The sequence below is a fragment of the Dipodomys merriami genome, unplaced genomic scaffold (assembly GCF_024711535.1).
Source record: "Dipodomys merriami isolate MVZ:Mamm:240054 unplaced genomic scaffold, mDipMer1.0.p SCAF_22, whole genome shotgun sequence".
Lineage (NCBI taxonomy): Eukaryota > Metazoa > Chordata > Mammalia > Rodentia > Heteromyidae > Dipodomys > Dipodomys merriami.
This window is the reverse complement of record NW_027203604.1, coordinates 846,838-918,926: the sequence shown is the minus strand read 5'-3', so window position 1 is coordinate 918,926 and position 72,089 is coordinate 846,838. Positions and strand designations below refer to the sequence as shown.

The 72,089-nt window shown below is 42.1% G+C and overlaps 1 protein-coding gene and 1 long non-coding RNA gene across 8 annotated transcripts in view; one reads left to right on the top strand and one right to left on the bottom strand.

The window, feature by feature from the left end:
• Nfib (nuclear factor I B) overlaps positions 1 to 9,961 on the bottom strand; it is a 227,363-nt gene extending 217,402 nt beyond the window's left edge. For 6 of the 7 annotated variants that reach the window (XM_070033157.1, XM_070033160.1, XM_070033158.1 and 3 more), the window contains exons 1-2: positions 9,161 to 9,961; positions 2,673 to 3,204 (exon numbers count right to left, since the gene is read on the bottom strand). In XM_070033157.1, coding sequence (XP_069889258.1) covers positions 2,673 to 3,204; positions 9,161 to 9,190 — 562 coding nt within the window. In that variant the 5' untranslated portion in view covers positions 9,191 to 9,961. Of the gene's footprint in view, positions 1 to 2,672; positions 3,205 to 3,602; positions 3,659 to 9,160 lie in introns of those variants that run through there. The other variant, XM_070033159.1, reaches the window with a different exon arrangement.
• Positions 9,962 to 12,881: 2,920 nt separating this feature from the next.
• LOC138834646 (uncharacterized) lies at positions 12,882 to 57,644 on the top strand. Its single transcript, XR_011374227.1, has 3 exons — positions 12,882 to 13,175; positions 50,833 to 50,946; positions 55,437 to 57,644. It is a non-coding gene; the product is annotated as an uncharacterized lncRNA (long non-coding RNA).
• Positions 57,645 to 72,089: the final 14,445 nt, after the last annotated feature.

Genomic DNA, 72,089 nt, shown 5'->3' with positions numbered 1-72,089 from the left:
TGATCTTGTATAAATAACCAAGAGGACTATTGACATTTCTAGATCTGGAAATTGTCAATATATTGTAACATCACTCCACACTGCAATGCGGATGCCAACTAACAAATCACAAGCATCCTGAGCTAAACAAAGAGGGTCCGATGCCAATCCTGGTGCCAGTGGCAACCATCTTTGGCATTCTCTCTGTTCTTTTTCATGGTTTTTTTTTTCTCCCAGTCTTTTAGAAGTGGGGGGGGGAGGAAGGAGGAGGTTGGGAAAAGTAATTTTGTTGCTCATTCTGTTGCAAACATTATGTTTTTCCTTCCTAATTTTTCTTTCATTTTTTAATACTTCTTTACCTAATTTAGAAACAGACTTAAGTAGGTTTCATGTCCTTAGAGATGTGAGATATGCAGCTCTCTGATAGACTACAGACATCTTTTAAAATCTGCCTGCCTTCTTTAATCAACTGTACTGCAAAAAAAAAAAAATAACATAGTTAATCTATGGTTGACAAATAAAAAGAAATAAATTTTGAAAAAGAGAAAACACAAAAGCACTCTGATGTGACTTTTTCAAAAATAGAGCAACCAGATGTTAAGAGGAGATGATTCATGGGGCAGGTAGTAGAAAAGATATGTTATTAGAGGCACAGCATAAAATGACGAAAAGTTCTTACAGAAGAAGTTTCTAAGACAACAACAAAATCAATGTTTTGTCTGAAATATGGTCTTCAAGAGTTGCTAAAAAAACTTTATGACCATCATGACCAATGGTGTGAAGCGGAAGGTATTTACGGTTTCTTTTTTCAGTCTATTCTCACAAATCCAAAAGATATGAACTTTATTGTCAGTTCATCAAAACTAAAAGAATTGGCTGCTTGCCCTGAGAGTAAATATGTGCGCATGCATACCTCAAGGACTAGCCTTCAAGCAAGTTAAAAATGAGAGCAGCCGTGGGGTAATCTCAAACCTTCCTTTTCTACCCTAAAAAGTTACATGACCCACTTTTAAAACTCGATTTCCAGTCTTGACTTTTTACAATACAGTTACAAACCATTTGTAGTCAGTCCAACATATAGATACAGCCCACCTTCACATGCCACCTCCTAGACAGCTGTCAGTCAAATTAACTGTCATGTGTTAATGAGCTTGTACTTTAGGATACACAGGATGAAAATATATTTTCCCCCAACCATAATTATTTGAACTTGAGTTCTTAAATACATGAAAATAGCAAATACAGTATTTCATTTGAAATATATGTGTATATATATACATATGTATGCATATATATACATATATACATACATATATATGTATTTCAAATGTATAATGCCCAGCACCATCATTTAAAATCATACTGAAAATTTTTAAATGACATTTAAGCCTATCTCTAAACCTGAACCAAGGAAATACCAGGTCAAAAAGCAGCTCATCTTTAAGTACCTAAATTTCTAGATCCAAAGAGTGATTGTTACACGTTTTGGGATGATATTAAAGTGCCTGGAAATTTATTAAATCCTCCACTTTTATAATGAACATCAGGTAACTGTCTGCCACCTGACTATCTATCTGAAGGCCATTTTTCCTCCGGCCAGGCCAAGTTCCAAAATGACTCATCTGTGGCAGCTCAAACTCCACGCCACTTTTGGTAAGCTGCTTTTTTAAGTGATATTGTATTAAAGACTGTTGCTAATACAAAGGCATCTACATCTTGACACACTGGTTTGAAGAAAAGAAATTCTCACCTACTTAAGGGAAATACATTAAGAAAAATCAAAACATCAGGAAACATATTTCATGAACTCACCAAATAGTCAGCAACAACATCGCCTATTTCGAATTGCTCAGGCAACATTTATAACACTCTTTATGGAGTACTTTAAAACACTGGTATGGTATGCGGTTTCTGCATTCTTTTTGGGATTTATTTTAAACCAGTGTAACCAGTCCACTTTCTGTTTTTGTTCTGTAAGGAAAGCTTTGACTTTCCTCTTTGGTAAGTTTCAAGAATTCATGTTCAAGTAGACTAACAATATTAAAGTGTTCCCAAGTCATTCTGGGAAAAAAACACATATCATTTAAACAAGAGCTAGAGTGTACTAACTGTGCAGCAAATATTGCACAATCAAAATTAGGTGTTGTTAAAAATATTAAAACTACATAAATCTAGGTCTACACAAGCAGATAGTAGCTCTCCTAAGCATTTTGTAATAATAAGTGCTGTTCTCAATCCTAGAATCCTAAATTCCTGAATGAAGTTCATCTACCTCATTAGTTAAGAGACTAACACAAAGATTGTAAAGAATAGTTTGACTATTCATAAACAAAGTCACCTTTTCAAATCGGGAAAAGACAGCTAAATATGACACCGATTTCTAGCACAGAAATCTAAGTTTTAATAAACTGTTTTTTAGAGTACTCTATGTCGGTTCGTATGTTAAAAACAAAAACAAAAAACTCCTATCTTTGGTTCTTTCTTTAAATACCTTTCCAGATAAGACAGCTCCATGTCTATTTACATGGTCCGCACATGGCAGTGAATGTGAATGGAGATGGGTACACCACTGTACCCAGAGACAGAGGTGATCTAGAGCCCACAAGGACCATCTAACCCAAGCCAGATATTCCATCTACGGAGGTTTGTGGATCATGTTTGCCCTGCTAGAAGAAAGAACAATCTGCTCCTACCTTGCTCCTGCACGTAGTATGCCAAAAACAAATCAAGCTCCTTAACTGATACTGTGATATGATGTGGCTGGACACAAAGTGCTGGGTTTGTGCAATGTGGGGATTTCATGAGCCGCTCTCCATCGGTACTTTCCAAAGGGATGCCTTTGAACAGGATCACCATGACTAGATCCAGACGCCAGACTTTGTCTGCCTGTCGCAGGCAGTCGATTCTCCTAATCTTACCCTTCTGGTCAGGATTGGATAAGACACAGCACGGGTGCTTCTTGCCAGTCACGGTGAGCACAAAGTCCTCTCGGTACTCCTGGCGGATATCTTTGCGCAGTTTGGCCAGGAGCCTGGATGCCCACTTCTGTTTGATTTCAGGCTTTTCACTGAGAAGCTCATCTTTGACTGCTCTTTCTTCATCCTTTGACATTCGCTTCTCGTGCTTTTTAAAGTACTTGCGTTTTCGAGCCTGCAGGTTGAACCAGGTGTAGGCGATTGCACGGACATGTGGAAGAAGAGCCTCGATGAATGGGTGAAATTCATCCTGTGGAAGATGAGAGGGAAAAGAAAAGGTACAGAGTCAGTTTAATTTTAAATGCTCAAAAGATAAAGCAACATTTCATCCTCAAATCAGTATTAAAAAGTTATGCATGAAAATAACATTTTTCTCTCATTTACAATGATCAAAATAGGAGGACAAGGAGAGGGGGAAAAAAAGAAAGTATGCCAAGCTGCCCCCTCTCCAACCAAAATTTACAAGTTGAGTCTCTCTCCTATGAAGAAAATAAGATCTTATTTTGTATTTTCCCTCTGGCCCCATCCTCCCTCATGCCTGCCCCAAAATTATGCACTGTTCATTCTTTAAAACATATGTGGCCAAGGTGCCTGGCACCTAAGTTAATATTTAAATATCTGACAGACCAACTAAACACTATGCAGTACCATTTTACAAAGAACACAGTGAGATTTTTTTTTTAGAACCGGAGCAGAGCTTCTCAGAAGGCAGGAACGATGCCACAGTTCATTTCTCTTCTCTGTGGCACAGAAACACAAAGCATATAGATGCTCAGTGTAATGCCACACAGTTCCCGCTTTTGGAGCATGCTCTCAGCAAGAGGCTGCTGGTGGCACAAAGAGCATGCGCCATTAAACTTGATCCATTTTCTTATCAAACGTCCAACATTCCAACACTGAAACAGCACCATTCCAAGAGTGGTAACTAGAGAAACCGGTATACAGTGAGGGAAAGTGGGCAAAGGACACAGCTTGTCGTATCAGCGTCCTTTGCCAGTGTCCCGGGCAGAAGGTTTCCACACTTTAAGCATTCTCTCCTCAAACCACCAACACCAGCTCCCAACACACACAGGCACACTTCTCACACTCAAACTCTCACGCTCTCACACAGACACACTCTTGCATTTTTAAATAGAAGTTTTTCAAGTTTAAAACAAAATTGCATGAACATTCTTGTGGCAGCCCCACCGAGTCAGTTAATTTGTTAACTGATCACATGAGTATGGCAATTATTCTAAACCCCTTAAAAATCCATCTGAGGTGAACAATGAAAAATGGCAACTTGGCACCAACTTTACATTCTTTGTATCTCTGCATGCTGTGGCAGTGACACCAGGAGTGCTCTGCTGGTCAGATACTCTTTTTGTAGAATCTACACAATTCATTTGCCGCGTAGATAGATTATTGAACAGGACTGTGGGTGCACATAATGGTTGTGAATCCAGTGGTATACAGACTATCTAGAACCAGTCTTCTGATCTCAGTGGCTTACCTTTAAGCTCCACATTGTTCCTGCCTGTTTATTCTTCTAAGCTTTTTAAAGAGAGGACACAGGAAGAAATGGTAGATCATCTCTACTCACAGATATTTCAAGTTACTTCCAAATGCAGTCAGTGTTTCATTATTTCCTGACTTTCGTAAAAACCTATCTGATAAGCTGAGGCTGATTGTTGTTGGAAGAAAAGGCTTAAGGTACTGTGCATGCACACTGTGTATGTATGCAACAAGCCAAGATCTGAGGCAGATGAAAACATGCACTTCATTTTTTCTGATCACATTGACTGTATTGTCTTCCCAACCACAAAATAACTTTCTCTAATTGATTACATCCCAAGTGAGAATTACAGACATTCATGTTAGTCACCCTGAGCTATGTGGACTAACTTCTATTCAGACCCGCAGAGTGACTAACTCTAGGTAAAGGTGATGAAAGTAAACGAATGACACACGAACAAAGAAGGTGGCCCCCAAATTCCATGTAGCTATGAATACATTTTTAAGATGAAATTCAAAGTTTCAATGCTAAAGACTACAACATGTCAGTAGTTTGAAGTTCAGACACAGAATAGGTGTAGGTCCTCTCTAGTCAATAATGTAGTTAATCAAGTGTTCTAACACTGCCGTAAAACATTCCTACAGCAGAGTTAAATCTGAATCAAAATTTTATAACAATACAGAATGCAGCTGATTACATCACAGCATGAGGCATAACCAAATGCCATAGAGGAAATCATTAAACCGATCAGTAGTTTCCAGCAGAGATTTGAACAATTCAGTTACTATGTGAGCACATTAAACTAGGCCATGGAAAGAGTTAAACCACAATCTGTTCTTTGTGTGGGAAGGCAGCCCTGCTCACAGCAACCACAGCCCATGATAAGACCTCCCTATCTCCATACACTTTCAGATGCCATGCTTTTAGTTTTCACTGTAACTATAAAAACTTTGTTTATCCCTCTTCAAAAATATACGCAAAAAGAAAGCCTGCTCGAGGAAATGTGGACTTAAATGTGCTTTGGGAACTCACTTCCTATGACCTGACTTTCACTATGATTTATTGATATGACTGAAAAACATGCATATATGCGCTCATAAACTAAAAGAGAATGTAGGAAGCACATGAGGGAGCTTTGTCTCACTCCTTTTACCCTTGCCCTGCTTTCAAAAGTGCAATATTATTTTAATAGATATTAAGCAATTAGATAACACTTAAGTACTTAACATTCTTAAGTACAATGTTCAGTGACATTTTGTTTTCTTATAAAGTCATCACACACAGTTTCAATTAACTAGATTGAAGTTTCAATAGTAAATCAAAAACATCATCTATCCTGTACCAAATTTCAAAAATTTAACAAATTACTTTAGACAATGAAAATGCAAATTTGACCGCTGAATTTGGAAACTCTTTGCCAATGCACATAAAAATACATTAGCTTGAGTTTACTATTATTGATGCCGCATCTTGTTTTAAAACACGCATTTCTGCTGATTGATAATGAGAGGTAGCAAACTTTCTCTCTGCCTTGTTCATATCTTTCAGGGCCTCACAATGATGTGGATTCCTTTTAAGTGAAACATTTATTAATAAGGGGACAGATTCCCCCCAAATGGTAGTAATGGAGATTTGCAATATGTCACATACATTTTTGCATTAACATGTCTAAATGTCATCTCCCATGTGAGACTGTTTTCTAATGCTGAGAAGCAATACAGTCTTAATGATTGCAAGTGATGGGGATGTGGAGCAAAGTAACTTCTCATTCCAAAAAAAGTGAGTAAGGTATTCAAATATCCTAACAATTGAATTATTACAACACTAAACGCTTACTAAATTATTTTTTAAAATCAAAACACAGGAGTTAAGACCTAAAGGCTCTATACCAAAGCAATATGCAAGTCATAATGCTTATTAAAATACATTAATGTTCAATAATCCTTTCTCTTACAAAACTGCCTTTAGTTAGCTTAAACTGACAAAACAAATGAGCAAGTTACAAATTTCAAAATAAAAGTAAACTTTCTAATTTTAACTAGATATATTTGCTTTCCTTGCTGGAAACAATGGTTTCCATGAAAGGGATGGAAAATTGGACCAATATAGTGGAGGGAAAGTAGGTGCTCTTGGAGCATCAACTATACAATAATAAACCATGACAAAATGTACTTAAAGAACAACTATGACAACAAAATTTTTAAAATTCAATGTCATCTTGCCAATTGAAAGTTATATTAAAGGGTTTATATTACATCAAGAAAACTCAAATCATCTAATGGGTCTTAATTTTCCACTTACAGCTTATTTATACTGATCTATAAATGTCAGTTTATATTGACACTACAGCATATTTTGCTAAATATCAACTTAAACAGTAACTCCTTTTAAATTAAAATTCTTGCTAAAATTTAGATTATCTCAATGAAAGAACTGCAATACTTTATAAAGTTCCCACCAAATAAGAATGTTACGTTTTTTTTCCTATGTGCATGTTGTAAGGGGAGTTGTGCTATAGCTATTAGGCTCTTCTAATATAAGATTAAAGCTATTGATCTGATACAAAAAGAGCACTGTAAATGTGTCCTAGCTTCTGCAATATTTTCTACTACTTATAACTTCACTCAGAGATTATTAGTTAAGGAAGACTTAAGAAACTGAAATTCCTTCTCTATTATAGGCCTTCAAAAAAAAAAAGGTTTTAATATGTCAGCCCAAATTTATATTGTTAAAATAGCAAAGACTAGTCATCATAAATTAGTTTGCATGAATCCTTGAATACTAATATGATAGCTGAGTAATTATGCTATATGTGCTCCTAACATTCATATGTCCAGATTCTGCAATAATTTTTAACATACACAAAGTAAGATAAAACTAGTGACGTTTCAATGCATATTTAGAGCACAAAAATGCAATGTTATCACTAGTAGTGTTTCCAGAAAGGCTGAAACTATACATAAAAATCCAGAAAACACAATTTTTCGGCCTTTTACAGGTGAGAATGAATGATGCAGTACTTTGTAAATTGAAAACTTATGTCAATTAGTTATGGTTGATCTCAGTTTAAAAATACTATAAATGGCCATACTTTACCAGAAAGAGAAAAAAATCCTACTGATGAGTAGCAGTAAAGTAACTTTAACAATTGCAGGCAATTCGTTATACCTGAAACAGTTTTATCATAATCATTGGATACTATCATTTCTAGCTTTCAAAGTACAAATAACTCAGCAGCCCATTTTTTCCAGTTTTGTTAAATTAAAGTTCACGTTTACTTGCTTAAAATAGCCATATCTAAGTTAATCATACTCACATGCCAAACAAAATATAAACAATAAAAAATGTGTCAGCCAAAAAGCTACAGGACTGTATCCAATCATTGAATAAGCCTTATCATTGTTTTCATCTTCATTCACAATTTATGAGTGCATCAGTCCTTTTGAATCACAATGGTTTCTAATTGTCATACATTTGAAATCTTAATTATTTGTCCATTATAAAAATGCATCATCCTATTAGATTTTATTAATTTTTAACACAGCCAAACCTAGCCAACATTTCTTTAAGTGCTTAGTGTTTACGGCAATGTTAAAGAAAATAGTTATCAGATGATCAATCATGCCACCTAGTCCTACCTAAAAACTGAAGCACATTGTCCCATGACTTTAAAGACTTAATATACTGTTTCAAATAACAATTCTATAATAGGCTAGTTAATTAGTTCATCAGTAGATTAGTTCGCAGGCAGGGCAGCTATGAAAACTGCGCCCAGGTAAGTCTGTGCCGTCTCTCCACTTACCCACTTGACTGGTTCAAAGTGATAGAAATTGTGTCGGTGCTTTCAAATACAAAACCAGGGTTTTGTTTTATAACCTTGTTCCCCAAATTAGAGCAATTTTCAAAGTTTAAAAAAAAAACACCTTACTTTCCCAAAATTACTTTTCTTCTCAGTATGCTCAAATGCCGTCAAATGTATAGGTCTCCCCCAAAATGTGCAAGTTCGGAAAGTCCTTAACATTCACCACAACCATCTAAACTCTTGGCAAGGTAAAGGCCACCTCTGTGGTGTGGTCACTGGAAAGCCCAAAGTGCCGGAGTCACTACCGATCAGGACTTCAGGTCCTCAAATAAAGCAAAAGAATGGGTCCAGGGACCACAACCTCGGACTTGCTTCGTTGCCCGCCCACAGCTCGCAGCAAAGTCCAGAGGCGCCCACACAGCCTGGTGCCTGTGTCCCCCTAGCCCAAGTTCATTGCTGTTAAGAGCTCAGTCCCCTAAAGCTCCTCTAAAGCCTTCGTCCGTCCGCCTCCGTGAGCCAGGCGCAGAGTGGAGGAGAGGAGCGGCCGGCACCCCAGCGCAGGGGTGCCAAGCAGCGGTACAGCCCACATTTAGGGGCCTGCAAAAAGGGCTTAAGCCCACGGGCCTCGGCTCTGCCCATCCCCCGGCAGCTTCCAAGGCCCGGTGCCCAGCTCCCCGTGCCCAAGGCTCGGGGGGCCGGGCGCACCCGGCAGCCGGGGGTAAGAGGCCTGGCGCGGGGCTCCCACGCCACCCCGCAAAGCCTGCCGCAACTCTGGGCCACTTCTCCATGGGACAAGGATGTGTGGAGGTAACCTAAAGCCTTTAATTGTCCCCACGAATCAGAGCAATAAAACCAAACAAAGCATATGGGGCCAGAGAGAAAACCGGAGAAAGCGACGAAGATATGTACCTGAGTGAGACAGATAGGAGAATACATCATGACTTCGCCTTAAAACGCACTTTCCCGGAGATGCCCAAGAAAATCTTCCAGAAGCAAGAATTTCATCTATTCATGTTACAGTCATCGGAGCCCCGCGATGCGATCAATCAGGACGGGGCTCTGCGCCGGATCACCGCAACTTCACAACAAACCCAGTCCTCCTTAAATAGCCAAAGATTCAAGTTCACTCGGCGTGCTAGATTTCCTGGGGTGAAATCCAATCTACACTTTTAACCCTCTTGCAGTCCGGGCGCGCTGGCCGGCTGTGCTCGCCGAGCTGCCGCCGCCTCCGTCGCCACCGCCGGTGTTAGTTGCTTTTCGCCAGGATCGGGGAATTTGTTTTCTTTTCTTTTTTTGTTTTGTTTTTGCAGTTGTTGTTGTTGATGTTGTTGGGGGCTTGGGGATGCACGAAGGTTCGGTGTGGGTTAGGTTGGGATGATGGTTGTGGGTGAAATGCTTTAAAAAAAAAAAAAAGGCGGGGAAGGGGGCGCAGGAGGGCGGGCGGCTGGGAAAGCAAGGAGAAATGTGTCACCGCACTAGGAAAGTTCAAGGTTACAGCCCCGAACACTGCGGCAGGATCCCGGAGTGGTGTTCGCCGGTGAAACTTTGCCGCCAGCCGACCATGTGTGCGCAAGGGGGAGCGTGAGCGAGTGCGCGCGGGTGGCGGGGCGCGCGCGAGGGAGAGCCGGGTGGGGGCGGGGTGGGGTGGGGGAGAAGGGAGAGGCCCTGGGTGAGGGAGGGGGCGCGAGCGCAGATCTCCCGGGCGGAAGAGGCTTGCAGCCCCGCGGTCCCCGGCTGCAGCCGCTGCAGCCGCCGCCAACGCCGCCCGCGCCGGCTCCTCCGCGCCTGCCCGCTCGCTCGCCCGCCCCACCGCCCGCCTGCCCGACTCGCCCGGCTTCTGGCTTCTGACCTGGCTAAGCGTGGAGGCGGCTGCTGCTGCTGCTGCTGCCGCCCGCTGCTGCTCACAACCCAGGGGATCAAAACGATCTCCTGAAAAAAAAAATCCCAAACGATAAATCCCGCTTTCCCGCTCGACTCCAAACTCCTCTGCTTTAGGTTCTTTTCTCTCCCCCCCCCCTCCCTGTCTCGCTTTCTTTCGTTGCAAAACTTGGAAGTTGAAAAATTCACCGGTTCCACCCTCTGGACCCCGCTCGAGCTCTCTCCAAATCAGACTTAAGAATTGTTTTATTATTTAATTACACAATCATCGCTTTACTCCTCCTCCTGCAAACGCGCATTCCTTTTGCACCAGCCTTTCTCCACACCCCCAACCCCCACCTTCCTCCTCCTCCTGCGCGCCTCTGCCTCTCTCTCTCTCTCTCTCTCTCTCTCTCTCTCTCTCTCTCTCTCTCTCTCTCTCTCTCTCTCACTCTCTCTCTCTCTCTCCCCCCCTCTCTCTTTCTCTCTCTCTCCCTCTCCCTCCCTTCCTCCCTGCTCCTTCTCTTCCCCCGTTTGTTAAAGGTATAACCATGCAACAGTACGACTTTTAAAAACATAATAAAGCTCTACTTTTCGCAATCCTCCCCCCACCCCGAAAATCACTCTCTGCAAGAGGTATTTTGGTGCCCGCCGCGGACTCTTTAAGCCGTGGGAACATCCTAGTGGGAGAAGCACTGTACTGGCCTGGGCTCCAGAAAGGAATGGAAAATTCCCTCACACCCAGGCCGCCCCAGGGCCGGGGCTGGGGCGCCAAGCCTCTCACCCAAGGCCAGCGCGGTCTGCCCACCCCGTCGCTGAAGGGAAAGAGGAGGGGGGCCTAAAAGGCAAGAGTCTGAGTGAACTTGAGCTTAAGTAGTTGGGGAGGACCAGTGCAAACTTGGGGGACAAGCCGCTCCGCCCTGATGGCCCAGTATAGAGCCCACATTTGCAGGTATAAAGGGTGCGGGGTCTTCTCCAGTCTCCCTAGCGCCGAATGGCACCCAAAGCGCCTACTCCAAAGCGGCGCACAGCGCTTCGCTGGGGTTTGCCGCCCTCCCTAGGGGTGCCCGGTGCACGTGGCCGGGCTCTGAGCGGGAGCACGGGCAGCGCCACGGCCGCCTCGGGCTCCCTCCTCCTTCTCCAGCTCTCTCCTGCAGCCCTGCTGGCTGGTTCCCAATCCCCACCCACAGGGCGCTGGAGGAAAGCGGCTCCCTCCCCACAGGAGTGCAGACTGGGCGGGGCCGAGGCGCGCCCCGGGCTGCGGATCGACAGCGCGCGCAGTCGAGGGCGCGGGCGCGGGGTGCGTGTGCCACTCCGGTCCTCTGGAGGCGGCGGGCCAGGAGCCACGGGGCGCCCGCCTTGCTCCTGTGCTACTTCCCTGCCCCCACCCCATCTTGAGCCTCGGGCCCCGAGTGAATGAACTTGATTCTGCGGATTTTGAGGGAAGTGACTTTCCTAGCACCCTTTCAAATACACACCCCTCATCCCTCCCCCCTCACACCCCACCCCTACCCCACCCCCAGCCCAATTCTGGTTATTTGCCGAGGGGAGGGAGGTGCTGAAATCAAAGGCTGTCCAGACAATGGAGAAAAGAAAAGTGAGCGCCCGGGCTCCCGGGCGGGCGTCTACCTAGCTCGGGGCAGCCTGGACAACCCTAACCCCCAGACCGGGCTAGCCCGGCTCCCAACCTCGTTGTCCCGTGGTTGGGAGGTGCTTTGCAAATTCCCCTTCCTGCTTTTCACACTCTCGACGTCTCCCAACTTTCTCCTCCGTGTGCCTTGCGCTCCTGCCGTCGCCGCCCCCCTCCCCAACTCTCCTCCCCCAGAGGACCTGAAGAAACCAGTGACTTTTTCCTTCACCAAGTGGGAGTTATCCACATCAAACATTTCACAACGACACATCAAGAAAAGTAGGCAGGTTCAAGTCAACCATGAAATGGTCACTTTTTAACCCCGTCCTGTCCTCATTAGGGAAATGCTCAAACACAGTCCGTTTTCAAAGAGCGCTCTTAATGAGGCGAGCTTGCCAAATCTACCAGCTGCAGCCCCCGTAAACCCGGAGCCCAAAGAAGAAAGGGCGCTGGGGGTGGGGAGTTGAGGCTAAGGAGAAGGGCTGTGGGTCTGGGAAGACAGGTAAAAGTGGAGGGAAACTGAGAAAGCTGGCGAGTTAACCCTTTAGGGCATGCGCCATGGGAAGCAGCAACACCCCACCACCACCACCACCCGCCCCGAAAATCCTCTACTCAGACTACTGACAATGTTAATTTCCTTTGTGCCAGTCATTTCTTCGTTTTGAAAAGCTGGAATAAAGTTGACAGTCTTTATAGATGAAAGAAATGAGGTGACAGTTGGGGTTAATCCATACTTATTCCTTTCATAAATTTTAGGCAAATTCATCATAAATTTAAAAAGAAAAAAAAAGAACAAGCCCCAAAACATCATTTTATACTGCACAATACCTTGCATCCTTTTTCTCACCCTCACCAGATTCTGTGGGAGGGGGTGGGGAAGCGCCACTGATAATACCAGCTTTAACTACTGGAGTTTCCCTTTGAACAAATATTCAATTTAACTGGAGTTAATTTACCATAAAAGACATTCCCCTTGGCACAAACGCACTCATGTCCTTGAACACACCTCTTTGAATGCCTGGACTCTTACAGGAGCCATTATTTCAGGGTCTCTTTAAAAATCCAGTGCCCATCTCTCTCCTTCCCTCCCTCCCTCCCTTCCTCCCTCCCTCCTCACCACACCACCCCCAGTGAAAACCTGGCACCCAGAGAGCACTCTTTTCAGCCAGAGAGCCCAGAACCAACCGTTGTCCCCTGGCAAAAGAGGCCCAGTGCTGGGCCCTGAGCAAGTGTCTCCAGACATCTCTACTCCTCCTCCTCTTATTAGTCTCCCTTCCCAACAGAAACCATTTCCTTTTGCCATTCTAAAACTCGTTTGCATCCAAAAGTTTCTCCCAAGCTTAAAAAAAAGAAAAAGGAAAAATTGAGAACCATTACACAGAAGAATTCACAAAAGCTGCAGCAGCACCAGGGGTCAAGAAGCAGCATCAGACCCAGGTAAGACCCCAGGGAAGTAAAGATGGGGCCTCCCCTGTCCATCCCTCCGGGGATCAAAACTCTTCAGGTGCCCCATGCTTGTGTTTTGTGCAGTGCTTCTAGCTGGGTATATCTTGGGCCACAGAGGATGCTTGGTAACTTTGGGTTTTGATTTGTTTCCAAGCAAAAGGAAAATGAGAAAGCAATAATGGTGAAGTGAGGGGGGGAAGACATTCTGGAAGGGAGGGCATAGTGGGTGCTGGTGCTTTATATGCATGGCCTTGAGTCTTAGACTTGGGAGCCACAGTCAGGATAGCTGACACCCCACAAAGCACTGCTTCTTGTTCAGCCAATGCCAAGGTCCCTTCAGGCCTTCTTAGGAAGAACTCCAGGAGAGTGTTCTGTGATTGAGGGACTGGTGAGTTTGGGTGCACGGGGCATCTGCTTTGTCTGACTTCTCTCAGCTCTTGTCAGTCACCTCTGCTTTGAGAAATATCAATCTTTCACATTCCAGGGAGAAGAGTAGAGAGGAGGAGCTGGGAAAGTGCATGCATTTTATTCCCTCCCCCCCCCAGCATTTCTGTTTCATAGTATTAAAACTTATTTTAAAATATCTCTGAAAAAGTGTTAATACTATCAAAACGGACTTAAACACTCAGGCATTATTTACCTTGCCCAAACTCTTCTGTCTTCCTCTCTCCCTCTGAGAGAGTTAGGGAACTGGGATGATAGACAGTCCATTTCTTTCACCCCCAAACCCTGGCTGAAAAGCTAGAAAAGTCCATGGCTCCCTCAGTCACAAGAAAATTCAATATGAATCAGTATTACTAGTGACCCCCTCCCTAGATCACCCATTCCCAATCACAATAATTGGGGAAGGGGAAGTCTTTTCTAACAGAAAGTTTATTAGTTTCTAAAAGAAATGCCAGAGGTTCAGGCATGTGGATTTTTCGAAACATAATTGTATACTAAAAAATAGGCATTGCTACCCAGTTTGAGCCTTATACTGACCTCCTGAGAGGATTTTAACAACTCAAATATCTCCTAATACTGTTTGTGGGTTTTTTTTTTTAACCCTTTTTCTTTCTAAAGAAATTGCAGTGACAGGTTGCAAAGCCTGGGCAATTTCATATAAGGTTTCTTAGAGTTTAACAAAGCTGTCACTTTTAATACACCCAATGAGTTTTTCACTTTTTTAGCTCTTGTATGTGATTTTCAGAGAGGTTCAATAATCCCACACACCCTAGTTGCATCGCCAATATCAATATTTTAAAACTAAATACAAAAGAGACAGATGACCTCCTGACCTCAGGAAACTGGCCTGCAGAACTCCCAAGTGTTCACTTCACCATACACAAAGATCTTTCTTTTTCCCAAATGAGACACACACACACACACACACACACACACACACACACACACACACACACACACACACACACACACACACACACACACACCAGAATCATATAGCATGGAAAACACAAGTAGCAACACCAAAATCCACTAAAAAATGCATAGATAAACAACCAACAAGTATTGAGACTAACCTGTCTACACTTGATGGGAATTGCAAAATCATGCCCAGCTCTCTGAGCCCTACCACTGTCAAATTAGGGTAGCAATTTTTCCCCACTAGAGAATTCATAACCTATTAGTTTTCCCCACCCCCATTGCAAGCCCTTTACCTTTCACTAAAATAAATAAATAATCTTCAGCTTCCCCACCACCACCCTTCTGGGAGCTGTTTGCTCTCCTCTGGGGACAAAACTAAAGGAGAAAAATGACGCTGTTAATAATGTCACTGCTGAAATGCCTGTACTTAACTATTAAAAAAGAAATCCCAGTAAGTGTGCCTATATCTCCCAGCACGTTTACAAGCTACAACTCAATCTGAACACAGACTGGGCCAGATGCCTCCAAGGAAGGGTAGCCAGTTCCCACTTCTCTACAGACATGAATTCAGTACATCATCAGAAATTCCCAACTTCACAATCTTGTTCCCCAGATTACAAAGTCAGCAGTTGGCCTGTAACTTTTGCATGATTTATTTTAAACTTTGAAGAAGAAAAAAAAAATCTCGGTAACAGTTGCCTGCCTGGCTTCATTCACAGTACATACTACAAAGGTTGCATACACTCTCCCATGCACAGAGTTTTCTCTGCTGATGTTGAGAGTTGTACTTACAGTCTTGCCCTTCTCAAAATAGCTAACCTTTAAATTAAAACTATACATCATTGTATTTTGACATGTAAATTGGCTTTTGTTGCCCATCCACACATGCTTTGTGACATTTGAAAATGGATCAGTTTTAAAGAGACATTTAGAAAGCTACATCCAAAATGGGCCAAGTAGTCCTTACATTCAGTATTAAGTATAAAAAGTGCATCATAGACCACTTTAAACTTTCTACACCATTTCCTCTAGTCCTGCTTTAATAACTGCTATTCTATTTTTTAAAGTAGACAATTGCACACTTTAACTTTAAATTAAAATGTAAGAAATAATTAAAAGAGAAAGCATAAACCACTGGGCCTATGCAAAATATGTTCAGCAAACTTTATCTCTGAATGTATCTGAAACCTTTTAAGAGCCCAACAAGCTAATAAATTTCAAACAATAATACTGTCAAATTGTGTAATGCCACAAACTCCAAAAACAAAGTTACAGATGTCTGTGACATCACATTCACTCAAAATTATGTTGTTGCTCAGTCTGACCATATTAAAATTAAACGGATGCCTGCGTCTGCTAAAGAATAAAAGGAATTTATTTTGGACATCAAACAATGAATCTGTCACCATTTATTGTATGAAACACTCAGCTAATCAATTTCCTATTAAAATAGCTTTCAACAATACCCGGCTTTAAAATTCATCAGGGCCAGTAAAAACCTTTTCCCAGTGCACAAGAATGCAGTCCCAACCACCGATGATAATTACCATTCTAATACTTTTATTGCCCAAGTACTTTTTCCTGTGCTCCTCATCACTAAGCAGGAATCTGCAGTATATTGTATCAGTGAGTTAGAGTGTTTGACCTTTGCCCACATATGATTTAATAGGGACTTTTCAGCACTGGAGCTTTCTCCATCTCTCATACCATTAAATGAAAACATCAAACCTCAAATGTAAAACTGGAAACCACAACGTTTTGTGTTTCACAACTCTTTGCAGTTTTCACTTTGGCTGCTTAAAGACCAACTTCCATACTTCACAATGACCTTCCCCCATTTACTGAATGCACTGGGAAGTCACACTTATTCTGATTTTGATTAAATCTCAAACTCCTAAGTCACATACACACATGCACGGCTGCTTATTTACACGTGCATTCTTTTCTAACCACATAAGCATGCGTGTAGACTTTCTGGACTTATTCCATTTTAGAGCTGATTTAAATGTCTGTTCAAATATGGGTTCAAAAGTTAACTTTTTCCCTCCTGTTAGAAGTTAAAGTTACAAAGGATGGTGCTATAAGATCCACTCAAAGAAAGTCAAAGTTAATCTTGTGTATTTTGGCGCCTTTTCCCTGCCAGCTACTGTACTGGGGGGGGGGGGGGTAAGTCGTGGGGGGGGCGGACACCAAGAACTTGGAGATCTTGTCTGTCCCTCTCAAGTTCAATGGCAGTTCTTCCAGCCGGGAGGAGAAGATAGCCACGTTCACAGACCTAATAATAATTCTGATCACGCCACTTCGGCATCTTGTGTCAAAGTCGAAACTAGCTTCCCGCACCCCCCCCCCCACAACCTGAAAGCTGCCAAATCCTCACACACTCTGCATTCAACCACAACTTAATGGATGGGGATATTGTGCATTAAAATGTGCCCCAGACGCACTGGCGAAGAGAGGACAAGGGAAGAGGCAGACCCACAGACACACACAGACTTAGGCTGGAGGGGAGGGAAGGGGGGAAGGGCAGGGAATCCCAGAGTAGATACAGCAGGGTAGGAATTTTTAAAAATATATTAACAGGAGTGGGAAGAAATCCATCATAATATTAAAATTTAAAAAAAAAAACCTGGTGGCTGTTGACGTCGGCAAGAGGGTTAACAACTTCATGCCACAACTTCCAGTATTATGGGGTGCGGGTAAGAGAACTAAATCCCAGAATGAAGACAGATTTTTTAAAAAATCCAACACACAATACCATTTCTCTCACTTAAAAAATATTTTTAAATGAGACTATGCAACAAAGCTGCCCCTTCAAATGAAGAAAAGAATGCTTCAAGGAAAGGAATGGGCTAAAGTATGCTCATGGTACAACTTAAAGTATTATTTGCATTGTAATTTTTTTTCCAATATTGAGGGAGAAAGGGATTGAGAGTAGGAAGGGGGAAAAAAAAGTTTTTCCTGAAAGCAGGAAAAACATTAGATTCTGCAGTTTGGATTTGCAAACGTTATTCCCGCCATAAAAAAAAAAAGTGTCGCAAGACTGAAGTTGCCAATTTTTTTTTAATCCGTATTTGCATTAGTTCTGGAAATTCAGCACTAGCTCAACCTGTAAAGCAGAAATGACACTGAGGGTAAACCAGCCATGTTACAGCAAACAAACAGAAAGTAAAATCTGTGCCGGAGGTGGGAGGGGTGCAAAGACCAGCCAGTAAACCCCATCATTTCAAAGCCACATACCATCACACTGTATTGCACTAAATAAAAGAGATCTTGAGTCTGTCACAGAACCCTGGGCCGCAGACTTCGCAGGTCTCAGGTACAGATTTGTGGATGTTCTCGAAGATTGGTTTTGGTGTCTCTTTTTGTTAGTTCCCCCCCCCTCCAGGAGTAGTCTGATACTGTTTAAAATGATTAATTCTGCACTGTCACACTCCTTGGCCCAAGAAGAAAGAGGTCAAAGTCAAGTCTCAGAGCAGGCAGCTCCTCAGTCTGAGCATCCAGTGTTCCCTCCTCGCCTTTGCAGACTTTCTCAGGGTTGACTTGAACGCAGTCCAGAGTGTGTGGGGGCGGGTGTGCGTGTGCGTGCGGGTGTGCGCGCGGGTGTGTGTGTGGGGGTTTATTGTTGTTTTAGCGGGGCTGCGGTAGGGGTGGCAGCCGCGCTCGGTAGACACCACCGGCGCGGCCACGGGGTCGCGCGTCGCCCTTTCTCCGCCCTCGGATTGGCCTGGCCGGCGGCGGGGCAGCCCCGGAACCGCCGCCCAGCCACGCAGCCCGGCGCTCGGCGCTTGCGCCGGCGGGGCTCTGCGTCCTCCGCTACCACCGGCCGCCGCCGCCGCCTCCCGGGCTTTCTCTTTCTCCAGCTTCCCCGCTCAACAGCCCCGCCCCGCTGCAGCCCAGCCGGGGCCCCGGTGCGCGGGAAGCGCGGCTCTTCGCTTCCGCCTGGCGGCGGGAAGGAGCCCGAAAGGAGGAGTCGGGGGCGGGCCCGGCGCGATGCATATTCATCAGGGCGCCCGGGGCTGGGAGGCGGGAGGCGGGAGGCGGGAGTGGGGCGGGCGCGGGCCGGATGGGTGTGGCGGCCTGCGCGGGGCGGGCGCCCCTCGCGGGTGGGTGAGCGAGCGGGGTCTTTGTGCTGCCGGGGGTAGGGGTGGGGGAGGGAGGCCGCAGAGGGGGAGAGGCCGGGGGGAGGAGGCCGGGGAGGGGGCGCAGTGGCACAGCGCGGGCGCGCCTGTCGGCCGGAGGGGGCGGGGGGTGCTGCGCGCCTCCGTGCCTTTGTGCTCCCCCGGCCGTGCGTCCTCGGGGCGCCGCGGGATAGGTAGGGGTGCCCGCGCGGAGGGCCTCCCGGGAGGACGGTGCTGATGATCGCCTAGGTGGCCCGAGTCGCTGTTTCTTCCCTACTTCCCGCCACGTTGCTGGGGCGCAACTTCTCCGGGCCACGCTGGTTTCCGTGCAAAAAAAAAAAGAGAGAGAAACAAAACAAAACAAAACCCCAAACCTGAAAGAGTCCTCCCTGCATGGTGTGATCACTCACAGCGCCCAAAAGAGAGCTGGAGCGCTTTGACTTCTGTGCATACCAAGTGCATGGCAGTCATTTATGGTTATGTGGGTGAAAGAGACGAGCGACACCCAAGAAATAGGCAACTCCTGGGCTCCAGAAGTAAACACGCCAGAAGAGATTCGATAGTGAATTAACCTTCCCAAATAAAGCCGTTTTAATTAGCACATTTGAAAGTATATGTCGAGAGTTGGGGTTGTTTTTTTTTGGGGGGGGGAGTACCCAATTTTAAAGTAATCTAATTATATTCATCTTTAAGTACCTGTAGTTGCAGGGTAAAATACTTAACGATTTTTAAAAAGGCTGTTATAAAAATTCTGCTCCAAAATGTAAAGTATTAAAAAGTATGAAACTATAACCTGGCCTAAATTTACTTAGAACTAACCCACATGTGTTTAGAAAAGATTTTATTGCAGAGATCCTGACTAATTATGTAATTGCACAACACAACAATAGCTTCAAATATCCTCTAAAAACCCTGTTCAATTATGTGATTACCAGTGAGACCGGAATCGCTCCCAGTGAATTGTTCTTATCTCTACTAAATGTGAACATGTCAGTGTTTTAATCCCAATTATGTTTACCCTCCCAAGTCCTGGAGAGCGTAAACAGCATTGTTCAGGTCTGTAGTTCCTGCAATACACATTATAAAACAAAGAAGACATTTGGCCTCATTACCCCCAAAATGCCTCCCTTCCTATACATACATAAACATTATACAGATCTTTGCCTGTCCATGTATGATACACATGTCTATTTTCATATAGTAATGATAATAAGATTTTCATATACTATGATAAGATTTTCAATTTCAAAAAAAGGATTGAGCCATTTGGATGTAAGAAAATGAAGAATTTTACACGAGTTGAATCTCTTCAAGTTTCACAGTTCCCAATTGTTCTCCAAAAGCCCCAGCATACTACTTATATTTCCTTGGCTATATAACTTTGGGAAGAGAATTGACTAAATGAAGGTAAGGAGGGTGGAATACACACTATCTACACATTCAACTGCAACATTATGGAAAATTGACTTTTAAGTTCAATCTTCCTCCAATTTAAGCGATTTTAAACACTTAGCTGGTGTAGCTATAATTCAGTCTACCAAGGCAGTCAATTCAGGTGGGTAACAAACTGAATCTGTTTCTCTTCTAGGATTGCCTACTAATAGGTTTATAGTCAGATAAATCATACTTAGTTCTAGAGAACCAAATACAAAATATGAAAATTTGGTGAGCTCAATTTAAAAAAAATACTTAAAGTGAAGAGAGAATATTTTAAAGTGTTACCAAATTCTAATCCTTCTGTAAGTTTGCCACAGAAAGTCTTCTCTCTTGTTATTGTTTGAAACCCATAGCAGAATCATCAATCCTTCTCAACATCTACCCCATGCAAAGGAGAAAAGATATTGTAGAGAATGTAATTCTAATTAGGAAGCATCTTTTCAAGTGAAAATATGAATATATGGGAAGAGAAAACAATTTTCTCCATTCTCATATGACTTCAAGGAATTTAGTTTGTGTTACCTGTCAGTGGATTCCTTCTTAAGCATATTATTTGGTAATAAATGTACCATTGCATGTCATGTTCAGGCTTTCCATAGATTATCTTTTTGTATTTGCATGTCATGTGTTTCTTTTGACATGTGGAGCTTACGAGGATACTTATTTCTATACCAATCGCTCTTCTGTCTGTCAAATATGTACACATATCATCATTAAATGATACTCAAGATTATTCAAGTAAAATGGATTTTCAAGCCTGTCCTATAGAAAATTATTCTGTTAATTTGTAGTCTCTTCAATGAATGTATCGGTGCTTTTTAATTTTTTGTTAATTGGCAAATGACCATTTTTTAATCTACAATATCGGCTGGTTTTCTGGTTTGCATATTTTGTGGTGTAAATAAATATATGTAAATTAGGGACTGTTTAAAATAGGTGCTCATGTTAAAATGATTTTACTTAAAAATCTTTTCAAGAATATCATTAATGTCTAATAACTTTTTGTGCTCATCTTTTGTTACAAGAAAAACCAATTCATTAAAAAAAAGTACTATCTGATAAAACATAAGCCCTTTGAACCTCTGGCACACATAACTGAAGTACACCCAGTATTTTTTTTTTTTTAATTTTTCTGTTGAAAGTTTCAGGCATCATTCATTCATTCGATAGAACTTACTGGAAGCTTCCCAAGTATATTTTCACTTCGGATTTTCTTGTTCTTCCTAAAGCCAATTAACTAGTAATCCAGTTTCTGTATGTTTTCTTCAAATTAAGATTTTTAAAAAATGTACTAGCAACATCTGCTTGTGTTTATCTCTGGGAATAATCACTATATAATTATTTCTAAAAAGCATGCATTATTACAATGCTCTATGTCATAATTGAAGTAATCCCTCTATCCCATCTAAACCAGTAATTTTCAGTCATTACTCCAAAGGTGTTTATTTGGTCTTTTCTACTTCTAAAAAATATAAGAAATGTGTTTTTATTTATAGTATTTCCTATTATTAAAAGATATATACTGATTTATTATGTCATATTTTGTTTGTTATTTTACCAGAATCTGTGCAAATTTAGTGTATAGAATGAAAATAATGGAATATTTAAGAGTCAGAGCTAAATGAAACCTACATCCTTTTTTAAAATAATTGAGTAATTATTTGGAGTTTATGTAGAAATTTTAAAATATATAATATGTTAACGAGCCTAAACATTCATATTACTTATGGCCTACAGTCAGTAGTTTTGACTATTGCATAATTATTTTAAAAGATATAGAACTACTTAAATTGAGGTGCTCATAAAGTGTCAGATATGAACATTTTAATGAAGTTAATAGATGAGAGCTGTCTCTGTACAATTTTTATTAAGGAGAGCAGAACACACATCTAGTATATTGTCCTGTAAGAGGAAAACAAGGATAAGCTGTTAGCTGTCATCTGCTATGCCTCTTCTCTAGAAGGCACTGATTGTAAAAGCAAACAGAGTGTCTTTCCCTGAAGATATAGCTACTCATCACAGCAAATTATATCTATGGAAAAGACTTCAAGAGCTTTCCAGATAGGCTCTTGTAATGGAGTTGAAAGTCCATGCTGCCCAGAACAGACACAAGGGGTCATTTCCTAACCATTGAGAGTATGGGTACAAAAATAAATATCCACATCAGTGTGTGTTCTTTCACTAACTGCATGCTGCACCTGTGCACACAAGATCTGATGACATCTGCTAACATAATAAATCTCAAGTGGTTTGTGGTGTCATCAAAAACCTGAGATGGTGGTATGGCTCAGGGCCTTACCAACCCCAGGCTATGGCCCTGTTAAACCTCACAAGCTAAATAGAGACAGACTCACACTTATTCCGTACACCAAAGAGGTTTCACAGAGCAGATGAAGGTGGTTTAACCAAAAAAAAAAAAAAAGGGGGGGGGGAAGAAAAAGAAACTGCACTTATGATTCAGTATGCAAAAAAATCTGCTCTTTGATTTAACAGTATTGAAGCAAGGATGTTTCTGTTTCAAAAGTGAAATTTTTATCACATTTGTTAGGAATTTGAAGTATCAACCATTTCTTAGCTTACATATTTTTTAACTTCCAAAAATAAAGTATGCAGAATTAAGTCTTCATACCTTGGTTACACTTTTAATAACTTTAACTTTTCACTATTCAAATGCCTGTAAAGAGAAAAATTAATTTGAATCAATTGCAGTTGTAATGAAATGCAACAAAGAAAAAGCAGTAATTTTTCAGGATTTTTTTAAGCCATATATAAAGTTTCTAAAACAATACTGCTAAGGTATTTTTTAAACATTTTCAAAAATCACATGCATCTGGTCATGTGGAAATTAGTGAGACAACAGGATAGAAGAAAGTGCTAGACAGTCTAGTGATCCTTCAGTGTCAGCCTGGCATAGGACTATGCTGCTTTTGCTCACTGGGCTAGTTTCAACCAAGTCAGTGTCAAGCCCCCTGCGTTCTAATCCTGTGCTTGGTTGTCCCCACTGTGCTTGGTTGTCCCCACTGTCCCAGATTCCTGTTGACATATCTAGAATATTTTGAATTGTCCACCACTTAAGGAAGATCAGTAATCATATTTTGTATCTTTATCTCATAATCTGGAAATTCTAAGTATGGAATAGAAAAAGATGTTATTCCTCCTACAAATATGCATTGCAGGCTTTAATGTAGGTCCAAACCCTGATTAGGTGCTGCCATAAAAAGCTAGATAGATTTTGGAGGGCTTTTGCCTTTGTGATACAAACGCCTTTGTGCACATATTCTCCTCCAAATTTGTTTAGAAAAGGGTAACCTTCCCATGGGGTATTTTTGAAAACCTCCAAATAAACACACAAAATAACAGCCCATAGTTTTCCGCTCACTTTACAGGCAGTTGATGTGGAATGAAAACAGCCTTAATAGAAACCAAAGAAGAATTTAATTCAGGACAATAAGTCAGCTGTCCTTCCCAATCCACCCACTAAAATAAAACAAAACCCTTGTATATTATATTCAGAAGCCAAAGTAACAAAGTTGGGTGAATTTTGATACCACTAAATTTCATGAAGTGAGAAAAAAGTTTATATAAATAACAGAAAGGAAAAGAAAAGGAGCAGTGTTAGGTAGAAAAGTTCTGGCACTCTGGGTGTCCCTATCTTGCAGCTAGTAATGGTTTATTTTACCGACTCCTTGTTTGATAATGGTTCACAAACAGAGAGGACAGGGTAGAAATATGTTTCAACAAGATACTAATTCACTTCCTCTCCCTTTTCTCTTTAATCTACCATACTGTGTTGCCCTCGATTTTTCTTTTACCATTGTCTTTAAAAATATTTTTGTTATAGAAACAGACTAGAGATACTTGAAATAAACAGGTTTTTTTAAAAAGACACCTACTTACAGTCCTAACCCCTAAAATTTTGTTACCTTTGCGTACATTTCCATGAGGTATTTTCTTGCTTATAAGTATGCTATTTGCCTGATTAAAATCTTAAAACGGATAGATTTTTCATTTGTAACTTGTCTATGTGGCCTTGCATTTATATGACTGGTATTAGTGAATGGCCACAGACTGTGAAATGTTAAAGCTAGCAGACACTTTTGAGACAACTAGATAAGAGAGAAACTAGACTGGTGGCATCTTTCCTTTCTCCTTATCAAGTTATTATTGTTAGAATTCACAGTTAACATTTAAAACTTGGCATGGCTTGCTTTAAAATACAGACAAACTCTACTTCCCTTGAAAAAGTACAAGGTGAGACCTATTTTTGGACCAGTAGTATCTAGAACACCAAGACTAGAGTAGAGCAGCTGCTGCCCCTGTACCTGGGGCTCAGCTTCTACAAATCTCCATCAGCTGGCTTGGATTCCATTGTCCCATTTTCTTCCTTTCTGCTACAATAGTTAGTCTAGACCAGATATTCTTCTCATAGAAGAAAAAGAATAAAATAGATAAGTGTCAGTGAGGTAATGTGCTTAACTTATATAATGCTTAGCAGCAGTACCAGCATCATCTATGAGACCATCTGACTCAAAACCAGTGCTCATAGATTTAAATCTTACTCCAGAGCATGTGAGAACATGGGTTCCCTGCACAAATACACATAGCCTCACCAGAACTGCTATGACTGTACCCCAGAGGGGTGGGGAAACTTTCTTTTTTTGCCATGAACCATTTGGCTGTTTATAACATAGAGCCATAGAAAATTGTCAATACAGACAGTTTCAGGCTGCAGGGAATGAATGAGACATATTATATATCTGTCCCTTCATATACTAAATGATGTTGTGGGCCTTGTATAGCCCCTGGGCTGTATAAGACCTCCACTTTGGGAAGTTCTAGGCAAGTCACAGTCAGTCATGATTAATATTTGATTTCCACAGCCAAACTGAGCCCACTCAAAGCAACTCCCCACTCATTAAAAAACAAACAACACAATGCAAATGAGGGAAGATGATCACTTTATGGGGGATGACATCAAATCCTCTCTAAGTGATAAAGGAAGCATCTCATTAAGACATACTTCATAACATTCCTATCAGATATACCTCATAGAAATGTGATGACAGACCCATACCCTAGTAGGCACTCACCATTGTAGAAAAGACAAAACTCTCATCTCTGCAGAGACCATAGTTTCTAATCTCTAGAAGGAGACATATGGTGCAACCAAGAACAATTTTTTTAATGAATTTAAGATTGGGAATGTTGTGCAAAAACCTTTAGAAGAGGAATCATTGTTAGCCACAACTTAATAAATGGATCAAAATAACAAAAGTACTATAAGAGTGCCTGACTCACATATCCGCATAATATAATTTCAGACAGTTGCTTGTACTGTAGGGTTTGATGGAGCTCACTGCCATTATAGCCTCACCCCTAGGTATCCCCTGCAGATAACACTTTCCTATGATGATCGTTCTTTGACAGGACACACATTCTCTGGGTTTTGCTCCTCCATGCAAGTGGACCTGAGGACACACATACAGCATCAACACAGTAAATAATTAAGAAGCCCATCCATTATGCACATGCTGGGTCTATAGTTACAGGACAGGCCCATGTTCAACCAGACTCTGGATCATTCACAGAGCAGTCTCCATGACCCTTATTCTGATGAAAGCACCATCCATGTGTGCAGTATGAACGCTCCTCCACAGCTGGGAGCCCAGCCCTTTGTATCCCAATTTCTCTAATGTCCATTTATGTAGGCTTCTTAGGACACGTTTTAAGTGAGTACCTATATACTAGATCCTCTGTTGGGCAGCCCATTTAGGCCAAGAGCAGTACCTTCATTAAGCAAGGTCTCCCTGGGGCAATGGTTTTCCCTATGTCAAGTTAAGTATGTCATGATAAGTAATAGTAATTACCATTTACCAAGGTCTAACTATACCACTGCATTGGATGGCTATGTCACACATGAGTCTAGCTCTTTCAAAGGGGAGAAGCCTAAGGGTCAAAAAGTATAGGTAGCCAATTAAAGGTCATGATATCCATCTTCCAGGGCTTTCTAATTCCAAAGCCCTTGACACAGACACACTGGGAGGCTGTCACCACTCAATGAGTGTGGCCCCCTCTCAAGAGGAGCTTTAGGAGGCTGTGTGTATGCTTCTTTTGTATCACTCTTCTTTTGAAATTACCTTTAGAACCCCAGGCACATTCTTTTAAATATTATCAGTAGAAGCGATCTTTCTCCTTTGAATCTAGATTTGAGTTTTGGATGTAGTCATGATTCATTCAATACCCTGTAGTGATTAAAGAACTTATCCAGCTGGGTAAACCAGTTTGGGTTGAAAGCACGCATGACAAAAATGGTAACAAGATTATTTTCATTTTCCACTATGTTCTGAGAGCAAGAGAATAGGAGCTTTCAATTTGGAGAAGTTTGCTGAAGTTTAGGGTTCAAATCCTGCCTTAGCCAACAAAAAGCTACGTGACTCAGGCAGCGTGTCATGATTCTTAGCCAGTGTTATCTTCAAAAGGAACAACAGCAAAAAATATACTAGCTTTCAGTGTGGTTGTTTAGAGATTTAAACATTTCATTTGTCTAAAGACATCAGCCTCTTTGAGAAACATAGTCCTTTCTCAGTAACCCTTTTCTGAATCTATCAGATTATCTCTGTCCTCATCATTCCAAAGTGAGGAGAGATAAAGAAGCATCAATATGGTCTGTGACAATAACCAGATCCCAAAGCCCCTGTGGGGGCCACTGGACCTGACAGATAACACTTATTTGTGATTATAGTTTTGTAAGCAAGAAGGAATCCTTTTTGTCCTGATGGTAAAAGAGATAGATTTAAAGGAGGCTGTCTTGTAGTTCTGGAAGAAGTCTCTATCTCAAGTTCATTCCCGGGTTCTCTTTAAAACAATGGGAAATGTAATAGCATCTTGAGCAAATGCTCCTTTGTAAACATTTATGGAATGTCAGCCTCTGTGCTCAGGTAGGAACCAAAGTGTGGAAGGCAGAAGCAGTATCCCAAAGCCTAGTTTTGTAGCACACATAATGTGACAAACCCAAAAGATAAGAGTTAAGAGCATCTGAGAACCCATTCACACAATATGAGTCATCATGGAAGAAGGTAGCTTTATCACTCCTCAGGCAAGAAAGGAGCATCTGCTATGTCCAAGCTGATACTCCAGCATAAAGAGGCCTGGGATGGGGAAAGGGAGAATGAGGGAATAGCTAACAGAAATATAGAATCTGTGTACTATTTATTCAGGCAGGCCAGGAGCACTCTCTGAGAATTCTAGGAACCGTGCAAAAAGGCATTCATCAAAAGAGTGGGGGAAAAAGGATATGCACAGTTTTTACAGCACAGACCCAATCATTGGCACTGGAGAAGAGGGAGGATGTGAGCAGGCTGTGAGGGGAGTTGGAGGAGGGCATAGATCTAGCATCCTCTTGGCCTGAGCAGCCCCTTGCAGGTCTCAGTGCTTTCAATGGTTTTCTGTATCAAGCCGATTAGGCTTACTTTCACGTTATAACACTGACTAAACACTGGACCTCACTGAATCCTCTTACCAATTCTATAACACAAGCACAAAATTGCCTCCATTGTACAGATGAGAAAAGAAAGGGTGAGAAAGAATAAATAACTTAGCCAAGGACAAGAGCTCATAAGTGTCAGTGTGAAAGATTTTATTCATATATATACTCAATGTATTTTTGTATTATTCATCCATCCTTATTGTCTTTCCTTCTCCCAAGAGTAAGATTTGAACCTAGACATTATTGTTCCACAATCTTGGAACAATCATCTTAACCATAAATTAAATGCAGCCTTTCATCACCCCTGCATGCTCTACCCCTTCCCTTCACCCAATTTGGCAAAGACAAATTGGGTCTTTGCCAAATGTTGAATTCTCTTATTCCCTTATGCCTTACAATTCCCTACTAGGGAGGCATAATCATGGGTAACCTTACCACACCTTACAGCACAACTACATAGCTCTAAAGGCAGGTCAAGACTTAAGTCACTAAGTAGAAAAAAAGGCACCCCAGCAACTTTGGCCCAAGTCTTTGGATCCCAAAAGAAGGAGACCCAGATGATTGACCTAAAAGTCTAATTGCTTAAAAAAATAAAAAGTAGTAAATTGTTGCCTAGTCATACAATGGGTTATTATATAGAAATGGAAAGATGACTTTCTGCTTAAGGAAAAGTGAACATCACAATATATAATTAGATAAGTTAGCCCTGTCACCACTATCCATATTAAGAAATGGCAATACAGAAGATACTTTTCTCTCTCTCTGACCATTACTACCCACACCGCTCTTCCCAATGATAACCATTATCCTGGTTTCTAATAGTAGAAACTTACACTGCTGGATTTTGAGCTAGAAAAGTATATAATACTCTTTTTTTTTCTTTTTGCATGGGGGGGGGATTATTCTGGAGCTTGAACTCGGGACTTGTATACTATTCCCGAGCTTCATTTTTGTTCAAGGCTCGTGTTATACCACTTGTGGGGCCTGAACTCGGGGCCTGGACACTGTCCCTCAGCTCTGACACTGTCCCTCAGCTCTTCAGCTCAAGGCTCTACCACTTGAGCCACAGTGCCACTTCTGGCTTTTTCTGCTTATGTGGTGCTGAGGAATCGAACCCAGGGCCTCAAGCATGCAAGGCAAGCACTCTACCACTGAGCCACCTTCCCAACCCACTTCCAGCTTTTTGATGGTTAATTGGAGATGAGTCTCATGGACTTTACTGCTGAGACTAGTTTTGAACTCTAATTCTCAGATCTTAGCCTCCTGAGTAACTAGGATAACAGGTCATAAACCACTGGCACACAGAAAATATGTAATCTTTTATGTGTGGATTATTTTGTTCAATATTTCATTTCCTCTTCTTGTTGGTAATCATGTATTTTTCCCACTTAGAACACTGAATTCCATTGTGTGCCTATGACACAATTTATTTGTTCTGTACTTAACAGAGCTGGATTCTTTCTAATTTGAGACCAATATAAATAATAATGATTTGAACTTTTTTATATGTTTTTGGTGCACTAATGTATGCATTCTCTTAGGGCATAAACTTATACCTGGAATTTCTGAGTTATGAAGTATGCCTATGACAAGTTTTAGAAGATAATGTCAAAGAGATTTCCAAAGTGACCATATTAATTTATACTGCCATCTTCAGATATAGTCCATTCCATTGTTTCACCAAGTCTTCTATTGCTGATGCACAGAAGTATCTCCACAGTTTTAATTCAGCTTCTTATTCAACTTTCTTCCTCAAAGAAGTCTACCACCTGACACATCCCACCTGGCATTTTGCTAGTTGATTAGATAGAGTCCTGAAGACTTTTCTACCCAGGTTGGCTTTGAACTTCAATCCTCCAGATTTCAGCTTCCTGAATAGCTAGAATAATGGGAGTAAGTTGACTATACCTGGCAGTTGGCATTATTAAATTATAAATGACAGCCGGGCGCTGGTGGCTCACGCCTGTAATCCTAGCTACTCAGGAGGCTGAGATCTGAGATCGCGGTTCAAAGCCAGCCCGGGCAGGAGAGACCGTGAAACTCCTATCTCCAATAAACCACCAGAAAACCGGAAGTGGCGCTGTAGCTCAAGTGGTAGAGCGCTCGCCTTGAGCTGAAGAGCTGAGGGACAGCGCTCAGGCCCAGAGTTCAAGCCTACGACTGACAAAAAATAAATAAATAAATAAAAATAAATAAATAAATAAATTATAAATGACGTTAAGTTTCTATCCAGTGTATTAGTCATTTGAAAATCCTTTGCAAATGGCCAATAAACATACCTTTTGTAAATATTCAGATATTTTGTCTTTTTTAGTTGGTTCTTATTTTTCTTATTGGATTATAGGCACTCTTTATATATTCTAGATTTGAGATTTTTCCCAGTTCTTTCTATCTATCTATCAATCAATCAATCTATCTATCTATCTATCTATCTATCTATCTATCTATCTATCTATCTATCTGCTGTAATTTCTCACTTTGGAGTTCACAATTACTCTTTAGATATAATGTTTTTGTATATTTGTTAAAAAAGTTTATTAAGATAATTACCATACAAGAAAATATACATTTTTAAGTATATAAATTGACAAATTTTCATATTTTTTTTTTGTCAGTCATGGGGCTTTGATCTGGGCACTGTTCCTAAGCTTTTGTGCTCAAGCCTAGCCCTCTACCACTTTGAGCCACAGCTTCACTTCCCATTTTCAGAGGGTTAATTGGAGATAAGCATCTCACAGACTTTTCTGTCTGGCATGGCTTCAAACCACAATCCTTAGACCTCAGCATCCTAAGTAGCCAGGATTACAGGCATGAACCACTAGCACTGAGCTTCACGCTTCAAATGCTTCTTGATAGTATTTCTCCCTCCTTCCCTCCCTCCCTCCCTCCCTCTCTCCCTCCTTCTCCCCCCTCTCTGTCTCAGTCTCTCTCTCTCCTTCCCCCCTCCAAGTCCCTCTCCTCTACAACTACTGACTTGCTTTCTATCATGATACGTTGGTTTATATTTTCTAAAATTTTATGTAAATAGAATCGCACATATTCTGTTTTTTGGCATTTCATTAGAATGATAATTCTGATATTCATCCATGTTGTTGTATATACCAATAATTCTTTATTACTGAGTAGTATTCCACTCTATGGTATAGCACAACTTACTTGTTTTTACCTGTTGATAGACCCTAGAATGTTTCTGATTTTTGGCTCTCACAAATAAAACTACCCTGAACTCTCATGTAAAAGTCTTTGTGTAGATATATGCTTTCAATTCTCTCAAGTAAATACCTACAAATGAAATGTCTGGGCAAAGTACAGGTATCTGTTTAACTTTTTATGAGAATGTCAAACTCTTTTCCAATGGCTTGCCATACTACAATTCTACCAACAATTCATGAGAGTTCTAGCTTCTCTATATCCTCACCAATACTTAGCAGGGTTAAGTCTTGCTTTTGTAGACATTCTAGTGAGTGTGTGATGTGTCCCCTTATTTAACATTTTGCCCCTTTTGCATCATGTTGAACACCTGTTTATGTGCATACTTGCCATTCCTATAGCTTCTTTGGTGTAGTGTCTTTCAAACCTTTTGCCTACTCTAAAAGTTTTTGTTTCCTTGTTAAGATATTAGAATTATTATTTTTCTTTCTTATTTTGGTATACTGTGCTTACAAAGCCTCTATCAAATATCTGATTTGCAACATTTTCTCCCAATCTGTGGGTTTTGTTTTCAGTCTTTTGAAAAGCAGATTTTTAAATTTTTGATGAAGTCAAAATTATGGGTTGTGCTTTTGGTTTCTTATCTAAAACATTTTGTCTACTCCAATTGCGCAAAGATTTTTCTATTTTTCTTGTGTCATATTAAGAACAATGTATGGATGGAAATTATTTTTAATATAGATATCCACCATCATTCACTAAAAACATTCTCTTTTGTTCACTGAGCTGTCTTTTTACATTTATATTTACAAGTTTATATAGATGCAGATCTGTTTTTGTACTCTGTTCTGTCCCATTGACCCCTTCATTTATGTGGATGCCCATAATACACTGTCTTATTACCATAACATTGATATAATAACTGTTGAAATCAAGTGTTACCTCCCTAAATTGGTGTGTGTGTGTGTGTGTGTGTGTGTGTGTGTGTGTGTGTGTGTGTGTGTGTTGGTACCAGGACTTCAGGAGTTAAATTCAGAGCCTCATGCTCACCCTAGGCTCTTTTCTCTTCCCCCCTTTGTTTTCATCTATCTATCATCTATCTATCTATCTATCTATCTATCTATCTATCTATCTATCTATCTATCTATCCATCTATCTATCTTTGTGCGTGTGTGTGCCTGGTCTGGTGCTTGAAATCATGCTTTCACTTTTCTTTTTTTTTTTGCCAAAGTCTGGTGCTTTACCTCTTGAGCCAAACCACCTCTTCTGGTATTTTCCTTATTACTTGGAGATAAGAATCTCAAGGATTTATCTGGCCAGCTGGTTATAAACCTCAGTCCTTGGATATAAGCCTCCTAAGTAGCTAGGATTATCAGTGTAAGCCACTGGCACTGGAAACCTCAGCTTTTTTTTTTTTTTTTTTTTTGCTGCTGTGTGATACTCTACCACTTGAGTGATACCTCCAATTTGGCATTTTGCTGGTTATTTGGAGGTAGTTTCCTAGACTTTTCAGCCGAAATTGGTTGTGAACCTCGATCCTTAGATCTCAGCTTCCTTCCTAAGCAGCTAGGATTATAGGTGTAAGCCACCAACACCCATCTAATTTGTTCTGCTTAGCATTGTCTTTTGTTTTTAATAATCTCCTCAGGTAGATGCTCTAGCCTACAATATGGATCTGGAAACAGCACCTGTTTTATTCCTTAGAGCTTAACAGTCATTTTTATTTAGTGACATTTTAAAACGCGTGAGTCCCAAAGGGAGGCAATTGTAGCGTTGTTAGCCAAATCAGCCACAGCAGCTCTTATGGTAACTGACAGCCTTTGAGAATCTGACCCTTCTGGAAAAAGACTAATCTGGCCTTTGCAGGGGGGGAGCCCATGACAGCCTCATAGTTACAGTAATAGCTCTAAGTTAGCAGGTATTGTGTTGGGCATTTCATATAGAGCAGTATATTTTGCCTAAGATATTGGCAATTCTGTCTTTAGGGTGTGGGGTCAGACCTTTCTTATAAAGGATTAGTGTTTTAGATAAGAGAAGTTTCATAGCAGGACCTGTGCAGCCACGGAGACCCAGGCTTACAAAATGTTCTTGTTGGTTTAATTCAAGTCCAAGACCAGGACTTGAACCTGGTATCTAATGCTCACTGGCTAACTGAGCCATACCTCCAAACCCTTGTTTTTGTTTTCTACGGAAGAGCTCCTCAATCCCCATTTAAAATAAATCATTAGAATGAACTTCGCAGGCTATCTAATCTCTGTCACAACTACTCCATGCTGCCAATGTCACACAGAAGGAGCCAACAACCAAGCTAGCTGTGATTCAATGCAGTTTTATCCCTGGACACTAGAATTTGAATTTTCTGCAATTTCTTAAATATATCATGTGACATTTTTCTTCATTTGTTTTCCCAAATAAATGTAAAAGCCATTCTTAGCTCTTATACCAATACAAAGTTGTTGGGTTCTATTTGGCCTATAGATGAAAGTTTTCTCCTCCTTTTCCCTGAGGAAACTCCTGCATCTGTGTAGCAGGTGACATATACAAGAAGTTCCCAACAGAAGGAGTAAAATAAAATTTCCCATCAACAACATAAAAGATACAACCAGTGTGTTTTCTTTGTATACCATATAAGGCTGAAAGAAGCAAGTCATGATTTTATTTATTTTGGGAGGGGGGCTGGTCGTGGGGCTTGTACTCTGGGCTTGGGTGCTGTTCCTGCGCTCTACCGCTTAAGCCACAGCACCACTTTGGTTTTCTAGTGGTTTATTGGAGATAAGAGTCTCATGGACTTTCCTGCCCAGGCTGGCTTTGAACCGTGATCCTCAGATCTCAGCCGCCTGAGTAGCTAGGATTACAGGAGTAAGCCACCGGCACCCAGCTATGATTTTATTTTTAAGAAACTCAAAACCAGACATATAGAAATGCTAAACCACAATTTAAAATACAAGCAAGAAAGTAATCATAAGAGAAATCATTATACTGGTTCCCACCTAGGAGATGAAGGGAAGGGAAGGGGGGCCAGGCCTTAGTAATGCTATATTTCTTGACCTTAGTCATAATTACATTGGGATTTGCTCTGTATTTGTTCTTCAAATTATGCATTTTATATATGTACACAGAAATGCACATCTCAACATTAAAAATTTTCCATTTCCCATTGAAACTTAAAAAATGGAATCTTGTTGGGGTAAGGAAGACTCATATCCAGGCCATATGTTTCTGATGTAATAAAGCACTTGCAATGTCACTTTGAAGACCTTTGGCATCCATCTGGCCCTGGGCTTCACATTTCTCAAAAAGGGTCTTGGCTTTTAAACATTCAACTGTTTTTCCTTTTAGTTTACTTTTGTCTCAGACACCAGTACTCTCTGCCAAATTCCCTCAAGGTCAAATTCACATTATTATGGGTTCCATTGTCTTGAAGCTTTCCTTGTTTGCAAATTTTATTTTTCCTAATTTCAAAATATAATTATAAATAATTCAATCACTTTGAACTGGGCATTGGATGTGTGTCCTGGCCACTTTCCCTTTATCCCTCTGCTCTTCAGTGTTTATCCTCTTAATATTTTTACCTTCTGGCTCTCTATGGTTGGCTGTATTTTACCATTAATCTGGACAAGGTTACATTGAAAGAAAGGAAAATATGTCTCTGTGGTTGGAAAGGACATGAGTGTAAAAGTAAAACAACTGAGGTCTGAACTTGTACTTAACTTATCAGCTGTGTATTCATAGCCAGTGACCTAACATCTCTGAACTTTTTTCTTTCACTGTTAGAAGTAGACTAATGACTATTGCAGAGACTCACTGTGGAAATTAGATATATAAAAGGTGAAAAGAGAACTAGTTTATCACCTAGCTTATAATCAAAACGAGTTTAAACCTAGCTTATCACATAGTGCTAATACTGTGTGACTTATCATGTAATAAAATTTGTATTTTCTTCCCCTTTCTTTCCTTCCCTCCATCCCTCGCTATTTTCCTCCTTCCCTCAACACTACTCCCTTTTATTCTTCTGCTCTTTTCTACCTTTGTCCTTCCCCACCTCCCTTCTTATCCTTTCTTTCTGGACATTTGCAAGAATTGTCTTTCCTCTCCAACCATGTCAAGTAGTAAGTAATTGTCTAAAGACAGAAAAAAGGTTGATAATAGAAAAAAATAAACAACAACAACAACAACGAAAACCAGGAGGAAATATTTTGTTAATGAGTCTTCTACATTCTTTACTTTATTGGGTCATCTCTCTTTGTATTTCTTATTTCACCCAGAATCTATGTACAACCTAAAATAATTGTATCACACGTTTAGGAATAAAAATCATCTCTAAGCAAACCACCTAGAATTCTGTCTGGCCTATTGTGAACACTCAATAAATGTTGAATACTATTACTGTTATTGTTGTTGCTATGATTATTGTTGTTGCTCAGAACACCATCCTGGCATAAGCAACAGAAGCTTCCAGGTGATTAGCTGCCTTGTTTGCCAAATGCACACCAAGTTATGAAAAATAGAGATGGTTGTTTCTTTTAGCATTCTCTGCTTTCTCTCATTACTCCCCTCCCCCAAACATTTCATTCTGCCTTTTCCAGAACAAACATCATTATAATCACGTCTTGTTCATATCTCTGATATCCCCAAGGCTCTTGCTGCTCTCACTGGTAGAAGCAACACCTCTGAATTTACTACCATCTGCAAATATCATTAGCTATTGTTTATTCCCTCTCCCACACTATTAATGAAGATGTTAATTAAGACCAGAACTAACACTGACCCCAGCAGCAATCCACTAGACATTTATCCAACTGGATAAACTTCTGTTAGTCATTACCCACTGCTCATAGACATTACCACCCCTCCATTCTCTTCATCTGCTCATTTGTAAAAGAATGGGGGAAAGAATTAAGAGAGCCCAGAGTTATTTAAAAATTAACACTTGGAGCCTGGAGCCAGTGGTTCACGCCTGTAATCCTAGTTACTCAGGAGGCTGAGATCTGAGGATCAGAGTCCAAAGCCAGACTCAGCAAGCTCAAGTTGTATAGCACTAGTCCTGGGCAGAAAACATCAGGGACAGCACTGGGCCCTGAGTTCAAGTCCCAGGATTGGCATACACTCTATGAATTAACGTTCAGATACATAGAGATTTTGGAAAGGGATTTGGGAGAACATCTGAAGGTTGGTTATCAGTACTATGCCTCAGTGAGTGAGACAGTCCTCCAAAGTTTGCTTGGGTAAGCTTATGAGTTTAGGAGAATTTAGCAGTACACAGTATGCCATTACCAATGGTAGAGTTTTCAAACCAGATGATTACACTGAAGCCTAATAAGGAAAACTCACCTAAGTGTCCCAATGATTGCACTGGAATTGGAACTTGGGACTCTAACTTCTAGTCTCAAGGAGCAAGCCCAGTGCAGCTGACTCAGACCTATAATCCTAGCTACTCAAGAGGCTGAGATCAGAGGATTGCAGTTGGAAGCCAGCTCAGGCAGGAAAGTCTGTGAGACTCTTTTCAAAATTTTATTTATTTATTTATTTATTTATTTATTTGTTTATTTATTTATTTACTTATTTATTTATTTATTTATTGCCAGTGCTGGGGCTTGAACTCAGGCTCTGGGCACTGTCCCTGGACTTTTTTTTTTCAAGGCTAGCACTCTACCACTTGAGCCACAACACCACTTCTGGCTTTTTGCATTTATGTGGTATTGAGGAATTAAACTCATAGCTTCATGCATGTTAGGCAAGCACTCTACCACTAAGCCACATTCCCAGACCTCTGTGATACTCTTACCTCCAATTAACACCAAAAAACCAAAAGTGGAGCTGTGGCTCAAAGTGGTAAAGCACAAGCCTTGAGCATAAATGCTCAGGAATGGTGCCCAGGCCCTGAGTTCAAACCCCATGACTGACAAAAAAAAAAAAATAAATAAATCAAGAAGCAAAGTCAATCTTGATTCAGAAAAGTTCTGTGTGGACATTTACCCATTAGATTTCTTTCTTTTTTTTTTTTTTTTTGGTTCAGTTGTGGGCCTGAATTCTGGGCCTGGACACTGTCCTTCAGCTCTTCAGCTCAAGGCTAGTGCTCTACCATTTGAGCCACAGTGCCACTTCCAGCTTTTTTCTTTTTGCTTATGTGGTGCTGAGGAATCGAACCCAGGACCTCAAGCATGCAAGGCAAGCACTCTACCACTGAGCCACCTTCCCAGCCCCCCATTAGATTTCTTATGTCCCTTGTAGATCCTAGACTCATGGTGCACCACGTCCACCAGATTCATCTTTTGGTCTCAAGTGAACCATGTCCATGATAGGGGTTCATTATCTACTTAGTAAGGAATAAGCACCATGCACTGTGATGCTCTGTTTTTCTGACCTACTAATTAGTGGTTCCAGCCCTGGCTAAACATTAGAATCACCCAGGGGAGCTTTAAAAAACACCAGTGCCCACACCACACCCCTAGAGATTCTGATTTAATTGGATTGAGGAGAGGCCCAGGCGCTGGTAATATTTTAAAGTTCCCTAGGTGATTCTAATGTGCAGACAGGTTTGAGAGCCACCTCCAAAGGGAAAGTGTTTTTCCAAAGACTCCTAAATGGAGAGGTTTCTTATTCTACAGGAAAGGTCAATACAAAACCACTGCAACTAAGCAATTAGAAGCAACTTTTCTCTTGGATGGGAAACTGCTCCTTGTTCTTACACAGAATGCAATTACATTGCCAGCTCAGAATGATGTGGCTTGGAATGTATTAATCTGATGGTGGTACTCATACCTGGCATTTTTGCAAACTTAACATTAGCTCTATAGGCAGTAGTGCCAATTTAAGAATACTGGCACTTCTCAGGTGGTCCAGAAGTGGGTTATGGGTTTAGTATAAAAACTGACTTACTAGAAGCAAAGAACAGAGATCTTACATTTTGTTTTATTTTGTTTTTGGTGGGGGGGCTGCTCTTTCAAGGAAAATTAGTGTGTGTGTGTGTGTGTGTGTGTGTGTGTGTGTGTGTGTGTGTGTGTGTGTATTGGTAGTGGGACTTAAACACAGGACTGAGTCCTGTCCTTGAGATCTTTGGTTCAAGTCTTATGCTCTACCACTTGACCCACAGTTCCACTTGTAGCTTTTCTACCCTTTGTGGTTAATTGGAGGTATGACTCTCACAGACTTTTCCTGCTTGGGCTGTCTTTGAATCACAAGCTTCAGATCTCAGCCTCCAGAGTAGCTAGAAATATAGGTATGAGCCACCCAGGGCTTGCCAAAAGTATTCTTCTTTAAACACTAATATCCACTGTACCCATTGCAGTGAGAAATGCTTTCCTGCCAATGGCAGAGCAGTGAAATCTTAATACATGAAAAATATAGGTAATTTTTTTTTTGGTCACAGGGGCTTGAACTCTGGGTCCAGGCACTGTTCCTCAGCTCTTCAGCTCAAGACTAGCCCATTGTTGGAGGGGAAGGGCAAAAACAAATTGTTTAACTAGGGATACAGGTGGACCCATTGTAACAATGAGATGTACAAGTCATTATGTCGAAAAACGAACTTTACAACTTTGGTAGAGGGGGGGAGGTGGGGGGAGACGGGAAGGGATGGGAAGGGGAAACAAAGAGAAGGCAACAATGCTTCATAAGAAATGTACTCGTTATCTTGCCCATGTAATTGTAACTCCTCTGTATGGTATTCTCACAATAAAAAAAAAAAAAAAAGACTAGCGCCCTACCACTTGAGTCACAGGGTCACCTCCGGCTTTTTTCTCCTTATGTGGTGCTGAGGAATCGAACCCAGGGCCTCGTGCATGCAAGGCAAGCACTCTACCACTGAGCCACCTTCCCAGACCTAGGTAAAAGTTTTAAAAATAGATATATATAATCTTGAGCTTGTCCTGGAGAAGAACCAGAAAGTATAGACAAGACTTTGGAAGGCTTCAGAAAGCCGATAGTCTTCCATCACCTTTTGTAGTCCTTTCCATATCAGGGGAACAATAGTAAATGATTAAGTACCCGCCAGCACTCATACCTGTCAGAATTGGGGATCTGAATCCCTGTGTTTGGGTGTGCATATTGTTTACTACCTCAGGGCACCTGGTACATACTGGCTGATATCTGCATGTAGAAGAAGTGCTTCCAGGAAGGAAAAACGGCTCTACTTGTAGTTTACAGAAGGTAGCTTGTGGAAATTGGAATGCTTACAGAGGGAGAAAAATGAAGCAGGTTTCCACATCCACAGAAGATCATGAAAACAGAAACAGAGCAAGGAGACAAGCTGAGGTGTTGTGAAGAGAGCGGAGGGTTCGTCCACAGCATCCACAGCGTCTGCTAGATACCGTGCAGCTCCATGGTTGTTAAGGCTATGATAAAACAGGAAAACAGCTACAGGAAGCTAGGAAGTATGGAAACAGTGACTCTGCAGAGCATAAAATAAGACGATGGGTAAAAAGGAAGGAAGAGGCTGAGAACCATTTTGATGTGTTCATTTTCCCAACTACCAAAATTGAGGCCTCCACCATGGCTCTCAAGCTTGCTCAGTTTTTGGTTTCAGCTTGTGGAGAAGACAAAGAAAGAGAAGGAATCTTGGTCACAGTTGGCCAGGACAGGCGCCTCAACCAGTGAGTGTTTCCAGATGCACTGCTGTCCCAAAACACTGCTCCAGAAACAACGCTGAGCTACAGTGACTCCTTGGGAGGAAAAAAAAAATCATTCATTTTGACAAGGTCAAAATACCAAGAAAACAGCATTCCCAAATGGGCAGTTATGGGTCAGGACCAGAGTTCATCAGAACATATTCTTTCTGCTTCTCCCTTCTTAGGTGTTTTTTTTTTTTTTTTGTTTATTTTTTGTTTTTGTTTTGGCTATGGGACAATTTTTAATGTCCCTGAAGCAAAACTTGGGGCATGTACCAAAGCATATGAGTGGTTGGATATTGGATATGGGTCAGATAATTGTCTTCTCCACTGTTAATTTTCAGAAGACAGACCATGAAGGAGATAGTGGAATAATAGACTGAAATGATCCTAAAAACAAAATAGCCCAAATGGTGTTTGGGCACCAAATGAGTAAACTGCTTTCTGGTTTGCAAGGCACTCATGTTGGGGCTCAGGAGTAACACATTCTCCCACAGGGCTTGAAAATTAGGAGCAACTTGGAAAACTTCTCCTTTGCTTGTACTTTTGGAATACTCGGGGAGAAAACTAGTCACATCAAGTGAGAAGGAAAGAAGGAAGGAATGAGAAGGGAGGAGAGGGTAGTGAACACGGCTACATATCAGACTTGGCTGTTGGCTTTGTCATGTGTGCAATACCACTTGCTCTTTGGAAAACCATTGTGAGGGAAGGACAGGGGCCTACCCAGAGCTGCCCAGCAATAGGCAGTCAGATCTATTCAAACATTCCAAACAAGGAGTGACACTGATCAAGATAGATGATAGACAAAAACTAACATAATGAATTGAACCCCCCTGGTACAAATATTTAAAGATCATCTACACATTTTTTTTCTTGGTCGTGGGGCTTGAACTCAGAGCCTGGGTGCTGTCCCTGAGCTTTTTTTTGCTCAAAGTTAGTGCTCTATCCCTTTGAGCCACAGCTCCACTTTCAGTTTTCTGGTGGTTAACTGGCGATGAGTCTCACAGACTTTTCCGCTTGGGCTGGCTTCAAACCACCATCCTCAGATCTCAGCCTCCTGTGTAGCTAGAATCTGTAGGTGTGAGCCACTAGTGCCTAATCTCACCAGTGCTCAATCTCAACATTTTAAAATAAATTAAAAAAAAAAATCAACCTAGGCCCTAGCTACTCAGGAGGCTGAGATCTGAGGATTGCAGGTTAAAGCATACCCAGGGAGGAAAATCTGTCAGACTCTTACCTCTAATTCACCACCAAAAAGCTGGAAGTGGAGTTGTGGTTCAACTGGTAGAGTGCCAGCCTTAAGAGGAAAAGCTATGCGACAGCACTAAGGGCTTAAATTCGAGCCCTAGTACCAGGACAAAACAAAACACACAAAGCAAAACTCCTTCTAATTCCTCCCTTTTCTTTGGCCAAATCAACACTACTAATATACATATACACACATATATCTGTATGAATGTGTATTTTAAAAATTATTTTTCGTGGTGCTGATTGAAGCCAAGGCCTTGGACAGGCTTGAAGCTTTCCCTTTCCTCCAGAGTTGCATCCCCCTTCCCATTTGTATGCTTTCTAACCCCAGTAATTCTTACCACTACCATTACATGCACCCCTGCAGGGAACATTCCTATCCCATTTCTGTTTCTATATTCTTCCCATTAGCATTACCCTTTACCTATTTCTGTCAGTGTATTATTGAAGAAAGGAGGAAAAGAGGAGGGGAGGCAAAGGGAAACAATCCATCCTGGTTTTGTAGCCTACTGAGCATGGTGTGTGTGTGTGTGTGTGTGTGCATGTGTGTGTGTGTGTGTGTGTGTGTGTGTGTGTGTGTGTGTGTGTGTGTGTGTGTGTGTGTGTGTGTGTGTATACATGGCCAATGGGATAGTGGATCACCATTTTGCCATCCCTGGGCCACCTGACTTCAAATGGCTTCAGATAAACAGTGCAGCCTTGTTCATGACACAGTCTCCAGACAGTTGAAGTTGCTCTCTTACTGCAAGACCAGAGTTCACTAGAACACACTCTTTCCTGGTCTTTGGAGAAGCTTTTTTCCAAGTAGCCATTCTGTATTACTCTGTAGAGGATCTGAAAGTGTGCCCCCATTGCAGGGAGCTCCTGCTTCCCACCCCTGTCTCTGAGGATGTAAAGAAGGGTTGAGGGGGGCGGTCAGCATTCCCTCCCAGTGGGACTGGGTGCCCAGGCCAACTCCTCTGCCCATACAAGAGGGACGTGGCCAGGCTTTCCCTGGAGCAGATACAGAAGCCTCCGGAGGGACTCTGTCACAAAAGGGTTTATTTAGAAGAAAAAAAAAAGTGTGAAAGGGATGAGGCGGTTGGCAAGGACAGCAGTTCATGCTGCAGTCTCTGCTGACTTCATGTATCCATTTTCTTTCCAAGGCTTCCTATTCACTTTATAAAGAAAAGCAATCTCTAGGCAAAGGTGTTTATAGTGTTTTATTAAAGTTTGGTAGGGAAGAGGGAAGAGGAAGAAAAAGAAAACAGGATTTGAGGGCGAGGGGGAGGAGGGGGAGGGCGACTGGCTTCTGGGAAGAGTGGAAGAGAGAGGCAAGGAGAGAAAGAGAAGGCAGGCATGCATGAGAGGCCCAGGCAGTGCCAAGAAGCAAAGAAAGGGCTGCTTGGGGACGGGAGGGAAAAGTGTGCCAGAGCCTTATAGAAAAGGAGCAAAGAGCTGAACAGGGGGAATGGTTAAAAATTGAAGTGCAAATGTACTTCAGGATGTTTCTGGCAAAGACTGCCACAAACAAAACAGGCCACTGTGACCACTCAGTGAAGCACAAGTTCTGAGAAGGCTAGGCACAGAAGTAGCCTGGCAGATCAATTAATAGATAAATAGATAAATGCACAAGTGCCAGAGTATGGTACCAAGGGAGAGAAGAAGAGAGGGGAGAGAGAGAGAGAGAGAGAGAGAGAGAGAGAGAGAGAGAGAGAGAGAGAGAGAGAGAGAGAGAGAGAGAGAGAGAGAGAGAATATGAGGGTGCCTGAGAGAACACATCAAGTGAAAGCAAAAAACAGAAAAAAGACACAGACACACACATACAAACAGCCAGACCCCAAGAGAGAGACACATTGAGAGTCACACAGAGAAAAACAGAAAGGGCAGCAAGAGGGGGTGATGGGGAGTGGGGTGAAAGAGAAAGTCTCCAGCCAAATGCAAGCGACTTGGCAGGTGGACCTGAGCAGCCCGGCCAGGCAGTAACTGCACTTGCTGTGTCTAGTCTATTGTTGTCTAGGAGGGAGGGGGGGCAGAAGGAGTTGTTTGTTTGTTTTGTTGTTTGGCCTCTTTGTCTCTTTTGTTCCAAGCAGTTAGTTTGCTTCTTTCCCAGACAGTGGGCTGGTGGAAAGCTTTATGGATTTTTCTTAAAGGGACAGGATTAGCTAGCTACACCAGTATTATCCATTTCTCAGTCCTAACCATTTTCTACTCAAATAATGGTTTTATTTCCTCAAAGGATCCTATTAAGGATGGAATCAGTGTTTATGCTGTTTTGTGCCTAATTAACAAGAGAATAAACTGGTCAATTTCTCCCTTACCCACTAAACTCCCTACTCTGGGGTTGCCAAGACTGTAGGAAGAAGAAAGACAAAAGGAAGAGAAAACTCTGCAAACAAAAGCAAATGATGAATATACAAACACAAAGAACTACAAACATACACTGGTTCCTTTTCCCTTTCATTTCAGCAGCGAGATTAAGAAATAGGAAGTAGGAGGTTTTGAAGGAAGAAGGGTGATAGCTCATCCCCTCCCCCCACTGGAGCCTTGGGCACTTCACCTACTGCCTAACCACCTTTTCCCCTCTTCCCTGGCCCACCCTGGAGGATAAACAGACCAGCTCCAGGGGCTCCGAGAACCTGTGTTGCATCATTTTCCTGGTCTTGGCTTTTCTGACTGTTGCACACACTCAGGGCAGCAGAGGCAATGACTTAGAAAGACATCCTTTAATTTATTAGGGAAGTGGAGAAGAGATGTCCTAAAAGTTCCCACAGAGAACCTCAGCTCCTGGCCTGGCAGTAATTTAAATTGATTTGGTTGTAAAGGATGTAGTTTCTAAAGGAAAGGAACATTTAAAACACCCTCCCAATTTTTCTACCCCAATGTTCAATTCCTCTCTAGTATCCCCTGAGAAGCCAGCTCTTTCTTTCTGAAATGCCATCTTTCTTCTCGCTCCTTCAGCCTTAGTATCTCTCAGGGAAATCCAGAGTGTTGGAGTCTAAAAATAAACACAAAGGCTTCCAGAAAGCAGGGTACAACAGGAGTGGCGATGGGAAAGGAAAGTGGGGCTTCTTTGTGAATGAGATCCTTTATATGAGAAGCAAATACAAATCAGAGCCCAGCTTTTCTCCTGGAAGCCCTGTCACAGTCAGAGGTTACCGGCAGACAAGCTAGGGGACTCCATCCCTGTGGAGACTGAGAACTTCAGAGACATCTCACTAAGCCAGCAGCCTTGTCACGGTGAGGTGCAGAGTTTAAGAGGCAAGAGTGCATGCAAGCACACTCTGGGATTAATTTTATTTCTCTCAAGCCTTCTTCCAAAAGCAACAGGGTCTGTTTGCAAAGTTCTGCTTTGGGGAGAGTGCCTGGACACCCCCCCTTCATTTTCAAATGACTCTCTGTAGGGCTTACTCTGACAGGGCTGTGGGGACAACTTGGACCTATTTCTTGGGGACCCGTTGGGAGGTGGGAGGTTTTGCCTTCCAAGGGAAGGAGGTGCGGTGTTGACTCCTCCTCCCACCCCCTTGCAGGCCCAATCTTAGGCCTGAGCTGAGCAACAGGCAGCCCAAGGTAGCGCGGCTGCAGGTGCTGTTTGATGCCAGCAGTGGAAGAAACACCGAATAGGGGATGGAATAAGATGCTCATTGGAGTTGTGGGAGGAGGACGTGTAGCCTTCAACTATTTTCATATCCGCCTAACCTTGGGCTAAATGTTTCATATCCGCCTACACCTTGATTTTGATTTGGAAGAAAGGGGCCCCTAGTAGCCGCTTGCTCTTAGGCTGTAGCTCTGGGCGGGCATCTTCAGAGGACCGGCCTGTCACGTGGGGAAACCAAGACTACAGGGGGACCACGACCCAGGTAGCTTTAAGTCCAATTTCACGCCTGATTCCAAGCTAGAGAAAAGCCCATCTAACATTCCCGGGCCCAGGAGTAGTGCACCACCCCGACCTCGGTGGATTTCGTTCGGTCCCGGCACGCGTCCCCGCAGCGCACGGGGAGCTCCAGTTTCGCGGCACCATTCCCCAGGGCTAGTTGGCTTGAAAGTTGAAGCCACGGAGTTAGTCCGTTTGGACATAAGAACCTCAAACTTCACTAAACCGAGACAAAATAAAAACAGCAGGCCACAAAGTAACCAATGTGAGCTGCTTGGAGCAGTCATTGCTTGGACACACCTGAGACTCAGGCTCCTGGGGAAGCCGAACCTTCCCACCTGCAACGCTCTGTGGGGAAGGAGCTCAGGAAGGGGATCAAAGCCCAGCACCCAATCCAGCGCGGACTACCCCATCCCTCAAGCACCCCCAAACCCGTCGCAGGCACAGCTCCGGGAAAGAAGGGTGGGGCGCAAACACATAAACAAAAAAGCACCAGAAGCGTGAGTAGGCGTCCGTTGCTCAACACAAATTAGCTTCCCGCTGGGATTTAGGGTCTCCCCGGGAGACGAAAGCAGGCCAGAGAAATCTCAACCGGGGAGCCCCTAGCACCCCATTGGAGAAAAGACCCGTCCCGCACGAAGGGCGCATCTGCCAAGCCTACGCTGGGAACCTGGAAAGCAGGCTTGAGGGTGGAGGTTTAAACACATCTTTAACAAAGGGAAAAAATTAATCTGAGGAACACTAAACGACAAGACCACGGGTCCCAGCCGAAAGTGAAGTGGGGGGTTCCAGGGGGTGGGGGAGGCAAACGGCCCGGGCTCGGGCTCGGGCTCCGGGCGGGGGCGGGGCGGGGGTGGGAGGCTGTGCACAGTTTGGTACCTTGGGGGGCTCCGGAGCTGTGCGCTCAGGCTCTCACGGTTTGTCCTTACCGAGGGACGGGCGGGTGGGTGCGGGGCAGAGAGGAGGATAAGTAGAGGAATGGGGGGCTCCTCCTCCTCCTCCCCCCAGTGCTGACTGGGTCGCACTTTGAGGTGACACTGCGTGAGAAAACTTTTCTTTGGGAAGTTTGAGTAGCGCCTGCCGTGGGTGGCACGGGCGGAGGACTCCCCGGCAGCACCGAGCGCCGAAGTGGGCTTGACGAGAACTAGGGGACCTCGGGGAGGGGTGGGGGAATAAATAAGGTCCAGACGCGGCTGAAAATTCAAGTCTCTCTCGTTAGGTCTGCCCATCACGCCTGCGGCTTGGGGTCTGGGGACAATCCCAGAGCCGAAAGCGTCGCCCGAGGAAACTGACAAGGCAAAGACTTTCCAGGTTTGACGCAGGCGATCAGTGAGAGAGAGCCCTCACGGGAAAGGCTGCCTGTCAAAGCAACATTGGATGGCCCGCCCGGGCGGGGGGTCCGGAGGGAGCCCAGGGGGCCCAGTCCCCCAAATACACCCCACCCTACTAGGGTTGTACACGCCTGGGATCTTTGCGGGGGCAATCCGCGTGGTTTGTGGTCGCACACGCAGGGTCTCTCTGGGTCTCCGAACACCACGTGCGCTCATGGCCCCCGGCGAAGTCATCTGGCTGAGCACCCCCCACAGGAGATGGGGCCACGCAGCCAGGACTAGGTTCGTTCTCTGCCCCAGCTTGCACATCCAGAGCAGAACCAAAGAACCCAAACCGACTTCTGCCTGCGCTCTAGGAAGGAGACGCGGTGCGCCCGCTGGAGCGCGCGACGACCCGCGCAGCGCAGCGCCTTCCACATCCCGCCTGGCACCCCGCTTTTCCTCCCTGGGCATGGGGGAGGGTGGGAAGGGGGAGGAAGAGGCATAATTCAATGACATCAACCTAGCGCAGCTCACCCTGTTCCTTTATGCTTTGGATTCTAGGGTATTTTCGTGGTGGGAGTCTTCGAAAAATCTACCCATTGCTCCAAAGCCGAGTTGAATTAACTACTGGGAGGTAAAAAAAAAAAAACACCAACCACCAAATAGGCAGTAAAGCCGCTTTATTTGGGCTCGCTGAACGCCATTGCAAACCGAGCTGCTAGAGTTATTTTGGGAGAAGTTGGATAGTGGAGAGAAAATGTTATTTAAAGTCACTTGCAAACACGACTCCTTAAGTGTCTGTGGATTCAGTTTAGCGCCAGCCCACATGGCCCCCAAGTCTTTGATATTTAAACCAGACCATCTCTTGAAAGAAACTACCTGTTGGGGAGACTCTACAGCCCAGACTTTCGGTGCACCCCCCTCCCTTTTCTTCTCCACCATCCAGACCAGCTGTGGCACGGCTGGGAGGGGGGTGGCATTAGAAGAGACAGGACAGAGGACATAAGAGCTACCGAGAAAGCTACTAGCGTGACGGTGCTGGGCGAATTGCACCAGAGCTGCGCTCTTTTTTCCTTTCTTTTCCTTTATTCCGGGAACTAAAATCAGCCCCCAGCGCCCCCCCACACACCCCCGCCCCACTAGACTGGGCTCCTAGACTTTAGCGATGAGCCGAAACGCAACACGATTCTCTAAGTTCGGAAACCACGAAGCAGTGTCCCGAGGCGTGCGCTTCAAAGACTGTCTAACTTTAAAAAACAAAAACAGAAAGAAAAAAAAAGCCTCCTGGCGGCTTCCTGGGCTCGCGCCCACACTTCGGGCGCCGACACCCCCACCCCCAACTTTTCCTTGCTGAAATTCACTTGACTCTTGGAAATTCGGAAGACTCCACCGTGGCTTGGAGACACTGGAGTCCAAGAGCTTCGGAGATCTCCTGCGCGAATTGCTTGAGAAAAATCTCTCTTCTCTGGCGAGCACACAGACCCCTGTATTTTGAAACAACCCAACTGGAGAAAGGGGCACAGCGAACAAGCGCCGTGTGAAGACTTTGTGGCCTGTTGGGGGGGAAATTGGGGATGCCAGGCGGGCAGGAGATTTGTGTCTCTTCTGAACCTGTGGGAAAAGATAGTTCGGGCTGGGCCCTGGGACTGGAAGTTGCATTTGAGAAGCGCAATGCTTGGGTCTGGCACTCGAATGATCAACTAAACTCTTCAGCAGTTCCCGCCCGACATTAAATTGGGGCGCTCAGAGGCACACGCTAGGCAAGACTGGGATTTCCCCAGACACAGAAGGCACTGAAGCTTTTTGTCTCCAATGCGGGTTTCCACTCCTTGGCAGGGAACCACCCCCCCCCCTCCGTTTGGGTTTGCAAGCAGCGAGTTTTGAGTTGGCCCCTACAGGGTGTCACGTTTGGGGTCTGAGTGGGGTGGGAAGACTTTCTCTGCGGCTGGGGAATCGCGCACTTTGCTTTATTTGTTTTTTTAAGGGCGCCCACTCCCATCCCGCCCCCCTCCCCAATCACAAAGCATCGGGCTCAAAACGAAATGGGAACAAAGATGAGGGACTTAGGGGGCAGCCTCGTGTTCCCAGGAACACTCAATTTCTCAGCAAAGACTGTGAGGCTGCGTGGAAAGATCGAGATTTTATTATGCCAGGATGAGGATGGAAACTTCGAACTCTGTAAAGCAGCACAGAATACTTCGCGCGCCCTCGTCCTTCCACCCCTCTTTTAAATCATCATGGCAATCAGTTTGAGGCAGTTAGGTTCTTCAATCACACCCCATTCCCACTCCGTAGTGATATTTCCCCTCCCTGTGTGCCTTGCTGCCTACATCGAGATATCCCAGCGTTGGGGGTTTCCCGGCTTTCTTCGCATTTGGAAAACTCCTGTAAACTTGCCCCTGGCTAGGCACGCGCGCGTGCACAGGGCGCAAGGATGGGTTTTCCCCAGGCCAATCGTTCCTCGCCAGGGCAACCCGACCCTCCGGGGCCTGGGAAACCCAATGTATTTTCTAGCGTCCAGCCTTGACGCTTCTGTTTTATTTCAGTTCAATCCCAGGGGCACGGTCCCAAGGATAATAAACAAGGCTGCTTATTAGAGATATACGGGCTCAGAAAAAACTCTGTAGAAAAAGCAAGCGCACATATAGATCTATCTATCTATCTATCTATCTATCTATCTATCTATCTATCTATCTATCTATCTATCTATCTATCTATCTATCTATCGACACACACAAGTGGTCAGACATTTAAGATTGTCGATGAATGTCATTGTCAGGTACCGTGGTGGATATTTTTACAGTTTCACGGAACACAGGTTTGGTTCAAATGCGATGGTTGGAGTTGTTTTTATTTATTTTGGTTTTGCCTTTGGAGATGAGGCAAAAGTTGATTCTACCTGGCCCCACCTGGATAAAACTGCCCCTCCCCCCTGCCAGATCGCAGGCCCTCTTTTTAAAAAGGGGTGTGTGGGGGAGGGGGTCTCCCAGCTGTTCTTGCATGGCAATACCGTTATTCCACATTCCCTCGAGAATTCAAAGCACTACCTGCGCTGTAGGGGAGTGAGAACACGGACATTTCGAGGAGATACAATTTTAACAAGCTCCACCAGATAATTCTGACGTGTGTGTCACCCCCCTCCCCCCCCCCCCGCCCCAATCCCTGCTGCAGATACTTTGAGGGGGCAACAGTGGGGGCTAGGGATTCCTGCTGGGGTATGAGTGTAACTGGGTTCTGCTCAGCCCGATGGCCTTGGTAGAGGGCTTCCCATCTGCTCTGATCCTCTCATCTCCAAGTCGGAAAAAAAAAAAAATCTGCCTACAAATATTGGCACAAAGCTGCCCTGACAGGCGGTGGTGCTTTAAATAGGAAGGAGGCCATGGGGTCGCGAAGAAAGTTGCAACCTTCCTTTCCTATCAGACTACCTGTCTCCACTTCTCCAAAGGCAGGGAGCTAGCAAAGGAGATTCCTGAAGAAAATTACCACTTCCGCTTCCCTCCCTTCCAGCAGTGTGGAAAATGAATCAACTATGTTCCAGGAATAAATCTCTGCTGGATTTTCAGGAGCTGGGGTAACTAACGCGGGCTTCCCCAAACCTGCTGCTATGAAGTGTGACCCTTTGTACCTCCTGTGTCTAGGTCATTTCACTTTGCTATTGCTCATATCCAGTCAACTGCTAGGAGAAACTTAAGAGGTGCTTTAGCTCAGTTCTGGTGGGCAGTACCATTCCTGTTGATTTTGTTTGCTCAGCTGTTTTCAGCCCTTTCTGTCCATCCTTGATGACAACTTTTCCTAGGAAGCCCTGCTGTCTGATGAGCCCAAGGTGGCAAGCCCTCTCCTTACAAAAATTTAGATTGTGGAAAGTGCCTCTTTCATTTAAAAAAGAAAAAAGAAAAAAAAAGATTATGCTTTCTAAATCAATTGGCCCTTGTCTTGTCATTTTTCATTTGAAGAAATTGAGGTGCAAAGAAGAAACTTGACTTGCTCAGAGGCATGCAAGGTCTGCAGCAGCCCCTGGGTCTCGTTTGTTCAGTTTTCAGGGAAGTTGAACACTAACAATAAACTACTGTTTAGTGAGCATCAATTGTGTGCCAGACCTCATGCCATGCCAGATACATTACATCAGTCACCACAGCAACTCTGAGGAACCTCCTGGCCTCAACAACATTAAAATTGATATAGAAAAGGACTGCATGTGGAAATTAAATAGTTCAAATAATACAGAAGAGCATAAAATGAAAGTAAAACTCTCCCACTCAAACCTCTCCCACTATAACATGGATCATTTGCATTTTGGTGGCTAGCTATATTTATGATAGATGCTAGCATCATTTTCTAGGTGAGGAGAGGAAAGCTCACTAGATAAAAAGCCATGGATACCTCCAGGATCTGCACTTCCTGTTACTCTGTGGTAGCTAGGATGGATGTCTAGGGAGAACAAAAGGAGTTGAAGCCACAGATCGTAACACCTATTTTTAACAATTTTAAGGAAAGTTTTGGTTTTTTTCTTTAAGGATTGGTGCAAGGGGGTATAAGAATGAGTATTAGAAGGTAAGTGTTAGTGGTTCATGCCTGTAATCTTAGCTACTCAAGGACCAAGCTCTGAAGATTGTGGTTCAAAGCTAGCCCACACAAGAAAGTCCATGATACTCTTCTCTTCAGTCAACCACCAAAAAGCTGCAAGTGGAGCTTTGATTCAAGTGGTAGAGTGTTAGCCTGGAGCAAAAATCCTCAGAGACAGCATCTAGGCCTTAAGTCCAAGCCTCAGGACAGACAATAATAATAATAATAGGAGAAAGTATGCTCAAAATACATTATATGTATGTACAGAAATACCTACAATGAAGCATCTCACTTTGTACAATTAATAGACAAGGATAAATATAACTTTTATAATTTCTTAGGTGAAACATTTGTTCTGTTATGACATTGTTAATTATGTAAGCACATATACTAATTGGTCAAGGTCAGCGGGGTGGCGGGGGGAGGGGTGCAGTCAGGTCAGAATGAACAACACTCTTTCTTTTCCTCTCCTCATTCCAGTCTAATTACCTACTAATACTGTGTATTTTCAGAAACCAAGACCACAGACTGCCTTGGTGCAAATAACCTTGTGTCCTTTGTGGTGGCTGCTCACCTTCCCGGTGTTGATACAACGAGACAAGCAATTCACCCTCATGGTCTGTAAGGTCTGTTACCAGGACCTTTCTGCTACTTCCAGCCTTTCCTAGAATGGGAGAGGGGCATGCTTCCTAAGTGCTCATGTTTGTTGGGAGTCTCCAATGAGAGCTAGAGAAATGTCTGGGTAAACCTGAAGTCTTTCTATAAATACCCCAACTGCTTTATAAAAGCTTCTGCAGGACTCTGTGGCCCTTAGGTCTGGAGAAGTAGAGATTTAGGATCCTTTGCAAAAGCATGTGTTCTTGGCATTCGAAAGTTGGCATTGTGTGTGTGCTTGTGTCTATAGGAGTAAGGTTAGGAGTATGTCATAGTGGAAGAGGATGCTCATTTTTCTGTAAAAGATGGGAACCCTGGGTTTTTGATAACAGAAGACATTGGGAAATCTGAAGCTGTTTTTCCTTGGTTGATTAGGACACAGAAGGCAGGTATCCTGTTTGGGGTTCATGGTGGGTGAAAAATATGGCTGAAATGATGCTTAATTCTGCTCCTTCAATCAGAATCCCCACGAAAAGCTGTGCTTGAACTGTTCAGGGCCAGACAGAAAGGCAACTACAGGATGGCAGAAGCATTCTAGAGCCAGTTACTATAACTTATTTTATTTTGTGAGTGAAAGGGCTTCTGGAAAGCTCCTCTTGTCTTTCATGCGTTTTCATTCTGGAAGAACCACAGAACTGTCCTTAATTTAGAGACCTCCAGGTGAGAACACTTGATAGGCCATGGCTAGACAGGAGAGCGCCCTGGGGAATGGGCTGCTCTGTCTTTCAATGGCAACCTGCACACTTCTGAGATTGCTGGGAAAGAAAATCTGAGTGTGCTGGGGAGGGAGAAGCACACAGCTTTAAGATGATGTAGTGGGCTGGGGAGTGGGCTGGTTCCAAGGAGAAACTGTGAAAAGAGAAAAAGTCAGACTTTCTTGAGGGCTCAGCCAGGCTGAAGCTTCAATGCCGGCTTTCAATGCCTGTCAGGACCAAGGATACTGCGCCCCCTGGTGTCAGACTGGCTGCCAGTGCCATCAAAGCTGCCTGGAAACCTGCAGGCTCTGTAACACAGCTTGGGGAAGCTGACGGGTCAAATGCCTTTCCTTGTGTTGGCTAAGGAAGTATAAGCTGAAATAGCCCTTACTTCCTCAACTCTGGAGTTAAATAGGGAATCTAGTATTGAGAGATCAGCGTTTTGTGGGATTTTTTTCTTTTTCTTTTTGCAGGCTACTTAGGTAGACAGGACAATACTTGCTTAGAAACAGCTCAGTGGGGTGGGAAGTACATTGGCTGGAAAGAAAAATGACCAGCATTTGGGGTGAAGTGCTGGGCTGGGGTGAGTCATGAAAAATTTTAGCACCTAGTTTTCCTTTTCTTCAAATCATAGAGTTTAGAGTAAGATGTTTTGAAGGACTTTCCAAATTCCAATAATATGTATTTGATAATCACTATGCTACACCCCCTTTTCTCAGTCTTGTAAATGTGACATTTATAAAAAAAATATGCAGGTGCAAATGTTTCATGTTTCATGATCATGGCCCCCTGATTCTGAGCAAAGATTTTTTCTTAAAAGATGCAAAATATACTTCTTCTCAGCCCAGAAGCCCCCCGAACCCCCAGAACCTTTTACAGAGTATCCTATAAGGAAGTTGCACAGTGAACAGGACTTCAGTCTCTGCTGTTTCTTTTTTAAAAATAAAGTACTAAAGTGTTGTGCTGGAAATTCTGCTACGAAGTGTCGCATGTGATAGGTGTGAATATATGCTTCAATAGTTCCAGGCACAAGACCAAAAACTTCCCCAGAATTAGCAAAGTTTTCAGCTATGATCTGGCTAACATTTCTCTACAAATAGGTACAAAAACCAATTTGGGAGTGTGTTCTAAGGGGCTGCCTCCTTGGGTTTTCATTGAAATTTTGGTCCATGCCTCCACATGCAGTATGGTGACTTGAAGTAGGATAGAAGTATGTTGCCAGTGCATTTCCCTCTCCTAAAACCAGGGTGAGCATCAGTTGCATCTCATGGTACAACTGTGATCTCTACATGGTTTATAGTTTTAGGGTTTTTTGCTTTTTGTTTTGTTTTGCATTGTTGTTGGTATTGTATTAGATCTGGAGCTTAAACTCGGGCCCTTACTTGGGTTTTTTTTGCTTCAGGCTGGTGTTCTACCACTCAAGCCACAGCTCTACTTTCAGTTTTTACTGACTAATTGGAGATGTGTCTCCTGGACTTTTCTCCCTAGGCTGGCTTCAAACCCTAAGCATCAAATATGAGCCTCCTGCATAGCTAGGATTACAGGTGTGAGCTACCAGCAACCTGGCTAGTTTTAGTTTTTAAGGAAGGAAACTGATAGTTGCCCTAGGATGGTTGACTTGAATGGCAGCAGCCTGTGCATGGAGTGGGTACCTGTCACCGGATAAGTAGTGTCACCATCCCAGGGTGACCTCTCAGAGAAGGAGCACCACTTGGATGAGATGGGGGGAACTTTGGTATGGTGCAGTTCAGTTGATCATACAGCTATTTTCTTTAAAGAGCAAGATCAGTGCTCTAAATCACAGCCCTCACCCTTCCCTTATAACGTGCTCATATAATCTTTCTCACCCTGAGGTAGGGCTCAGTGGTGACCAGCATCTCATTTGTGTTTCTGTTCCTCCTCCCATCTCACCCAAGTGGTGCTCCTCCCGAGAAGTTATAATGAGGTTGGCTCTAGTTTAGTATGACTGGTGGGATCCTTGGAAGAAGAGACTAGGAACCAGACATGCCCAGAAAAAAATGATGTGGAGATACAAGGAGAAGGTAATTGTTTACAAGCCAAGGAGTGAGGACTAGGAAGAAACCAGCCCAACTGACATGTTGATCTTAGATTTGAGCTTCCACAACAGTGAGATGAGCCACGTTTACCCCTTGGTTGGTGGTATCTTGTAATGGCAGCTCCAGCAAACTAATACAGACACTGCACATTATATGCAGCCATTTGGAGCTAAAGATTTGGGAAGCTACCATATACGGGAGGGACCTAGCCCCCAACCCTACATATCTAGTGTTTTGTGTTGGGTTTTCCTCAAAATACATATATAGTGATGTTCCCTTGTGCAATCCTGAGAAAAGGTCCTGGTCAAGGCCATATTGGCTCATATGGAATCCCAGGGAATCACATCTGAGGAACATATGTGTCTTCCCTTTCAGCTCAGAAACCTCTGTGCTCTAACACATCTTTCACAGTGACTCTCAGAGAAAGAGAAATCTTAGGTTAGTTAGCAACACAAAGTTCGATATGTGACCCATACTGCCTGAAGTCCATCCCAGATACCTTTTGTTTGGGCTCCTGTAATTTTTTTTTTTTGGTTGGTTGTGGGGTTTGAACTCGGCCTAGGTGCTGTCCCTCAGCTCTTCAGCTCAAGGCAAGCGCTCTACTGCTTGTGCCATAGCGCCACTTCCGGTTTTCTAGTGGTTTATTGGAGATAAGAGTCTCACGGAGTTTCCTGCCCAGGCTGGCTTTGAATCATGATCCTCAGATCTCAACCTCCTGAGTAGCTAGGATTACAGGCGTGAGCCACCGGCGCCAGGCTCCTGTAATATTAATTATGTACAGTATTTAAAATGTATATTATTTGTTAACCAGGACTGGTTACACAGTTTGCCGTGCAACATGAGAAGGCATGATGTCCTCTGCTGAAATTTTAAGAATTTCAAGAGATGAGCCTCTTCCCAACACAGGAAAAGTGAGAGCACATTTCTGTCTCTCACCCATGGAGCCCGCTCTCATGCCAATAGTTTGTAAAGCCGAAGGCACTTAAACTGGAAGATCTGGTGACTTGAGCTCATTCTCTCAGATTCTAAGTTGGACTAAAGGAAAAGCTGAGGATGCCACCAACATGATAATGTCCCTTGGGGGACATGCTGCCACATGGTCAAAACCACACAGAGATGGTGATGGTGGTGGTGGTGGTGGTGGTGGTGGGAGCTGGGTAAAGTGAGAGGAAATAGATTAGTCTCAGGCCAGAGTTTGCAAGCAGAGCTTTGTGCTAAGTCAACCTTAGGATTGTTAACGGGCTCTCTGTTGTGATGAGTTAAGGAGGGGTGAGCTGGTGTATAAAGCCTGGGCAATCTGTTGAAGACTTTGGGTGGTCCTGAGAATGTAATACTAAATAAAATCCCTCCATTTCATAGTGCATGCCCTACCAATTGATTCAATTGTTCTTGTGAGCGTAATGTCCAGTCATCAGTCAGTGGAGTCCTACGATGTCATGGGAGAAGTACTGTTTTTAAGGATATACGCTGATTTATAGACGTTCACTGAAAATATTATAGCAGAATGTTTAGTCAGGAGGTATGCTTTTCTAGTTCTATTTCTACCCAGCCCTGACTAACTGGAGAGTGTAAATTTTAAAAGAAGTAATTTCTTATGCTTGTTACGCCAACTCCCGTAGGGAATGAGTGAAAGACTGTTTGAGACACTCTCCATTTCTTGGAAGAAAGTTGCTATATAAATTAATATAGAGCCTTCTTTTTTCATTGCAGGCCTGCAGCACACACAGGACTCCTCCAAGTCATACAAGGGAGAAAATGAAACGCTCAACTGGCCTCTCCCAGAGAAGCTAATGCCCCTCCTTTTCCTGCAAATTTCCCTGAACACCAGTCTGACTAGCTTCTAGGCCAGAAAAGAAGGTTTTCTTTTTCCTCTTCCTTATATTTTGCATGTGGAGAGTGTTTGAAAGAACACTGGAAGGGATTAAGTATTGAAAGCCCACTGTGGGCAAGGCTTGGACTTACGGGGTGCCAAGGAAATCCAATCACACCTGTGAATATCCATGTAGGCTCCAAGTCAGCTCAGCTCCACTTTCTCCTAACAGCCAGAACCCTCTTCCTCTTAAAAGTATGGTGCATGTATATTGGGGGAGGGTGACCCAATTTTTTTTTTTTTTTTGTCGGTCGTGGGGCTTGAACTCTGGGCCTGGGAGCTGTCCCTCAGCTCTTCAGCTCAAGGCGAGCACTCTACCACTTGAGCTACAGCACCACTTCCGGTTTTCTGGTGGTTTTATTGGAGATAGGAATCTCATGGTCTTTCCTGCCCGGGCTGGCTTTGAACCGCGATCCTCAGATCTCAGCCTCCTGAGTAGCTAGGATTACAGGCGTGAGCCACCAGCGCCCGGCTGGGTGACCCAATTTTTAAGGAGTTTTGAAATTCTCTCTGTGACATTTGCAGGTAAAGTCCTACGTGAAAGTTTTCTTACTCCTGTGGAAAGTAAGAAACTGGGCTAAAACTTTGAACTTAAAGACTACTTATCCAAACAAATGAAAAATAGCCCTTGCTTGTAATCTCATATCGTTGGGAGGTTGAGGTAGGAGGATTACAGTTTAAGGCTGGTCAAAGGAAAAGCACAAGGACCCTGTCTGTAAAGCACTAAAATAAAAAATACTAGAGCATGATTAAGTGGAATACTTACCTGGCAAGTGAGCAGCTCTGAGTTTAATCCTCAGTAGCACCACCACTAACAAACACTTTTGAGAGAAATAGAAAATTATGTCTACATAAAAACATGTATAATATGGGGCTGGGAAGGTGGCTCAGTGGTAGAGCGCTTGCCTTGCATGCATGAGGCCCTGGGTTCGATTCCTCAGCCCCACATAAGCAAAAAAAGAAAAAAGCTGGAAGTGGCACGGTGGCTCAAGTGGTAGAGTGCTAGCCTTGAGCTGAAGAGCTGAGGGACAGTGCCCAGGCCCAGAGTTCAGGCCCCATAACTGACAAAAAAAAAAAACCCAAAACATGTATAAGAATGTTGACAGCAGTATTTTCAAAATAGCCAAAAAAGGGTGAAGAATTCACATGTAGGTATGATACAACTACACGATGAAAATCTATTCAGTGACAAAAAGAAACAGTGTTGATCCAATGAGGACATGGAGATACCTTCAAACAAGCTAAGTTAAAAAAAAAAAAAAAAGCCAGTCACACAGGAAAGTGCATGATAGGGTTTTAATGAAAGTCCTAGAGTGGTCATGTTTATGGAGGCAGAAAGGAGAGGAATGGATGGCTACAACTAGGAGAGAAGGAAGGGACTTTGGATAGTGAGAGCAAAGTGTATGTTTTTATAGGAGATGAAGATGTTTTAAAATTAGTAGAGGTGATAGTTGTACAATATGGTACATGCATTAGAAACCACTGAATTTTGACCTATAACTGGATGAATGAAAAAAGCTCTAACTGCTGAGCTTTACCTTCAGTCTTATGTTTCTGCTAGCAGTTTCTGAACTAGGTTCTTGCTTCCTTTTCTGGGCACAGCCTGGGCGGGATCACTTATGTTAGGCTTCCTGGAAGCTGGGATAAGAGGAGTGCTATGGCATCCAGCTCTTCCCTGAGAAGATGTTTCTTGAACTTTTCTGTCTGGGGCTGGCCTTGAACTGAGATTCTAATCATCTTAGCCCCTTAGCTAGCTAGGAGGAAACACTGGTGGCCAAGTTGTTAAGGTATGTTCTAAAGGCATCTTTAAAAAAGCTAGATAATAAATTGGTAGATCTCTTTTTCTGAACTTGATTACCTTGGGTAAATGTGTCCAGATTTAAACAACAGATCTGAGGTGCTAAAATGAGAATGGGGGAAATAGTGACACTTCCTTAGGGAAAGAGGCTGATCTACATGTACATGTACACCACAAAACTTATACCTATCATTCTTTTAAACTTTACTAATTGTTTCCCCTTAAACTGAATCATTAAAATACATTTGCACAAGGTTATTGAAGTGGATTGTTTTTTTTCTTCATAATATTCTTTTCTCCTTCAGGTACCAGCAACTTTCCCTTAAGAAAACCTTAACTCCATTTGCAGTTCACATGATCTTGTTATTACTGACCTTAAGCCCTAGGCTCCATAACTCAAGCCTCATCAATGGATATATTCTATCCAATGGCATGCTCATACCAGCATATCTAAGCCAACTGGTAAATGTTCTGAAATTTTGAAAGGCAGATGTTAAAGCATATAGCCAGATGCCACTAGCTCAAGTCTGTAATCCTAGCTACTCAGGGAAGCTAAATTCTGGTGCATAGAACATCAAAGCCAGCTGGGGAAAAATAGTCTATGATACTCTATCTCCAAAATAACTAGCAAAACACCAGACTAGAGATGGCTGGCTAAGGTGATAGAGTTAAGTGAATAGAAGGCTCTGAGTTCAACTGAGGTGCCGAAAACAAAATAAACAAATAAAAAAAACCCAAGCTAACAAGTATCTAAACTAATATTTCAATTTTGCTACAAATACAAGTAGAAATACTCAAATCTTATCACTTCTTAATTATCTATGCCCTTGAAATTATTTACATCTATTGGCTTTATACAGTGGAAATGGTGTAAAATAAGAAAGATGCTATTGTAACTTCTCTTCCCAACTTTGTGTTCAATGACTTTTCCATGATAGTTTAAAACAAACCATGGTGGCAGTACTTGTAATACAGAAGTAGGCCAGTGCTACCTATCAGGACTTCTTTCCTGACAAGGAGATTGTTGAACATTTACCAGCTATAGTGGGTTGAATGATGGCTCCCAACAAGATATGTCCCCATTCCTTTTCTTGGAACTTGTGATTGTAACCCTCTTTGGCTAAAGGTCTTTGCAGTTGTAATTACATTAAGGACCTTGAGATGAGATCATCCTGGATTATCCTAGTCAGGGAGGCCTAAATACAATAACATGTGCTCTTGTAAGACAAGGTGATTTGACATTCAAAGAAGATGAGAAAGTGGCATTACCACAGAGCCAGAGTTTCCTCTGATATGTCCACAAGCTAAAGAATTCCTGGATGTACTAAAGTTGGAAGAGACAAGAAACGATGTTACCTATAGCCTTTGGAGGTGACTTCGGCATAGCCCTGCTGATACCTTGATTTTGGATCTATGGAGTCCAGAAATATGAAAGAATAAATTTCTGTTGTTTTTAAACCATCCAGATTTTGGTGATTTGTTATGGCAACCACAGAAATCTAATACACTAGCACACCACTAACATACACACAGCCCTATTGTGTGGTTCGGGGATGGATGTTTGACCCAAGGCAGAATAATGGGAAGTTGGCTTGTACTGCCAAGTTTGCTAAGCCATTCTGTCTTGGCTAGTGTATTTCTCTAAGATTGAAAACAGTACAGAAAGTGGTAAAGCTGGGGTCTAGCAGGAGACATTCCTGCCAGTATTGTTTGAAAAACTGAATCTATTCTACCACTGGATTTTTTAACAATTACAAGAGGTAATTAATTTTCTTTTTGAACCCAGTTCTTAACCAATAATGACATGTTATGTTTAGGAGCACATTTGAAAAGGTTCACTTGTACAGACAGCATTCTAAATACACAAATTTTTGTCATTTGATTGGTTTCTACTTAAACTAGACATAATTAATGAAACAATAAGGAAAATAGATACCAAGCATAGAGCAATCTGATAAGTACCTGAATTTAATCCTATGTATCTGTTACTAAGCTCAACTCTTTCTAAATTATTCTCATCAGGACAGATATTACATGTCCATTGAAAAATTTACAATTAAACTTCCAATAAGGAGTTTAGCACACAGTCCACACTGTTGAGGTCACTAATGGTCTTGATTTTTCATTATATAATACACATATAATTCTGGACAGTCCTAAATTAATGTAATAGCATTGTCTTTCTAAAGAAAATTAAAGACACATTTTAAGTATTTAGAATTCTTTGAGATAACATTTTAATTCATTAAAAAAATCTTCTTTGGAAATTTAGTGGTTTTGGTTGGGAAAACATTCTTTTAGTGATAGTGATTTTCAATGACTGCACTGTTGAAATTTTGCCCCTTTTAGGAAATTTTACTTCTTAATGTAAACAAGCATATTTCTGAAAAAGCATGGATACTCTCTTGTCAAAATGAAAAAATATTTGCACCTTTATTATTTCTATCTTTAACCATTTTTCCAGGCTCAAGAAGTTTTAAATTGATTTTATTCCCATAATCCTTCTCTTTTCTCCCTTTCTAAATACTTTTGTTTTATAATGAACACTTTTTGGATGAATTCCTAGTCTTTTTTCAAATCTAATTAAATTCAGCCCAATTTACCTGAGATAACATTTATGGTCAGATTTTGATAGCTTATTAACTTGAAACCTATATTTACAAGAGGGAAGAGGTGAAGGTTGAGATAAAGATTTCTTGTTGCCAAAGAAGCCCATTTGGATACTGTTGTCACTAACATCAGTGCACTAACACACCCTTATTTAAATTTAGTGTGCTGAAGACCTAACTCATTGGTAGGGTATGTGTCAACATGTTCAAAGCCCTGATTTTGATCTAGTACTACCAAAATAATTAAATAAATAGGAAATGGATTTTCAAATGCAAATACTTGCACACATGCGTGCATGTGTGCGCACACACATGATGTTTTGAATTTTGTTTTGAAAATTGTTTTGAATATTCTCAGGAAAACTAAGTAAATCACATATATTCATTAGGCAGATAAATGACTTCACAAAGGATATATATCATACAGGGATCAAGCAATTCAAATCTACTTTCCCTGTAGTCTAGAACAATCCTCTTCTCTCTGCCGTATAACAATAGACAATAAAACCTCTCAGAGGATTAATATCATTCAGTATGAAGCTAACAGGAAACATGGAAAAGTAAAACCTTAGTTTTAGGATTTTTCATTTGTATAGCCCCACAATAGCCAAAATAAAAACTGGGAACACATTGGGGTTACTAAAGACCAAGGTAAACAGACTCAAAGTAAGTTTTTACAGAAAAAAAAGAAAGATGCTACTTTCTTTCTATTAACAAAAGCAGCTTTTAAATATTACCTATTCTTGAAAACCCTGGCTAAGGAGAGCCCCAGCAAGTTGTTATTTTTTCCCCTAAAGCTCATATGAACCTTACCACCAGAGTTGAAATATAAAGAGTTGGAAAAAAGAATCAGTGATTTGTTTCTTGATGGCAAATTTATACCAAAGACATAAAGGGTTTCTGTACACTGAATTGTTTTCTTCATATGGAAACCACTGATAGAAATCTAGGTGAATGGATATAATTAAGAGTGTATGACTCCAGCTCTAAAATGCCCTTTTTCTTTTGTTTTAAGTCAAACACCTCAAATTTGCCCAGGAACAGGAGACAGGATTAGCTAAAGAGTTAGGTCCTAGAGATATTTCAAAGCTGCCTGGACAAAAGTTTGGAATGACTACAATAAAGAACTATCCTCCCTTGGACCCAAATCTAGATTGATGATCTCATATATCTTTCTCAACACTGACTGTCATAGTTTTATGAGCATCAAGAACTGGGTGTCTGCCATTGTCAACAGAGCTTCTCTGGAGCATGTCCATCCACAGAAACTCAAGTATTCCCCATGAGCATGCATCACAGTCACCCTGGGTTCAGGATGTAGCCTCTCTCTTTCAAGACAAGTAGGATAGAAACTCTGCAAGGAAGTAGCCTCTGACTGTCCGATCTTGATTTAAGAACTTGGAACCAGAGCAGTGAAATTTCCAGAGAAGCCTAGAAGGAAGGTAACAAAGCTTAGAAGGATTCTTTCTGGTCTGAGGCCCTCTCCAAACTTTCTACTAATTTGGTATTGTAAATGTTGCATTCTTCTTATTGAGTTCCTTAGTTATTTCAGCGATAGGTACTCCAAATGGAGTACTGTTTGAAAACATATACACAGTTTGGTTAGAGGAGAATGTAAAGATGAAACAAACTTCTCTGGCATGCTCCCACTCATGGCAAATTGCCATTAGGCCTCAGACTACTCTGTTTAAGCTTCCAGTCATCAGTTGTCCTTTTGTTACTACAGGAATGATTGAAAGGTTTAGCCATCTGAGTTTCTTCCCAAAGACAGACTTTTCTTATGGGCTAATTATTACAATGGTTTGTAAACTCCAAAGACTGGCAGAATTTCCACATGTGGTTTTTCTTTTGGCTTTGTGGTGTTAGCATTCCAAATGTCAGCTAAATTGAATTTTACAGTAAAGTCAATAGGTTTTTTTTTGTTGTTGTTGTTGTTTATTCCAGTACTGGGCCTTGAACTGAGGGCCTGGGTGCTGTTTCTTAGCTTTTTCATTCCACTTGAGCTACACTGTCACTTTCAACTTTTGGTGGTTAATTGGAGATGAATCTCATAGACTTTCCATCTCAGACTGGCTTTGAACTGTGAGCCTCTGATTCAACAACCTTTTGAGTAGCTAGGATTACAGGTGAGAGCCAATGGCATCCTGCTTAATGGATTTGGACTAGGGATTTATATTTCCCTGTGAAGGCTCTCAAAAGACTAAACTAGAGAAATATTTGATATTGTTTTTCTGATTACAAAGTAACGCCATCTGTATATGCATAGATCCACGCATGTGCAACATAAAAGAAACTTGAAGCCTTATAATATACAGAATATCTTAAAACTTTCCCTAGTCCCACATGGCTAAAATAAATTATCTTTTTGCAAAATGTATATAAATATGTAATTTATTATTCTCCATTCCCCAAAGGGGGATTATACTCTCAATTCAGCATGTTTTCTACCTAGCTCTATGTCTTAGACATCTTCCAATATGTCTATAAAAATGATTTTTATTTTAATCTTCTTTTTAAAGATCCCATGGTATTGTACTGTGTGGCTTGACCATATTTTCCTTAACCAGTTACCAAAAAATGCATACTTGGGTTCTTTCCATTTTTCCTATAATAAATATTCCTTCAAACATCATTTTATACATAAATACATTTTAGCAATTGTAGGAGGTTGTAGAAGTATTTCTGTAGGATGAATTCCAACAAGGGAAATTATTATTGGGTCAAAAGTTTGAGCAGGGGTAGTGGGGGAAATGCAAAGGAGGAGGTAACAATGCTCTATAGGAAATGTACTCATTATCTTACTCATGTAACTGTAACCCCTTGTATAGTATTTTTACAATAAAAAATTTAAAAAAAGAGTTTGAGCAGTTTTTATTTTTAATAGCTATTGTCAAAATGTCCTCCAATCATTTTATACCCATTTATACCTTCAGCCACAGTTCAGTAACAAGGTAAGAAAGAGCACCCATGCCCGCTCCCACAGTCCCTAGTGATACTAAGATCATGAAATTTAGGGATGTCTGATGTGAGTTAGGAGTTAAGAGGTTCACTCTGTGGAGATTTTCTCTTTGTAGAAAGCTAGCAAGGAGATGAAAAGTCGTTCAAATGGTAAAGCACCTACTTGGCAAGCACAAGGTCCTGAGTTCAAATCCCAGTACTGCTACAAAAAGGTCTTCCCTTTCCTTGATAAACACTGCTCTGAGTAAGCCAACAATCTAGAAAAACATCTATTAGCTTGAGACACAAAAGTTCTACACCTGATGAATTTATTAGACACAGTTAGCCAGTAAATGTATAGGAATTCTGTTTGAGATAGAACCTGTGAACTTACAGAAACAGAAATTGGTGCTCATTTTTAGCACGGTTGTACTGCGGTTTTAATATAATAACCCATTTAACCCAACACTATCAGAATGTTTACATATGTAAAATCCTTTGATTTCATTCTTACATTTGATCAATATGGCTTGAAAAATCCATTCATTCAATGTACATAAAAAGTGACCTTGAACCTGTTATTTAAAGAAGAGCAAGGTTTGCCAATTTCCAGACTAGGGAAATTGTTTAGATGTTTTACTGGGGCTACTATCTTTGGAGCTAGGATCATTTGGCAAAGACTAAGAAGGAATTTTAGGAGTTTTTCAAATCAAAGGATTTTCAAACTTTGCTCTATAAAGACTTAGGGATGTACAGGGAGAGGAGAGCAAGACAGCCAGGGATTGAAGGTTTGTGGTTTTTCAACTGCAATTCCACCATAAATGTCCCATTTTGACCTGCTTCCTCAACTAAGTTATGTATTATTGCATCTGGAGCAAATTGACTTCTTTCTCTCAGTTGTAATGTAGACGATAGTTTAAAGTAGTAATGATGATAGTAAACGATATGTTACTCAAAGTACTTTGAACATGCCAAGCACTTAGCCAATACTTGTTTGTTTGTTTTTTTACTACCACAGATTTTGCTTTGAAAGGGGATTCTACTGATATAATGGTGAGTTTCCACATCACAAATATATTTGTTTATTTTTTGTCATCTCTAGCAAAGTTAAATTTAGTTCAGAACCAGGCACAGGTGACTTATGCCTGTAATTCTAACTACTGAGGAGGTTGGGATCTGAAGATGGAAGTTTGAAGCCAGCTTGGGCAAGAAAATCTGTGAGACTCTTATCTCCAATTCACCAGCAAAAAGCCAGAAAAAGAACTGTGCCTGAAGTGGTAGAATGACAGCTCTGAGTGAAAAAGCTAAGGGACAGTGTCTGGGCTGTGAATTCAAGCCCCAGTGCACATGTGCACGCACATGCATGCACGCATGCATGCACACACACACAATTTAACTCAAAGTTAAATTTTTAAAATCAATTTCCTGCTTTCTAACAAGAATGTCCTTGTAATTCTCATACCTCACTCCAATTTTGTAGATACTGCTGGAGGTTTTGACAATAATGAACTCTTCCATATACTGGGAGACTCTGCCTCCAAAGGTAGCTAAATGATGGCTGCTTTATCTATTATGCCCATTGAGTTGTACAGGAGATATTTTACTACAGAAGTTTTCCCTACCTTGTGGGACCTGAACATGAAAATTGCAAAACCTTAGAAATATCTAGTTACCATCCTTCCCATAGTTAAAAGAACATTTGCAAAGATGTCAGAAATAAACATTTGTATTTTCTAAGTCTGGCTGAATTTTCCACTCTTGGCCAGAGTGGTAGTGGTGGTTTTTTTATTTTTATTTTTTCCATTCAGCTAACATATGCTCTTATCAGTCCTTTTCTTAGGAGAGCTTGTCTGCTTGTCTTTGGGTAAGGGAAGTTTTCAAGTTTTACTAATGAATCACAGACATGAGGCAGGGGTGGCATTTTTCTTTATGACTGGTGGAACAAGAGACCAAAAACTATGGAGTGGAGTAAAACTTCCCCAACTGTGAATCTTTCTACCCAGGAACTCCTCCTAACAGTGCCAGTCACTGTTGCAGCCTGAGAGCCAGACATGGGTTTAGGGAGGGGCTTCATTGTGTCAGAGCCATTCAGAGCCTGTGGGTGACTTAGGAACAAGTAGACATAAAAACTGTAGAATTAAGGGCTGAAAACAGCATTTAATGAAACCCCTCCCTCCAGACGCTCTTGATCAAAGTCTACTCTTGCACTAAGACCATCGATCTACAGTTGCACACATAAAATTTTGGCAATACTCTGTCCTCATTGCTTTCAACAGAGGCTTTAGCCCCTGAGTCTGGGCATTGTCCCAGAACTGAGATCCAGTTGCATTACACATACCAGAAGACGCACCAACACAGCCGAAGCCCGTGCAACCACTTTCTTTTAACCTCACGTCTGTGAGAAATTACTTTCCATCTAAATAAGTGAAACCCGATGTCTTCTCTGGGTGGTTATTTTTTGCGCCTATGAAGTCAATAAAACTCTCCAGATTTATTAGACAGTCCTGCTGCGGAAGACAAGACCACTTCCTATTCCCCAGTGGAAATATGTACGCCTTTCCTTTCTGTAACCTTCTGACCACAGATTTTAATATTCTTCATTTCTTTTATTTTTTCCTCCCAAGAAAATTTGTCAGAACTCTTGGTGATAAGTGGCTTGGCCTGCATTAGAGTTCTGATCTCTTGCATCTAGGAGTATACATAGAAGATGTTGCCGGCTTCTGGTTTTCTTTTTTACCTCTTATTTTAGAAGGATCCTCTCTGTTTCACACCACAATCATCAAGAAGCTTTGGCTGTCTCTCTTCCCATCACTCTACAGACACTAACAGAAACACCTGCCAATAATTTCTACTCCTGTGAGAGGCCACTAACTAACCATGGTTGATGCTGATGATAGTGACAATTGGCTTCAAGTTTACTCAGTGCAACAGTGTTTAAGCCCCTGTCCAATGCCAGTTTGTTAATTGGTATGCAGGATAATGTGCATTCCTTCAAGGACCTTAAAGTCTCATAGGGGAAACAAAAATGTCAACAAGTGAAAGTCATTTAGTGTGACACTTTCCATAAAGAACACAGACTCTTGTGGTTACACAGACGACAACAGAGAAAGGCCATGAAAGGCATCTCAGAAAAGATGAGAGTCGTGTGTTTGAAGAGGAGTAGTTCACTGGGTGAACCGGGGAAGGGCATGCCAGGAAGAGGGCCTACCAAGATCAAAGAATGGGAGTGTGGAGCCATATAGCACATTTGAGATCTAAGAAACTTTGGACTGGGAATAAAGATGAAAAAGTTGTAAGCAACCTGTTCATAAGTGAATGTGAGCATACATTTTCTAGGTGATGAGAAACTATGGAAGTGGTTTTAAGCCTTAGAAAAACTGTGTTATAATGAAAGGGAGAGGGGGAGAAATGAAGAGTGCTGAGTTGTGTCAGCATGGAGGGAATGAAGAGGAAGATTTAAACGGACAGACAAGAAACAAAAATGAAAAGGTAGCAGTGTGGCAGAGTCCTACTGTAGAATGGCTTTAAGAGTTGTAACTCATTGCTGAGAATTACCTCAAAATCCTTTGATTTCTAAATTGTTGACTCACTAAATTTTGTTCTCCATCAGGTGGGAAGGAAATTCTTTTTGTTGTTGTTGTTGGTTGTGGGGCCTGGCCTGTCCCTGAGCTCTGCAGCTCTAGGCTAGTGCTCTACCACTTGAGTTACAGTGCCATTTCCGGTCTTTTGGAGGGCTAAGAGTTTCACCGACTTTCCTGCCTGTGCTGGCTTTGAACCACGAGCCTCAGATCTCAGCTTCCTGAGTATCTAGGATTACAGGCGTGAGCCACTGGCACTTTTTGGGAAAGAATTCTTTAGGTAAATTTAGAGCCATTGTCCATGCCTGTGCAGACTCAGGCTTCCTTGGATTACTCCATGCATACCATGGTCAGTGCTGTAGCCTTGGCCAGTTATGAACTGAAGAACATTGCAGACCCAGCTTCAGCCATTCTGAATATCATTTAGCGATTTGTACCAGCAATTCACTGACTAGCTTGAGTTAGTTGTCACGTTAATGGGCTATAGCAGCTCTATTTAACTGGCATCTTCTTTGGATGATGACTTCTCCATCCCATTGAACATTGAGAGGGAAGAAATCTGTCTACATCACTCATTTGTTTGGGGCAAGAAAAGGAAGATGTAGTATAGCATTTGCCAGTCAGACCACCCTTAGATAGTTCTTCATGAACAAAGGCAAAGCACCTATGCTTAGTGTTCTTAATTGTATAAATGGAACAATGTTATTACCTACCTCTCAGTTTTGGTGTAAGGATTAAATGGACCAAGTTCTTGTGGAATAAGCAACAAAGTATTGGTGTTTACCCTGGGACATGCACAGTGCACATGCCGGAAATTTAGTATCTGCTTGGAATCTTTAATTTTGCAAAACAAGGAATGCAAGCTGTTTGAGGACAAGGCTCGTTTATCATCCTACTGCTAGCCTGGAGAACAGTCAGCCACAAAGTAGCTAAGAGAGGTGAAGGTGTAACTTAGGTCAAGTCCACATTGCTTCCCAGTAAGAGACCATGCTCCCAATCATAGTTTCCTGCCCCTCTCCTCATGTGTTCTTGGCTTTAGCAACATTGAACTCCTTGCTATTCTCCATCATATATTAGGCTTGTCAGCTTCCTGTGCCTCCAATGTTCTTCACTTCTTTACTGATCTTGAAAACTCTGGCTCAGTCTTGTGTGTATGTGTGTTGGGGGAGAGGAGAGAGGGAAAGAGAGAGAGAGAGACAGAGAGAGACAGAGAGACAGAGAGAGAGACAGAGAGCGAGGGCATGTGGTACTGGGGCATGACCTCAGGGCCTCAAGCTTTTGCTTGGCTTTTTCACTCAAGGCTAAAGCTCTACAATTTGAGCCATACCTCCATTTCCAGCTTTTTGCTAGTTAACTGGAGGTAAGAGTCTCATAGATTGTTTGCCTGGGCTGTCTTCAAGCCAAGATCCTCAGTTCTCAACCTACAGAGGAGCTAGGATTATAAGCCCAAGCCACCAATGCTGGGATCCTGTTCAGTCTTAAAGTCACAGCTGCCTCTCACAGGCTGCTCCTCAATGGACTACTACTGAGCTAGGCCTATTGACCTGATGCTTTCACCTTGTACTTACTCTAGCCTTTCAACGTTTTATGCAAGTTGCTTACTTATTAATGGCCTAAAAAGTCTTTGGGTCAAGAACTACTTCATTCATTAATGTAACCCCAATCTCAACACAATGATAGTTTTCTCTCTTTAAGGGAAAAGAGCACATGAGTTGTTAAAAATTAGATGAACAACAGTGTAAGTAGTAAGCAGAGCCAAATCCCATAAAAGTGGGATACTAACAGATGTTTGGAAAATGCTGACCTGGCTTGTACTATTAATGTGTGGTAAACACATGTGAGTTGACTTAACTTTGGACAGAACCTTGCTTAATAAAGAAGGATTATGGAAATTAGTCTCAGGATCACATAAAGCAAGTAAGCCATGAAAATAAGACCACTCCTAACTGAAATATATGAACATGGAGACTTTCTAACTCTGCTGGTGAGTCACTGTCATCACAGGACATTTGGAAACCATTCATCTCTTGCAGTTCTTTAAGCAGTAATTTCCAACCAGGAAGAGAATGACCCTTATACTTGTACAAGGCCTCCGTTATCCCTGGAACATTTTTCTTTTTTCTTTACAAATGTCACTTTACTTTTCTGTGGTAGACAAAGAAAAAAGGCCCAGAACTAGAAGAAAGAACTCTAATACCACCACCCCCACCACCCCTCCCCGAATTCCTGATTTGTAAGGTGTATAATCTACCAGTCCTTCTCCAGGGGCTTTCAGTGGCATTGCAGGACTGATTCTGAAGCAAGATGAGACCTCAGTGGATAGGGAATGAGTTTGCTTCTAACTCTGGATAACTAACTAGTCACTTGGAGTGATCTTTAGTCTTCTCTTCTCCTATGTCTCAGGAATGGGAAAGTTTGCAAACTGAAGCACCTGGACCATGTTTGTTTCTCCTAACAGTATTTCAATGAGGTGACGGACAATTTAGCTGGGAAACTTTACATAGAACATAGGTTTTTATTTTATTTGAGAAAACAGAAGAGCTGACCATACAGGTCCCACATCACTACTCAATTTGTAGCAGCTGTCTCCTTTAAATAGCTTTGGATGTTCCAGGTCCAAGTGATTCCATCAGTTTCTATGGCTCTTTTTTGGTCTGCTCTGCTCAGAGGCAAAGTATCAGTTGCTATTTGTCAAAGTACTTACACTGAGCAATATCAAAACTATTGAACTAATAAGATATGGGCATGGTCTTCTGTGCTAGCAAAACACCTCAGAAGACTCCTGTTCTGTTCCAGGTGGTTATAAGGTAGTCCAAGAGCTCCTGGGGAGTAAGGGGCGGGTCCCAGAGCAACATCTGTAAACCAAATGGCAAGAACCACATTGTCCTAAGGGGCATACCACATGAATGTCAGTCTTTATAGAACTCTAGTTTTCTCAGAGGGGTGGGGGAGGAGGGAAGAATAGGAAGAGAGGGAGCTGGAGAAAGAGATTCTTATCCCCATGACACTTTTTGAAAATAAAAAATGGATAGAGAAATAGAAAGAAATGACACAATAATTTTCTTCTTGCCCTTGGTTGCTTTGTTCTTTTACCAACTGGCCTCTGTAGTCTCTGAGTTTGATTTTCTGGTACCAACCAATCTGTAAATTCTTTTCCAGCCTAAGCATAAGGAGCCTCTAATTTTAGCCATTTTATAAATGGAGTGAAAATTTGGCAACTCATATTGAAGAGAGGGCATCATACAAAATTTATAGAAGGTCTATAGACTGAGAGAAATAATAAGTCATGGATAAAATATTTGTTTTCTTACTAGGTTTTTCAATTTTATAAGCACTCTGATGTTCCTTTTTTTCCCCCTCTTTTAATTTAGCCATGGCTATTTTTCAAATGGAATTAATGAGCAAAAGCTAGCCTCATTCTCTAATTACAGCAAGAGACACTAGACAGGAGTGTTCCAGACATTGACCCATCTTGGCTCAGGCAGAGGCTCTGGGCAGTTTTACTGTGGTGCTGGCTTAGTACCTGGGGCCAGGAAACATCTGTTAGAACATGAGGTTCAGCAGGCGCTCTGCTTAATTATAAAATGGCATTGCAGTGTCCCCTTGAGTTGGCTGGCCATAGCTTCTATGCTACACCATCAAGAGCAATGTAATTCTTGATGTTCTGTGAACTGAATTTCTTCCAACCCAAGTGTAGAATCATTTTAAGAAGACTGAAAAAGTCAAACCTTTACCCTCTGGAAAAAGTTACAGGGAAAGACAAAACAAAGAAATGCTTTCTGACTACAGTTGAGAAACTTGGATATGAGCGGGATGTCTCTTATATAGGGAGTTGGGGAGCCAATTCGGGAATGACTCACGCTTCTAGAATGAACTGTTTATATAGTGTTTCCCCCTCTTCATTCCAGGGATCCTGTTTGAAGGTCAGGGACAATGACAATTGAGAAACAAAGAGGAACTGGAGAAGGGTGGAGGGAACACTGAAAGGCTCATTCACCTTGAATAAAGGGACACATTTCTGTAATGAGTTCCTGCAATCACTTGTGGCCCAGGACTTAGAATTTATCCTTGGAGCCTGTGCACACGGGAACTCTTCATTAGTGGTGTGAATCTCCTATCAGTAGTTAGGAGAACTTGCGTTCCTCAATCCTCTTTTATATCTGCCTATTTGAGAAGAGAATCCATGGCTGGCACTGTTTGCTTAGGAATATCTTTTGTCTTATAGCCTTTTATAATCACTTCCAGATCTGTGGTATATTTATGATTTATGTGATGTTAGAGAAAGGAGTCTTAAGGACTTTTTTTTCTCAAAATCTTCTTGACTTGTTATTTTTGATTCATTGCTGACCTTTTTTTTCTTTTTAAAGTGGAAGTTGATGAAAATTTAAACATTATTACATGTTTCCAAATGGCAACTCTTTGCTCTTTCAAAGTTTCATAGCAAAAAGTAATGTGTGTGTGTGTGTGTGTGTGTGTGTGTGTGTGTGTGTGTGTGTGTGTGTGTGTGTGTGTGTGTGTGTGTGTTGTGTTTAGAAACAGGGAAACAACATAGGTAAAAGGAACTTTTTTTTTTTTTTTTTTTTTTGTCATGGGACTTGAACTCTGGGCCTGGGAGCTGTCCTTCAGCTCTTCAGTTCAAGGCAATCACTTGAGCCACAGCATCACTTCTGGTTTTCTGGTGGTTAATTGGAGATAAGAGTCTCATGGACTTTCCTGCCCAGGCTGGCTTTGAACCATGATCCTCAGATCTCTGCCTCCTGAGTAGCTAGGATTACAGGTGTGAGCCACCAGAGTCTGGCTAAAAGAAACGCTTGAAGTTCCTGATTTATGTTTCTGTGTGAATGCAGGTTGAGATGTGGGAGTATATGACCTAACATTTGAGATGGGTTTAGGAAGGGCAGCTCCACACTCATTTTTAATCATGTCTCAATAATGAGGTATAGCAATGAAAGGGTTAAGCTCCACAGTGAGGAAATATCTCTAAGTCAGAAACAAAGGGAAACTTGCATATTTCTGAAGATGACATCGGATCAGCCTGTGGATTTCAAGCAATTATGCGATATTATGATTCCCACTGAGTATGCATTAGTTGGAATTCTGCTCTTTTTATTCCTCCTTGTCCCAGGGTTGCACACTGAAAGAACTCTGTTCAACTTTCCATGTCAGGATTTTGAAGGAAAAATTATAGTAAAATATGTTTAAGACAGTGGGGTCTTATGTGAGTGAACACAACATTTTTCAAGGCTTTTGTTAAAAAATGTGGTTTTTATTTTGTTGCTTTTTTTCTTTCTTTTCGTTTTGTTTTCTTTATTCAAGCTTTGACCTCCCCTCTTTCACAGAGAAAAGAAATAAATTTCAAAGGCTATCTCTAACAACGTCCATTTAGAGCTTGGGGACTTAGAAAGGATTTGTTTCCAATGGGACACTCATGTGGAAAATAAACAAGTGAGAAAAGTTCATTCATGTCTAACACTTCAGTTCCAGCAACCACAGTGACAGTCACAGTGTCTGAGGAAATGTCCCCTAGAGTCATCTTGTAAGCAAAATGGTTATTAATAGAGGCTCCTAGGA